Here is a 70,020-nt window from a genome sequence, read left to right on the forward strand (position 1 = left end):
TGGAAACTGCAGTCAACAAACGAATAGATAAACAAAGCAGCCACTGGATCCATACAATGTAACATTACTCGGCCTTAAAGGGGACTGAAATTCTCACCCACACTGTGACTGGGATCATTACGCTAAGTAAATATTCAGACAGAAAGGGCTACCATTCCTATGCAATGCCTAAAGTAGGCTAATTCAGAGACACAAAGTAAGACAGGGGTTACTCCTGACTGGGGGAGTTACTGCTGCACTCCCCAAATGCCTGCAATGCCAGGGGAAGGGCCTGGAACCAGCTTCCCTGGGGTGGGCAGGAATGCAACTACATAGGTTTCCCTGCTGCCTCCCAGGACCTGCATTGGCAGGAAGCTGGAGCCAGGAGCCAGAGCCAGGTGTCCGACCCAGGCAGTGCAACATGGGAAGCGGGCGTCTTAAGACAGAAGCACCCCTTCCCCTACCTCCCAGGCTTCGCCGACACCAGCAGCGTCGCACTCGGCAACTGCCCTTAAACTGCTTCTCCAGTCATCAGAGAAATGAAATCAAAGTACGTAATAGGAGCATTGGTTTCTCATGTTCAGGGCACGGGGCCTGGGATTGGGCCAGGGAGAGCCAGGGACGCTCACTTGCATTAGTGTAGATATCTCCAGCCTGGCTTTGTGTAGGAGTTCCCACAGCCTGGTCCACCACAGAGAGGCAAGGCTGCAAGTCAGCTCAGCCATAGGGCAGGGGAGGGAGGGGTTTGCTTGCAGATGAAAAGGGCTGGGCTTGCACGGTTCTTACTGTGAAGCTTCCAGAGAACTGACCACACCAGATGTAGCCAGCAGCCAGCAGCCGGGGGGCCCTGGGCAGCAGACAGTCAAATGGCCACTCTTTGATTTGTTCACTCATTCGTTTGTTTAGCAAGTAAGTGTACAGGTTTCTTCTTGTCAGGGAGTTGAGCCTGGCTTTGCTGGGGCCTGGGGGAAGAACCGGAAGTGCAAATACCCTGTGCTGAGGGGCATATGGCCACCACAAGACCCCAGGCCAAACACAACGGCCAGGGAAGTGCTAGGGCTGGCGCCGTACTTCTGGGAGGAAGCCACCACTCTCACCCAGCAGCCTTCCAAGCCACGTTCCTCCTCTGTGACCCCTGCTGGAGGCTCGCCAAGCAACATGGAATCTGGAAATGTTACCCAGTCCTCCTCCCTTTAGTTCCTTTTTTTTTTTTTTTTTTTTTTTGCCAGATCTGACAAGGGGTAGCTCCTTACCTGGGGAAGTGGCCTGCCTGGGCAAAGCTGGCTCTGGAGGGGCCGTCCTGGCTCTGGGCTTGCTCTCTGTGGGATCGTGGCTAAGTTCGCTTCAGCTCCTTGGGCCTCCATTTTCCTCTGTGTAGAACAGGGATAATAATGCCAGCTTAGAGTTCTGCGGGAAGAAATGAGCAACGCCAGTGATGATCTCAGCAGAGCCTCGCTCATGGTAGGCATCAAACACTTTCTGGTTCTTATTTTCATCGTCATTAACTCACAACGGGGGAACAGGATGTCGGGGTACAGCCAATACATCTAGGAAGGTGGCAGAAGATGGCCTAGGTACTTGGGCTTCTGCCACCCAGGTCAAACACCTGGATGGAGCTCCTGGTTTCTATATTGGAATGCAGTATATTGGGCCCAGACTGGGAGATTTGATGTGTGTTTCAAAATATATTGGTTTGAAGGCCGGCGCCGCGGTTCACTAGGCTAATCCTCCGCCTTGCGGAGCCGGCACACTGGGTTCTAGTCCCGGTCGGGGCGCCGGATTCTGTCCTGGTTGCCCCTCTTCCAGGCCAGCTCTCTGCTGTGGCCAGGGAGTGCAGTGGAGGATGGCCCAAGCGCTTGGGCCCTGCACCCCATGGGAGACCAGGAGAAGTACCTGGCTCCTGCCATCGGATCAGCGCGGTGCGCCAGCCGCAGTGCGCTGGCGGCAGCGGCCATTGGAGGGTGAACCAACGGCAAAAGGAAGACCTTTCTCTCTGTCTCTCTCTCTCACTGTCCACTCTGCCTGTCAAAAAATTAATATATATATATATTGGTTTGGGAGTTGGGGACATGGACTTGGGAGGATTTCTGTCCGGAGAGCACATTTTAGTGCCAAGAATTTTTGGGTAGAATTCAAAGTAGCCATGGAACAGAGGGGCGGGGCTAAGGGGACAGCTCAAGGTCGGAGTGGTTAGAGCCTGTGGGATGTGGGGGTGTGCTCTGGGGTGCGGCCAGAGCTGAGAAACACGGAGGGGAAGAGCATTGCCGTTATATGAAAGACTTTTGCTGTGTAGTTCACCCTCATTATTTTATAGAGAGGTCTGCTCCTTGCTCCCCAGCATTCCTGCTGCTGGATTTATGCCTGCATTCTTTACCTGTTGACTCTGCTCCTAAGTCTTCTATACAGAGTGCGGTATTTCCTCCTGCACTCCTTAGACAGCTCTAACCATCGGGTCTCTGTGGTCTGACTCGGATAATTTAAGGTCTCCTGGGTTCTGACATTCTGCAGTTTCATGACATTGCATCACACGTGATTTTATTATCTATCCTTCCCAAACCTGAGAATTTCTTTCTTCAATTCTGGAAAATGAGTCACCATTATCTGTTTGAAAATTATTTCTCAAAGCCTTTTTTTTCCTGCTTCTTGAACCCCTATTGGTATTTAGACTTTCTTAGCCTCTCCTGCATCTTTAACTTTTTGTTCAGAATTTCCATCCTGTGTTACATTGCTAGCCTTTTCCTCTGTCTTCCAATTCAGTAGCTTTCACTTCAGCTGTGCCTAAACTATTTAACTCACCAGGGGAGCTTTTATTTTCAGTGAATATATTTTGATTTTCAGGAGTTTTATTTAGCTCTTTTTCTTTTTTTAAAGGTTTATTTATTTATCTGAGAGGCAGAGTTAGAGAGAGAGAGATCTTCCATCCACTGGTTCACTCCCCAGATGGCTGCAATAGCCAGGGCTGGGCCAGGTGGCACCAGGAGCTTCATCCAGGTCTCCCACTTTGGTGCAGAGGCGCAAGCACCTGAACCATTTTCTGCTGCTTTCCCAGGCGCATTAGCAGGAAACTTGATCGGAAGTAGAACAGCCAAATAGCCCGGACTCGAACTAGCTTTACCTGCTGATCCACAATGTCGCTCCTTATTCTATAGTCTTCCTGAGGGCCATACTCTTGTATCTGAAGCCCCTAGGGGTGTAACCTGCTGTGTGCAACACGGCTGGCTCCTACTCATTCAGGGAAATTTGTTCTGTCTTCTGCGTTTCTGGGTTGTGAGTTCATGAACAGAAAGGTGAGCCCTCTGAGACCTGAGCAGGGGCATCCCCCTTTCCTCTTGAGCTGTTTTACATTTGTTTCTACAAATTTCCCTGGAATATTTCTGGTCTGGTCAGGGACCAGTTTTGTTGGTCAATGGCCACCACGATAAAACAAACTGAAAAAAAAATTGTATGTAGGAAGCTGACTCCTGTTGAGGAAGTATAATTAAAAACATAACCTCCTAACCCAGAGATCTTCTCCTCAAAGGTAGCAGAGAAAGGAAACAGTTTTTTAAAAAATTGGAGGCCAGCATTGTGATGTAGGGAGTTAAGCCACCACCTATAACGCTGGCATCTGAAAGGGCATTGGTTTGAGTCCAGCACTACCAGCTGCTCCACTTCTGACCCAGTTCCTTGCTAATGGCCTGGGGAAAGCAGGAGAAGATGGCCCAAGCGCTTGGGCCCCTGCCACCCACGTGGGAGACCTGGTAGAGTTCTGGGCTCTTGGCTTTGGACTGGCAGAGCCTTAGCTGTTTTGGCCATTGGGGGAGTGAACCAGGGAATGGAAGATCTGTTACTCTGACTTTAAATAAATCTTCAAAAAAATTTTTTGGGGGGCTGGCGCAGTGGTATAGTGGGTAAAGTGGCCTCCCACAGTGCTGGAATCCCATGTGGGCACCAGTTTGAGTCCTGGCTGCTCCACTTCCAGTCCAGCTCTCTGGTATGGCCTGGAAAAGCAATAGAAGATGGCCCAAGTCCTTGGGCCCCTGCACCTGCTTGGGAGACCCGGAAGAAGCTCCTGGCCTTTGGCTTCGGATTAACCCAGCTGCAGCTGTTGCGGCCATTTGGGAAGTGATTCAGCAGATGGAAGACCTCTTTCTCTCTCTAACTCTGCTTTTCAGATAAACAAACCTTTTAAAAAATGTTTTTGAATAGGCATTCAACTGGCATGCGATGCAAGTTCCAGTTAACCCTCTGAGAGGCTGTGCAGACAAGAAGGAATCTCACTCGGTGCGGAGCGAAGCAAAAGCGACGCGGCACCCACACGCGTCCAAGACAGCCAAGTCCTCAAGGAGACGGCCTCGCTACACCGCTCAGCGCCGCCCTCTATCCTGACTCTCCCTGACGCCGGCTTCGAGGGCAGCAGATCAAACATCTCACACTTGCAGAAGCCCGGCCAGGCTTCAGAGCCCCCATGCACCTGTCCAGGCCGGGACAGGCGCTTGATTCCGGGGCTCTGAGTAACACGCGCCCAGAGGGAGCGGAGGGAAACCTCCTGCTTTCCACCACCAACGCGACTGGGCGGCGAGACAAAGCCGAGTCCCCGGACGGCGGCGCGGGGGCCCCGCACCCACAGAAGCGGAGCCCGGAGAAACCGCAGGTCACGGGAGCCCAAGGAGGCAGATCTCGGGGCACCCATTGCGGTATCCCCTGCGTTCCGGGCGGGGCGCGGTGGACCTGTCGGGGGCCTAACAGCGGCGGGGTGGGGCACTTGGTGCTCCGGCCAGCCGGGGACCCAGCCCCTTGCCACACGCATCAGGCACGCTCCGGCGCCCCGAAGCTGCCGGCTACTGGGGAGACGCCCCTGTGACCATTCGCGGTGGCTCCGCCCCCCCGCCACCGCCGTGACCCGCCTCGCCAGCGGCGCTGTTTTTTGCGCAGGCGCAGGCCATGTCTCGCGGCGGGTGACGCAATCCAGCGCGGCCAGTGGGTGGTGGCGGCGGCATACGTCAGATTACGTAACTCTGTCCGAACGGTCGCCGCAGCGCGACGTGCGCGCGCAGCCCCTGTCCCGGCCTGTGTGGAGGAGGGACGTGGTGGGCGGTGTCTGCGGGGCGGGGCGGGGCTCGCGGCGGCCAATCGGCGGTCCCCGCGCCTGGTGCCGCGCCCCGCCCAGCCAGGCCGGGTAGTTCCTGCGGGCCTGGTCCGGCGGACGGCGTCTGCGGCGGGGCCGCTGGCTGGGAGGTGAGTGTGCGGTCCGCAGGGGCCCCGGCGAGCCTCGCTGCCGCTGCCCGGCTGTCCGCAGGTCCCGGCGGCGCTGAAGAGCGGCGGACCTCGGGATACTGGGGCAGGACCGTGTGCGGCCGAGCCCCGGGGTGCGGGCCGGGTCCACGCGGCCCCGGATGCCTGCGTCGGCGAGGAGGGGCTTGGCCCTGGCCGCAGCATTTTGTGGTGCGGGTCGCCTTTGAGAGGCCGGAGGTTCACGGCGCGGGGTCAGCCAGGGGACCGGAAGTCCGACCGTAGACCCACGCCCCCTGTGCCGAGCTGGCGAGCCGCGTCTGGGTGCCCCGGGCTCGGGCTGCAGGCGTCCGTGCGGGGGCCGGGCGGCAGCGGCGCGGAGTTGAAGTGGGCGCGGGGCGCCAGGCCGCAGGCACTGGAGAAGTCGCCCCGGGGCGCCCGCAGGCACGCACGTCCGCCCGAGGCCGGCAGACTGGGGGTGGGGGCTGGCCGGGGGACAGGGGCGCCGGGCCCCGGGTTCCTGAGGAGACCTGGGGCTTCAGGGAGCGTGGGGGGCCCAGCGGACAGCTGAGGCATGGCCGGAAGCGGTCCGAGGAAGGTGGGCGCAGGGTCCAGGGCATAAGTCTGGGGGAGGGGCAGCGGTTACCTCTGCGCGCCCACTGCACTGGACGGACTTCTGGGGCCCAAGACGGCGCTTAGGGGCTGCGGAGAGCAGCTTTGCTTTGAGGCCGGAGCCCAGCCGGGCAGGCCCAAGCTCAAGTCCAGGCCAACCCCTCACTACCACCTTGTTAGGGCTTCTGTGTTTCTGCATGGGGAGCTAGCAACAAGGAGCCCCCCACCGGCCACCTGCAGAGGGGAAACCCACGGTTCAGCCGCACCCTTGGGGCTTGCACTGTTTCGGGACAGGAGCAGTCCTGCAGGTTGTAAAGCGTTTAGGGGTGGTGATGGGATTCTGAGCTACTTTCCCCAGTTTTCCTCACGGAAAGACGGTATTTACAGGTTTGTTTCCACAGGCAGAGATGATTTCTCTAGCGAGGACGGCGTTGTGGCACAGGGGGTTAAAGTGCCACTTGCCCTGTTGGCATCCCATATCTGACAGCTGGTTCCAGGACCAGCTGCTGGCTAATGAGCCCCTGCGTGAAAGATCCCGATGGAGTTCTGGGCTCCTGGCCTAGCCCTTGCTAGCCCGGGGGAGTGAACCAGTGGATGGAAGGTGTATTTCTCTAGATTTTTTTTATAAAAATGATTCTCTGAGGTTTGCTCCCAGAGAGTGGCTAGCATGTTTCCTTTTAATTATCTGGTTTCCTGGCCAAAGAATCAGACGTTGTTGCCATAAATTCTGTCACAGTTTTAGGGCATGTCTGTAAGCAGATTAGAAAATGACCTTGGGGGCCAGCATGGTGGCCTGTGACACCAGCATCCATATGGGTGCTGGTTTGAGTCCTGGCTGCTCTGCTTCCAATCCAGCTCCCTGCTAATGCACTTGGGGAAACAACAGCCGATGGCCCGAGTGCTTGGGCCCCTGCCACACACATGGGAGACCCGGATGGAGTTCCAGGCTCTTGGCTTCCGCCTAGTGCAGTCCTGGCCATTGCAACCATGTAGGGAGTGAACCAGCAGATGGAAGATCTCTCTCTTCCATAACTCTGTCAAGTAAATCTTTAAAAACAAAAATGGATGACCTTGATAAGCAAGTTATTGTTTTGTTTTTAGATTTATTTTATGTATTTGAAAGACAGAGTTACAGAGAGAGGTAGACAGAGAGGTCTTCCATCTGCTGGTTCACTCCCCAGTTGACCACAATTGCCAGAGCTGCGCCAGTTGGAAGCTAGGAGCCAGGAGCTTCTTCTGGGTCTACCACATGGGTGCAGGGGCCCAAGGACTTAGGCCATCTTATAATTTCCCAGGCCACAGCAGAGAGCTGGATCAGAAGAGGAGCAGCCGGGTCTTGAACCTGCACCCATATGGGATGCCGGTGCTTCAGGCCTGGCCTTTAACCTGCTGCACCACAGCGCCAGCCCCCAAGTTATTGTTTTAATGTATTCCACTAATGATAGTTTTGGTTGTATTTGTTTATCACTGGAGGAAACCTTAGGAAAATATTCTCTTATTTCATGCAAATATCATCTTTGGGAAGGGCACTGTGAGCTCCAGGACACTGCGGGCTACATGTGCCCATGGGCAGAGCCAGGCTGTTAATGGCGCTGGTGCCTCCGGCGAACACAGACGCCTCTCGTGATTTGCAGCTCTTCTGCTTGGGGGGTTGTTAAAACTGCTGTTTGTGTCTTCACAGCTGGTTTTGGAAAGGAAGATGGAAAGTGGCGCGGTGCTGCTGGAATCCAAGTCCTCGCCGCTGAACCTGCTGCACGAGATGCACGAGCTGCGCCGCCTGGGCCACCTGTGCGACGTCACGGTCAGCGTGGAGTACCAGGGCGTCCGCAAAGACTTCATGGCCCACAAGGCTGTGCTGGCGGCCACCAGCAAGTTCTTCAAAGAAATGTTCCTTAACGAGAAGAGCGCCGACGGGGCCAGGACTAACGTGCACTTGAATGAGGTGCAGGTCGTGGACTTCGCTTCGTTCCTCGAGTTTGTCTACACCGCCAAGGTGCAGGTGGAAGAAGACCGGGTGCAGCGGATGCTGGAGACGGCCGAGAAACTGAAATGTCTGGACTTGTCGGAAACGTGTTTTCAGCTCAAGAAGCAGATGCTGGAGTCGGTGCTTTTGGAGCTGCAGAATTTCTCAGAGTCCCAGGAGGCAGAAGCCAGTGGCGGCCCCCAAGTCGGAGTTGGCCCCGACCCCCGGGCAGGTGCACTGGGCATGGACGGGGCTCACCCCAACGGCCTGGTGGATCGCTCAGACTACCCAGGGGAGCAGATGAGCAATGGTGTGTCGCCAGGCACACCGCCGAGGAAGTCCAAGGAGAAAGCGGACAAGAAGAAGGATGTGGCTAAGTCTCCCTACCCCAAAATCAGAAGAGCCAGCGGGAGACTGGCCGGAAGAAAGGTCTTCGTGGAGATCCCTAAAAAAAAATACACGAGGAGGCTGCGAGAGCAAGAGACAGGTGCCGAGGGCGGCTCGGGAGACCCCGGGACCGCGCAGGCCCAAGACCCAGAGAGCGCGGGGATGGAGACCGGGCCCCTTACAAAAGTTGAGGGGGGTGGGGCTGGCATGCAGGTGGCAGACCCCCTTCCAAAGGCAGCCGGGGAGGGGGAGGAGGAGGAGGAGGAGGAAGAGGAGGAAGAGGAGGAGGGGGGTGCGGCGGAGAAGAGGAGGAGCAACCTGAAGTGCGGCGTCTGTGAGAAGGCCTTCTTGTACGAGAAGAGCTTCCTGAAGCACATCCGGCGGCACCACGGCGTGGCCAGCGAGGTGGTGTACCGCTGTGACACCTGCGGCCAGACCTTCGCCAACCGCTGCAACCTGCGCAGCCACCAGCGCCACGTGCACAGCAGCGAGCGGCGCTTCCCCTGCGAGCTGTGCGGCAAGAAGTTCAAGCGCAAGAAGGACGTGAAGCGGCACGTAGTACAGGTGCACGAGGGCGGCGGCGAGCGGCACCGCTGCGGCCAGTGCGGCAAGGGCCTGAGCTCCAAGACGGCGCTGCGGCTGCACGAGCGCACGCACACCGGCGACAGGCCCTACGGCTGCACCGAGTGTGGGGCCAAGTTCTCGCAGCCGTCAGCGCTCAAGACCCACATGAGGTGTGCGGTGCACAATGGGCGGGCGGGTAGTCAGTTTGTAGTACACCTGTCGGTGGGCAGTGCTCGATGGGTCAGTGCTCAGTACTTAGGTCTGAGACCCACACCAGCAAGTAAAGGGCCCTCCTCTCAGTTCTAGGCTGGATTTGGGGGTGCTATCGTGGTGCCCCTCATCTTTTGCTCGCTTTGGAGTCAACACAGTTGGCTCAGGCAGTGCTCAGTGAAGCAGGGTTGAGAGCCACTTCCCACGAGCTGGGAGCACCAGACGCTGGGGCTGCTTCTCAGAATCCAGGTTCCACAGCGCCATGACCTCCAGACTGGCCATGTCACGTCCCGCCGTGGCGGGAATGTTCTTGATCACGTGCTGCTGCCCTCACAGTACTTCCCCGGGCTGCTTGTGGCTGGTCCTAACGAGGAAGCTTTCAAAACCTGAAGCAGCTCTCCTCACTCAGCGTGTTAAACAACTTGCACAGGCTTGGCCTGTCCCTGCACGTGCCTTCCAGCATACGCAGTGGGTCTCCCGAGCAGGAGAGAGGTGTGTGCAGGCACCCCGTGCATTCTGGGATGGAGAGCGTGGCCCGCCTGCTCCTCGGGCCTTTGCAGGAAATGATGTGTGCGCGGTCGAGTGGACACCATGTTGTGAAGTAGGCTTTGACTCGCACCCCGAGTTACCATGTGAATGTTGTGCTTTCAGAATCCACACCGGGGAAAAACCTTTCGTCTGTGATGAGTGTGGCGCAAGATTCACCCAGAACCACATGCTGATTTATCACAAAAGGTGCCACACAGGTAAGCGCTCACGCTAAGCACTCAAGCTGTCGGGATTCCGGGGCTCAGCTAGCTGTAGAAGGGAAGCCAGATGATTGACAAGTGGGCACCTCCTGCCGGAGCGGTGCAGGCTGAAGCCAGGACACAGCTCTTCCATCTGTGAGCAGACAAGTGACAGGGTGACCGTGTACAGGTGTACTGTGGCCTGCACAGTACACACCAGGCACCAGGGCCCGGGCGTGAGTCTTCGGGGTCAAGAGATATGAAATAGTCCTTACTGTTCTGCCCAGAAATTCCACTGGCAGGAATCTGTCCTCCAGAAATTGTCCAGAATGTAGGGAAAGGTACCTTGTGTTATCCATCTTCTTGCCATTTTTACTAACAAAGAATTGGAAACAACCTGCATGTCCCACCGCAAGGAAGCAGCTCAGAGCAGGCTGAGAAAGGCAAGAAAGAAATGGGCGTGCCCGGATGTGGAACTTAAACATGCACAACACAGCATACCTTGAATCCCAGCTGACTTGCAATTCAGCACGTAAAAAAAAACAGGAAAAAAAAAAAAAAACAAAAACATTGCTGTGTGATGTGTCAGGGTGCTGGGATCGTCTGATTCCTGCCTCCCCAAAGCTTTGGGATTCGGCTTTCTCTCGAGGGGTAGCATCTCAGCTGGCCTCAGGCTGGTCCAGCCCACGAACACAGTTCCTTTTCCACGGGGTCTTTACCCCTGAGCACTATCATATGAGCCGCAGGTTCAGATACATCAAGGCAGAGATGAGGCATCTGATGAGGGGAGTGCAGTTGTTAGTGGAGGTGAGTGGCGGGGGACAGTGTCGGGCCACACCGCGGGCTTGGCAGACTTGGTCATCTGAGGCGGTAGTCAGGTTTTAGCAAAGCCAGTATCTTCATCTTGACATGGATGAAATCAGGGGTGCCCTTGATGGGTGACCTTCCAGGGGATGACAGAAGCAAAGGTTGGAATTCAAAGCTTTTTCCTGTCCCACCTTCATGCTGACAGCAGTTAGTCCCTGGGAGGGTTACACACACACACACAGCCGTGGTAAACTTCCTCTCCCGTCCAGAAGGAATTTCATTCTTAGAGAGCCACCTGGAATGGAACGGCTGACTTGCCAGCATGCCAGCTGGCTGACCGGTGCCTCTGGTTCTAGTCCAGCGGCATTTTCGCTGGCCGATCCACGGCCTTTCCCACCAGCGGCCTCTGGTGGTGTCTACTTAGTCCACATAGGTCCTCTGAGGGCAGAGCCGCTCTCCCCACACTGCTCTGACCTTCACTGCCTCTTGTCCACGCAGGTGAGAGGCCTTTCATGTGTGAGACATGCGGCAAGAGTTTTGCTTCGAAGGAGTACTTGAAACATCACAACAGAATCCACACTGGCTCGAAACCCTTTAAATGTGAAGTGTGCTTCCGGACTTTTGCTCAGCGGAACTCCCTGTACCAGCACATCAAGGTCCACACAGGTACGGCTGCCGGGTGCCCGGCGGGGGGGTTCAGGCCGGCAACAGACAACCCCAGGTTATAGACGGACTAGGAGACTACCTGGAGTGAAGTTGTGGGAAAGCTTGTGTGTCACATACATTTTTTTTTTTTTAAGATTTTTTTTAAATTTATTTGAAAGAGTTAGAGAGGTAGAGGCAGAGAGAGAGAGAGAGGTCTTCCATCCGCTGGTTTCACTCCCCAACTGGCTGCAATGGCCGGAACTGGGCTGATCTGAAGCCAGGAGCCAGGAGCTTCTTCCAGGTCTCCCACGTGGGTGCAGGGGCCCAAGCACTTGGGCTATCTTCTACTGCTTTCCCGGGCCATAGCAGAGAGCTGGATCAGAAGAGGAGCAGCCAGGGCTCCAGCTGGCGCCCATATGGGGTGCTGGCACTGCAGGTGGTGGCTATGCCACAGGGCTGGCCCCCATAACAGCATTTTTTAAATGCTGAGGAGCTGAGGAGGAGTACTTACATATGTACATGAGACAACCAAGACCCTTTTCTTCTTTTTTTTTTAAGATTTATTTGAAAGGCAGAATTACAAAGAGGAAGAGACAGAGAGCACAAGCTTACATCCAGTGGTTCACTCCCCAGCACCAGGCTGGGGCTGGGCTAAGCCAAAGCCAGGAACTTCCTTTGTGTCTCCAACATGGGTGCAGGGGCCCAAGCACTGTGCCGTCTTTCACTGCTTTCCCAGGCCATTAGCAGGGAGCTGGATTGGAAGTGGAGCAGCCGGGACTCGAACCAGCGACCACATGGGATGCTGGCACTGTAGGCAGTGGTTTTTCCTGCTACGCCACAGCACTGCCTGAGTCCCTTTCCTTTTTACGGAAAGGAACGGCCAGCGTACTGATTATGCGCATGGCTGTGTGAAGAGACTACATGTGGATAACCATATACACATGCAGGTGCGGTGACTAGGGGACTTACGGTGCTACACACCATCACTGTGGCACAGAGTTGTCATTTCTACACAGTGCTGGCTGCAGGCATGGACCTGTGTCTCTGGTCGGCTAGCCCTTGAGCCGCTGCCAGCACAGCCTGCCTTAAGGCAGGCGTGGAGGCTTTCCTGGGGTTTTCAGACCGTGTTGCTCCAAAGCCTGCTTGGGATTACGGGCAGCAGGCCAGGGAGACTCACCAGCAGTGTTCTTCCTCTGTCCCGTCTCAGGGGAGCGCCCCTACTGTTGTGACCAGTGTGGGAAGCAGTTCACCCAGCTCAACGCCTTACAGCGCCACCATCGGATCCACACGGGCGAGAAGCCGTTCATGTGCAACGCTTGCGGGCGCACGTTCACGGACAAGTCCACTCTGCGGCGGCACACCTCTGTAAGCAGCAGGCCGCGCCCCCACCCCCGGGCTGGCTCAGCGGTGGGCAGGGCAGGGGGGCGTTTGCAGGGCAAGGCCAAGCGGAAGCCAGAGTGCTTGCAGGCTGCAGAAATGCCCTCGTCAGTGGGTGCTGCGCGGGAGACGGAGAGACACACTCAGTGACGTGTTCTGTGTTTGATTTGTAGATACACGATAAGAATACTCCATGGAAGTCTTTCCTTGTCATTGTAGATGGCTCCCCCAAGAACGACGAGGGTCACAAGACAGAACAGCCGGATGAAGAGTACGTGCCGCCCAAGCTTTCAGATAAACTGCTGTCTTTCGCAGAAAGCAGCCACTTTCACGGCCTGGCCGCGGTGCCTGGCAATGTCGCCCCCGCCCACGACGGCAATGCCGCAGACACCGCCTGCAAGGCCGACGCCGCCGTGGTGTCCCAGGATGCCCTGCTGGCCACCACCCTCAGTGAGCTCAGCGAGCTGAGCCCGCAGGCGGACGCGATGCCCGCCCAGCTGCACCCCTTGACCAGCATGGAGTGAGCGGGAGCACGCGGGGCCTGGTGCCGGGCAGGACCCTCCGTGGGGCCCCATGTGGTGGCAGCTGCAGCCCAGCGGGGCCTGGGGCCAAGAGACAGCCGTCCCTGTGCAAGGTGTGGGCAGGGACGGCCTCCATCCATCTCCCTTGGCCTCCGTCACCTTGCACGTCGTCATCGCTGCGTTGTGAAAGCTTTCCCTTGAAAATCCTGACCTGCATGATCTCATGACGCGGTCACCGAGCAAGGCCGCCCACGTGACCACCTGTAACCCCTGCGTGGGCTGTGTGTGAATCCTCGGAGCGCCGGTGCTTCACCCTGCCTTAGCTTCCTCGTGTGTTTACTTCTCGGATAGTCTGAAGGTATTTTTCTACCAAGCTGATATCAGAGTGGGGCCATGTATTGTTAGCCATGCAAATCACATTTGCCACAGGGACCTTCAGGCAGAACTGAAGAAATGGATTGGTGCATTTATTCCTCCCAGTCCCCTCCCCACTCCCAGGCACTCATGGGAAACTGCTGAGCACAGACACAGCCCGGAACCTGTCAGAAAATCAGCTTTGGAAGCAGATGTGGCTGTTCCATTTCATTCCTGAAGACCAGATTAGGTGAACCCGTCCTACCAAAGAGCCCAGACAGTGTGCTGTTTGCAGCGAGGTGTGAGAAATCAAGCAAGAGGCCATGAACACCCGTGTCATTTCATTCACAAGCAGCAACGTGAGGTGAGCGTGGTAGACATCAGAACAGTGTTGCTGCCAGGTATTCCTGCCTTGATCTGTGGAATTCACCAAATACAGATTTCCTCATTTGCACACTCAGCATGGAAGCAGCTAGTGATTGCTAGTGATCTCTGTGTCCTTGGGAGTGCGTGAGAAGATGGGAGAGGGGACCAAAAGCCTGGACACTGTCATCCCTGATTATGCCTTAAAGAGTGGACCATGGGGGCAGGCGCCGTGCTGTTCCCTGGCTCGTGCTGGGCTTCGCTTCGCCACATGTCGCCACGCTTGGAAACACGCACAGTGAAAGGACGACCCTGCTGTTCGCTAAACCTCATGTCTCGTCCCAGGGCCTGGGCCTGTTGCTGTGTGCCTAGGATGTGCCGAGTCACGTGGAACCCTTCAAGGCCTTAAAGGAGAAAATTCCTTTTCTCACCGGTTGCTTCCCCCCTTACATCTTATTTATTAAACGTGCTATGAACACTGATTTCCTAAAAGGAAGGTACTTTATCTGTGAGGTCTGAGATGCGGATACAGCTGTGTTGGGGGAGGGCTTTCTTCCCAGCTGCTTTGTTTGACTTCAGTCAAGGTGAACAGCGAAGCCTCTGCGAGGTGTCTCAGGCGCTGGTAACCTGTATCACACTGGCCCTCAAAAGGTCACAGGGCCGAATTCAGCTAGGACGGCGTCACTGTATCCAAGTCGTGTTTACAGAGGGGGAAAAAACACACTCGTTTTCATCTCGGTTGGAAGAGACAGAACCCGCCAGCTGATGCACTGTTTTATGGCGCAAAGTCATCCTGATGAGAAGGAATTTAAGTGATAGATTATTTTGTTACCTCCTGGAATAATTTTTGTCTTGAATTTGTTTCTTTAGAAGTTCTACAAAAACACTGTTTAACGTGTTAATAAATGTCTTCTTTGTAAAAACAGCTTTGCATTTCAGCTTATTTATGTGATTGTGATCACAGCTCTGCAGAAGCCAATTTTTTTTTAAAAGATTTACTTATTTGAAAGACTGAGAGACAGAGTCAGTTTCCATTTGTTCATTCACTCCCCAAATGGCTGCAGCAGCCAGGGCTAGGCCAGACCAAAGCCAGCAGCCGGGAGCTTCATCTGGGTCTCCCATGTGGGTGGCAGGGGCCCAACCACTTGGGCCATCTTATGCTGCTTTCCCAGTCACATTAGCAGGGAGCTCGACTGGAAGTGCAGCAGCTGGGACACGAACTGTCACCCACATGGGAAGCTGGTGTTGCAGGCAGCAGCTTTCCCTGCCACACCATGCCAGCCCCTGAAACAGGATTCTTACTTTTGTTGATTGTGTGAGGAATCAGGTTTAGGATCAGTCTGTCAGCCTTTACTATGCACAGTCTGGGGATTTAACGTGGGTTTCACAGTATTCTCTGGAGGTGACGGCCCCCTACTCACACACAAACAGCAGCGGATGTGCCGTGCCTGCTTCTACATAAGGTCACAGTGGGCATCGGGATGGCATGGTCCCCTGCCCAGGATGAGCTGTCCCTGAGAGCAGAGGTGCCCACAGCCTTGCAGGGGTTCTACAGGGCACTTCATGGGCCATCTCAGATTCTCCTCCCCTAAGTGCAGCCCCGGGAATGAGAGCAAGCCCACCTGCGGCCTCGGTGGCTCTCCAGTGTGACCTGAGGCAAGGAAAGCCCCTGAGCGCCGGCACAGGGCTGCTCCCGGCCTCAACCAAGGTGACTTGGTGCCTTTCAACCACTGTGTGAGAAACACCCTTGGCCCACATTCCAACGGGCTCTGCAGCCTTTGGTCTTGCTTATTTTCCTGTTGTACATTTGGAAAAAACAAGCCAGGGACTGGGGAAAACCTTTAGTAAAGGTGATTTTAAACAGAACTGTAGTTATGGCTTAATACACATAAATTGTAACTTAAGGCTAACCCATTGAACGTTGCATCTCGTCACACCAAGGAGTTTGGCATCTGTTGGAAGCCAGGTGGGTGCTTGTTCACGTAACTGCACTCAATGGTGTTCACGTGCCTGAATGATACAAGGGTACTTCCAAAAAGTGCAAGGTGAATGGAATTAAAGACATTTTAGTGCAAAAATACTTGCAATCCATTAAAAAAAAGCAAAAAGGCTGTCGAGGCATGACAGGTTAGGCTGTTGCTTGCAATGACAGCATCCAACATTGGGGCATGGATTGCAGTGCTGGCTGCTCCATTTCCAATCCAGCTCCTTGCTAATGCACCTGGGAAAGCAGCAGAAGATGGCCCAAGTGCTTGGGCTGCTGCATCCATGTGGGAGACTCAGATGGGAATTCCTGGTTCCTGCCTTCAGACTGGCCCAGCCCAACTCCTTGCAGCCACTTGGGGAAAGAATCAGCAGATGATCCCTGTCTCTCCCTCTTTGTCACTCTGCCTTTCAAATACATATATCTTAAAAAATTATTTAGGATACAAGCTTAGTTTTTTCTTGTAATTTTTTTTTCCAGATTTATTTGTAATTAAAAGGCAGAGACAGAAAGAAAAGGGGAGGGAGACAGAGCAAATCTACCATCTGCTGGTTCACTCAAACAGCCACTATAGCAGTCCGAAGCCAGGGGCCAAAAGCTTCTTCCGGGTCTCCTGCATGGGTGCAGGGCCCAAGCACTTGGGGGCCATCTGCTGCTGCTTTCCCAGGTGCACTAACAGGAAGCCAGATCAGCAGTGGAGCAGCCAGGACTCAAACTGGCACCCATATGGGATGCCGGCACTGCAGGTGCAGGCTTAACCTTCTACACCACAGCACTGGTCCCTTAGTTTTTTCCTATGTATTTTCCATGAATTCTGTGAAGAACTCCATGTATTACTGCAGCTGGGAGGAGGACACTCATACAAACTCTATGTACCTGTGAGTAGGCATATGTGGCTGAGGTGGCCATACAGGTCAGGGCCATCCAGCAGGTGCCCTAACCAAACCTCAATTTTTAAGATTTACTTCAGAGGGAGAGTTGGAGAGAGAGAGAGAGAGGAATCTTCTATCTGTTAGGTCACTCCCCAAATGGCTGCAATGGCTGGAGCTGAGCCAATCAGGAGCTGCTTCTGGGTCTCCCATGCAGGTACAGTGGCCCAAGCACTTAGCCCATCTTTTACTGCTTTACTGCTTTCCCAGGCCATCAGCAAGGAGCCGGATCCAAAACTGGACTCGAACTGGCACCCACATGAGATGCCAGCACTGCACGCACATGTACGCCACAGCGCCGACCCCCCATTTACCCTTGGCAGCCTGCACTGAACTCTTACCATGGGTGAGAAAACCAGGCTTTTATGTCAGGAAACAGACGGTGAGTCTTGCGAGTGACCTGACCTGGAACGAGCAAGCACTCCCAGGTCCTGCCTTTGCCTGGCTGTGCCGCCATTCCTGCTTGGGTTTATTTCCTGTGACTTTCAGTTGTCCTTGGATGACACCTGAGGACAAGACCAGTCTCCAGGCCAGGCCGGCCTGCACTTCTCTCCTCCCCAGAGCATCAGTGGCCTTCACCCCTTCCCGAAGGCACTGCTGTCTGCGTAGACACTGGCCACATGGCTGAGCAGCACTTCCCGGGAGAGGGGCGAGTATCAGGCTTCAGGCTTTGAGGTGCCTCACTCCCCACCACTGGAGTCTCCCAGCAGCCACTCCTCTGCAAGTGACCCTACAGCCCGATGGACGCAAGCGCCAGGAGTGGGCTGGGAAGGTGGTCACCATGCACACGTAGCGGAGCACCTGCCCCAATGCCCAGCAAACAACTGGGGGTTCATAGAGCCCAGAGGATGCCAAGGTGCACTGCGTCAGACGGAACAGAACCACCCAATGGAGAGGCAGCCACCATCAACATAGCACACCCAGCAGAGACCAGTGCAAATGGTATGCATCTTTTCCACTTTATTGACTGTACAGGTTCACAGAAAACAATCTTTCTGCTAAGGTAGATGTATTTTTTTTTTGTTACATGGTCAGCGTTCGTAAGACAATTCCCTGCCCAGGCAGGACGTCTGTCCCTGGCCACGGCACCCACGGCACAGGCAAGTTGTGGGGGCACGCAGCACCGCCAGGCCCTCAGAGGGAAATCATGGAGGTGTGGGTCTGCACGCTGTAGATGTGCAATGCCACAGGGAACAGGGAGTGCACACGGCCGCTGCACAGGCATTGGTTATGGCGACACCACCACACAGAGCCACAAGTGTGCAAAAACACTGTTTTCAAACCATTAAATTAAAAAGGGAACTCACATAAGCTATGAAAGTGTTGCCACGAAAAGCAAAGCTTTCCTGTAAGAACGGAGCCCAAGTCTGCTGGCACGCGGGACTGTAACGCAAGTGCCTGTTTTGTTTCGCTCACCAACCACATGGGAGACTCCCGGGCATCTGGAATCCTGGTGCTGCCCGCATCCACAAGACACAAGAGTCACGGAGCATGTGCACAGTTATGGGGCTTTCTTCTCATTCTCATTCTACTTTCTGGCAGGTCTCCCTCAGCCAGCATCATTACTGTGTTCTTTCCGTGGGCTGCAGGGTTCCCAGTGAGGCTGCAGTCTCCTGAGCAGGCCTGGCGAGGCGCACCTTCCTGAACGGCTGCGGCTGCCCTAAGCTGGTTGCTGGGTTCCTACCAGGTACTGATTTAAGGAACTCAGTCTTCCTAGGGCACAGAGAGAGCCAGCAGCAACACAAGCTTGGGCGCCCTCCACAAGCGTGTCCCGTGATGCTCACCTGCCCTGCTTGTGCCTGTTTGTTACTCTACGACCGTGAGCCCAGCTCTGCTTTCCTGATGCTTAGGTTTCCAGTTCAACCCTGGACAGCCGGAGCCCTCCGGGGGTGCCCTTCCCGGCTCATCATCTTCAAACTCCACACAGTGCAACGCTGGAAACAAAGACCTTGGCCAAGGTCCTGATCCCAGCAGTTACTGCACTGCCCACAGGTGACGTGCTGACACAGCGAAATGGTGCAAGGGATTTTACAAGACCATGCGCCCTCTTCCCACAGGAAGCAGTTGGGCGATCACAATGAGAAGGGAACCAGAAGTGCCTACAGGAAAACCGTGTAGAGTGGTCACTGGGGCTGAAACGAGCGCAGCGGCTGGCAGGGTCAGTGCTCTCCGGACGAGGAACCTCGTCACTGTCACAGAGTGCACCTGGCTGGCTGCGCGGCACGTGAGGTTCAGCAACAGGAACCCGTTTCTCTTGATCGCGTTTTCACAAGAGTATTCTAATGGGCAGGGGTTGAAGAACCACCAGGCCCCGTTCCAAATTCTACCCCCTGCAACCGCCAGTTCTTCCTGAACAACTCCAGCGCGCCGGAGAAGAATGGACCCCTCAGCAGTCCCCAGGGCCCACTCCTCTACTGGACACTCAGCTTCCTGCTCCCAGGACCCCCACGGAGGTAGAACCTGCGCAGCGGGGCCTCCAAGGGGTCCTTCTAGCTCCGTCGTTGCCGCCTTCTCTCACCCTACACTGAGGCACTTGCCCACCCTCCACCTGTGCGCACTCACTCTGCTTCTGCCCAGCAAAGCCTGACCAACAGCAGCCGAGCTCCCACGCGGCTCAGTCCTGGACAGCTTGGGAGGCTTCGACAGCAGCCTGACTGAGAAGGAACCGCGGGCTGTGTCAGTGCACGCCACATACAACCTACTTGAGCATACCGATGCAGGGCGACTTCAGGAAACAAGACTATACCTCCAGTACCACACTGGCACGTAAGACAGTAACACCAAGTCTGTCCATCGAGAGAGCACACCTCTATTAGGTAAATCAAAATAAACAGCATGGAGTTCAAACGTGTGAGCTAAAGGCATTCCATCAGCTAAGAGAAAACTCAAGTCCCCTGAGAGCCAAGCTGGAGTGCCTGCCCACCCAAACCTGCACCAGGCTCACCCCCCTGACGCATTGTGTTCTGTGACAAGTAACCCAGCACTTCAATGCTTCATTCTGACTGTGCTGCCCTGGCCAGCCCTGGCCAGGATGTCCACAATGCTGACTCAGCACAAGAGAGTGCTTAAGCCAGGGACAGGGTGTGCTGACCAAAACACTTTCAGTGCAGTATAAAAAAATGGATTTCCACCCCAACGAAGGTTGCAACTACTGCCATAGAAAGGAAAAACTGCATTTCCCTACATCACCTATGTTTGTGTGACAGCACGGATCAATCAAGCCCGCCCCATACCCAGCTGCACACCAGGCGAGCACTGCCAGGAAGCGCCTCCTTCCACCCATGATGCCAACAGATCCCAGCTGTTCTAACTTTTCACCACCCACACGTCAGCCCACAAAATAACACAAAAGCAAAGAGACCTGTCACCAGATCCATCAAAATCATCACAGGATTAAAAAATATGCAGGGCTTCTAGCAAGGTTGCTAACTCATTCCTAGTAACTGTCCTAAACTAAACATTCACACTGATACAATACAGCCAGATGCCAATGTTTAAACAATCTGCCAAGTGTGTGTTGGAACTGGTGTGTGTGCTCGAGTCCCAGAGGAGGACGTGCAAACGTGGCAACACTGCAGGTGGAACAGGAGTCAGTCTGAAGCACTTGCAGAGAGCTCTGTGTGGGCTCTACGCACGACGCAGTGTGTCGTATGCACAACCCCACCAGGAGCCTCCCCTTCATCCACTTCACAGCAACAGACAGGCGAGCTCCGACAGACACGGATCGTGAGGCTCACAGGCAACAAGATGAAGCCATTAAATGGGCGTCCCATAAAGATCACTTGGCCCTAAGACAAAACTAAAAAGGATTTAGCTGCATGCCACAAAAGTACAGACATTTCACTTTAGGTCGCCATCTCCTTCTCCATCGCCTTGGATGGACTTTTTGATCCGAAGCAGCATGGTGGTCAGCCACTGATCCAAGCGAGATATGGAGTCAAACTCCTTGACCTAGTTTAAGGGGAGAGGAGCAGGAATTAGGCTGTGGAAATACACTCGAACCCACACTGCAGCGCCCCAGGCCGGGCTAGGATTCACGGTCACTCCTCCCACTCTACAGCTTCTTCATCGCACATGGCTTTTCCTAAACTGTGACTGTCGGGATGGTACCTGTGACAAGCTCCTCTGCTTTCTATATTGCTCTGTGTGCAAACATGTATATGTAAAAATTCCCAACAGTCACTGTGACTGGAAGAGTGCATTTAATGTCACAAGAAACTGGATGCTGGGTAAGAATTAGCAAGGAATGCGGGGGACCGGCACTGTGGCATAGCAGGTAAGGCCGCCGCCTGCAGTGCCGGCATCCCATATGGGAACCAGTTCAAATCCTGGCTGCTACACTTCTGATCCAGCTCTCTGCTTTGGCCTGGGAAAGCAGTAGAAGACAGCCCAAGTCCTTGGGCCCCTGCACCCACAGGGGAGACCTGGAGGAAGCTCCTGACTCCTGGTTTTAGATCAGCTCAGCTCCAGCCACTGAAAGAAAGGAATGCGGAAAACTAATAATCACTCAGCAGGGAAAAAAGTTACTGCAGTTACGATGCATTTTGCTACATTACCAAAGAATAAAATGACAACAGAATGAAAAGGGCATGAGTTAAAGCTAAATAGGAAAACTTCCCACTGTCGCTTCAGGGACGTGAGCAACATGTGAACAAAAGCCACGGAGAGATCAGCTCGATTCTCAACCTGAGATGGCAAAAGATAAAAACAGAAAAAAAGTGTAAAGAAAACAATCCTCCACTTATTTTATGCCATAAACATTAAACTCTCACTAATTACCTTTTATACTTTAAATTGTATTTCAACTAATTTTGCTTTATACTTATTTGTGGATTAGACTTTAAAGATTTATTTATTTACTTGAAAGTCAAAGTTACAGAGAGAGAGAGCAAGGTCTTCTATCCACTGGTACACTCTCCAGTTGGCTACAACGGCTGGAGCTGCAATCCGAACCCAGGAGCCAAGAGCTTCTTCCAGGTCTCCCACGTGGGTGCAGGGGCCCAAGGAATTGGGCGATCTTCTGCTGCTTTCCCAGGCCATAGCAGAGAACTGGATCAGAAGTGGAGCAGCCGGGACTCGAACCAACGCCCATATGGGATGCCGGCACTGCAGGCAGCAGCTTTACCTGCTATGCCACCACGCCGGCCCCCCAGATTTTAAAAAAATTAAATTAGCAAGTTCTAACAGTATGTGAGTGAAGAAGTAGCCAGGCAGCTGAATTAGTTCCGAGTCTAACTCAAGAGACAGCACTGCGTGTCACCATGGCTACTGGAGCTGATTTTGGCGAATATAACAGACTACTGAAGCATGCTGAAATAATGGTAACATCAATGAAAAGGTGAAAGAACTTCCTGTGACTTAACCCAAAGTGTGACTCACCGCTTCAGTGTAGGCCTCACTGTTCTGCTCTTCATGAGCTTCTAGAAGTTTCTGGCAGCATATAAAAAAAAAAAAAATACACCGTTTGGTGAGATGACATTGTCTCAAGACTGAATGGATACTTTAAACATTAGTACCACACTGGCTGATGTTACTAAATCGCTCCCACACGTGGGAAATATTCCAAGGTAAGTCAAGAACTACTCTAGGTCAGGATCTAGCTTTGTACAAATATTTCCAAATTGCCCGTTTCAGAACACAACACCTACATGCCCAACACGATGGCATTTTACACCTATAACACAAACGCAACAGAGTACCAGCACCCTGCATCTGCTTCCTTTTCTGCCAATCCCACTTAGGAGTTGTCCCACAATGGCTAAAGCCCTTTTCTTTAAAGTTCCAATGTTACTTACTTTCAATAATTTACACTCTCTTGAATCAGTAAATGCTGGAAACATTTCCTCATATTTCTCAAGAGCAAGCTGGGAGAGAAGAATGTCTCGTCAATGTCAGACTTAGAACCAGGAAACAAAGCACTCACCAGTCTGTTAACATCAGTAACACTTATCTAGATTTGAACTTTTCAGTGTCTAAACAGTACGCTGTGAACAACAAAATCAACACAGGAACCCTGTTAATTTTTAATTTTCAAGTTCAAGTAAAAATAAGTTTCTAAACCAGTATTCCTAACTGCTAGAGAGAAGACACTGAACAAAATCTCACTGTTCAAAGCTCACAGACCAGGAGCCCGTGTTCATCCACGCAATGGAGATGCTCAGAATACTTCCAAAAGTTCATGGAAAATAAAACTACAAAGTAAGTTTATCTTGGTGCAAAAAATCCAAAATTCATGCACTCACCAACTCTTCAACAAGTTCATGGAAATGTCTATTATGAAAAAACTACCCCTGGATTTCAAGATTTCCTTCTCGGTCAGAGAGAGCAAGCTTGACCCTCTGCTGTGCTCCTCAAATGCCTGCCACAGCCAGGTGTAGGCCAGGCAGAAGCCAGCAGCCTGGAACTTCACTCCGGTTTCTCAAAGAGGTGGCAGGGGCCCAAGCAAGCCTCCCAGGATGCATTAGCAGGAAGCTGGATCAGAAGTGGTGTTGTGGCCGGCACCACGGCTCAATAGGCTAATCCTCCGCCTTGTGGTGCCGGCACACCGGGTTCTAGTCCTGGTTGGGGCGCCAGATTCTGTCCCGGTTGCTTCTCTTCCTGTCCAGCTCTCTGCTATGGCCCGGGAGTGCAGTGGAGGATGGCCCGAGTCCTTGGGCCCTGCACCCTCATGGGAGACCAGGAGAAGCACCTGGCTCCTGCCTTCGGATCAGCGCAGTGTGCTGGCCGCAGCGCGCCAGCCGCAGCAGCCATTGAGGGGTGAACCAACAGCAAAAGGAAGACTTTTCTCTCTGTCTCTTTCACTGTCCACTCTGTCAAAAAAAAAAAAAAAAAAAAAAAAGGAAGTGGTGTTGTGCCTAGGACAGCAGTGGAAGGTGGCTCAAGTATCTGGGCGCCTGCCACCCACATGGGAGACCTGGATGGAGTTCTCTCCACCCTTCTCCCTCTGTAACCCTGCCATTCAAATAAAAATAAATTGAGACAACAAAAAAAGAAAACAAAGAAGTGAAAGAGCCGGGATTCAAACCAGTGCTCCATTCTGGGATGCGGGGCCCCAGGCAGTGACTTAACCCACTGTGCCACGACACCCACACTCTTTATTTTCCGGATTTTCTACAGCAAGATGAACTCCCCTTTCAGCTCATTACCACAGCCTTGTTGAAGCATGTTTGTAGACCACATTCAGGTCACAGGTGAGGCTGAGCAGCAGCGTCTTCTCTCAGGGGCTCTAATTCTGCTGATGCACGCACGGACGGCATGGAGGCTGTCCGCACTCCCCCAGCTCCGTTCCCGAGTTCCATCAGAGAGGACACGACTCTACTTTGCTTGTGTCCCCCTTGACTCCCTAATTTCCTTACAGCAAAGCCACGGAAGGACAGGTGGCTACCAGGGAACTTCCCGGGCACAGCTTCTGCAGCTGGGACACGTATCACAGAATTATTATTTCTGTTGTCCTCAGTTTAGTCTTCCTACTACCAGAGAAACGAAACGCCAGAAAGAATGATAGAATCCAGCAGAGCATGGGCACTGGCGTCCGCCTTACCTTGGCATTCAGCTCATCTACTATGAAGTGACAGAGGGCTGCTTTGAAGAAGTAATCCTTCGCACTGTACTTCAGCAAAGGGTTATCCATGGTGTTCGCCCCAACCTAGCCAGAGAGCAGAGCTACATTTAAAAGGTTCAAAAGTATCCCTTATGTTAGTTTAGCAATGAAAGACATTCTTTTAACTCAACTATCATACTCATAGAGAAGTTTACTAGACAAGAAATATCAGATACATGAGTAGCTGAGAGGAGCAGGTGGCTTTTTTGTTTTTAAGATTTATTTATTTGAAAGGCGGAGTTACAAACAGAGAAGGAAAGACAGAGAGAGGTCTCGCATCTGCTGATTCACTCCCTAAATGGCTCCGACAATGGCCAGGTCTGGGCCAGGCCAAAGCCATGAATCTGAAACAGCATTCAGGTCTCCCATGCGGATAGCAACCTCAAAACACTTGGACCATTTTCTACTGCTTTCCCAGGCATATCAGCAGCAAGTTGGATTGGAAGTGGAGCAGCCAGGACTTGAACCAGAGCTCAGATGGTATGCCAGTGTCACAGGTGGCAGTTTACCTCACAAGACCACAACACTGGTGGGATGGGTGTTTGGTACAGTGGTTAAGATGCCACTTGGGATGCCCACATCCTACACTGAGGTTTGTGTGTTCGAGTTCCCACATATTTCCCATTGCAGCTTCCTACCAGCACGCACCCCAGTAGGCAGCAGGTAATGGCTGAAGTAGCAGGGTCCTTGCTATCTATGTGCGAGACCCAGAATGATTTTTTTTTTTTTTTTTTTTGACAGGCAGAGTGGACAGTGAGAGAGAGAGAGACAGAGAGAAAGGTCTTCCTTTTCCGTTGGTTCACCCCCCCTAACGGCCGCTGCAGCAGGTGCACTGTGCTGATCCGAAGCCAGGAGCCAGGTGCTTCTCCTGGCCTCCCATGTGGGAGAGCCTCCATGGGGGAGTCTCCCCATGCAGGGCCCAAGAACCTGGGCCATCCTCCACTGCACTCTCAGGCCACAGCAGAGAGCTGGACAGGAAGAGGAGTGACTGGGACAGAATCTGGTCCCCCGACCAGGACTAGAACCCAGTGTGCCGGCGCCACAGGCGGAGGATTAGCCTAGTGAGCTGCAGCGCCAGCCAGGTTGATTCTTTAGCTCTATCTCTGGCCTGGCTTGACCTCAGCTGTTGTGGGCATTTGAGGAGTCAATCAGTGGATGTTTGTGTGACTTTCAAATAAAAAAATAAATGGAAATTTAAAAAAGAAAAAAGAAAGGAAGAGGAAGTAGACATACAAAGATACTGCAAAGAGTTCATGGAAAATGCGTATTATGACAAAAATGCATGCATTTCCAACTTTTTCTGCACTTTAATAAACTTCTTTTACTTCCATTTTGCAAGTCTCCTCGTATTTTCTCCCATTCCTTCTGCTAAGTGCAGCTCAAAGCCTGTTATTTTACATCAAACATCTGTGAAAAGGTGGGTAACAGTAAGGAGGGGACCAGCTGGGGGCTCCTAGGGGCAGGGTTTGGGGTAGTTCTCAGAATGGAGCTCCTGTTCCTCTCCCACAACTGTCTGCAGACGGTGCAAACTTCCGGCCTGCTCCTGCCAACAGCCGTGATGAAACTACGCAAAGATTACTGCCAGCTGAGAGCGCGCACCTGAACCTGGCGTTATGAACTCACCTGGCTGTGGCTGAGCATTCTCACAGCTGACCTCATTCTCCACCTGCCCACGGTTCTCAAGGCCCCCAGGGAAACAAAGGCATTCTTCCAGGTGGAGTTTGCCAAGGGTTTCGGGATTCCCTCCCAGGACCAGATCTCTGCTTGAGCAAGACAAACACCGTACTGCTCAGCCATGGGCTCTGATTCTTTCTTTACGTTGCCAGAAATGCTTTGGTGACATTCTGTTGAGGATTTAGCTTCCCTATTGCTAAGGGCCACTGGTCTTTAGATACCCTTCTGATTTTGGTGACAACGTCAGTCTGGCCTCAGATTAAGTTATTCCCTCCGCTGCTTTTTTTGGGGGTGGGGGGAGAGCTTGTAAGGGACTGTTGTAATTATTCTCTAGATGCTTGGTTTTAAATTCCATGATTTTTCTGTTCTCATTTCCACTGATTTCTATTCTCTCTACTATTTCCTGCCTTCTGCTTTCTTTTACATTTATTTTGCTCTTCTAGGTATGTGAGGTTGGAGCGTAACTCAGTGATTTCCTCTTTCTTGTGTGTGCACCTTTAGAGCAATTAACCTTTTAGTGCCACTTTGTGTCTCAAGATTATCCTGTTGTGTTTTTTTTTAATTCACTTCACTGTGCTTATTGATAGTCCTTGAGACTTCATGATCGTGGATTGTTTAGATTTTCACTGATCTCCAAGTGTTGGGAGATTGTCCTATAATCTTCCTGTTGTGGAGTTCTACTTTGATTCCACCATCAATTTTTTGAGGCTTGTTTCAAGGCCCAGAACATGATCTCTTGTGACATGTACCGTGTGTTCTGTCAACGTGGCTGTGCTGTGGCTGCAGATCAAAGATCTGATGAGAGACTCATATATAAAGTATATAAAGAACTCCTAAAACTCAACACTAAAAAATACAACTAAAAACTGCCAAAATGACTAGGACAGACAATTCTCCCAAAGGAGACACACAGACAGCCAGTACACACACGAGGAGACACTCCGCCTCACTGACCGCTAAGGCAATGACACACTCACTGGAGTGGCCATCGCTAAACAAAATGTGTGCTGGTGGGAATGAGGAGAAACAGGAACCCTTGAGCATTAATGGGGGAGGGAGGGTAAAGTGGTGCAGCCACTGCGGAAACCAGTATGGAAGCTTCTCAAAGAATTAAGCACAGGTGGATCCCACGGATGGCAATTCCATCCCCAGGCATATGACAAGAGAACTAAAAATATATCTCACAAAAACCCAAACACAAATGCTCACAGCAGTCCCAGTCCCAGGTGGAAGTGAGCCACATGCCCATCAGCTGATGAAAGGATAAACCTGGAGTTCTATGGCATTGATAACATGTTACAAACTGGACTAGCCTTGAAGACAATCTGCTAAGTGAGAGCGCTCAGTCACACAAGTCTACATCCTGGTCCCACACATACTGAAGGTTCAGGGACAGGCACATGTTTAGTAGACAGGGGAATGGCAGAGGTCGGGGGGCTGGGTTTCTCATGGAGGTGATGAAAATCTTCTAGTATTAGGTAGTGGTGATGTTCACATATTCTTCTGAGTATACTAAAAAATCACTGAACTATATTCATTAAAATGATGAAATACATGACTTGTGAATTATGTCCCAATTTAAAAAATGCTTCCAAAAATCACTCGTAGTCTCTTGTGTTTGAGGCGGTGACAGCACCCTCACCTGCTCGTAAATCTCAATGGCCTTCTGGTACTGCTCCAGCTGTGCCGCGTATGCTGCCACCTTGAGCAGACACTTGTTAGCTGAGCTGAAACCAAGAACCAGAGCAGAGTCAACGACAGCCCAGGGAACAGCGAGGGCCCAGGACACCTGCACCGACACCAACACCAACTCGGGGCACAATGACATGAAGAAAAATAACACTTGCCTGTTGGACTCTTCTCCTTTGTAATAGTCAGCAGACTGCTCATAATGTGCGATAGCCTGAAAACACATACATGTGATTCATGAACAATTCAGTGTTGCAGTTAAAAGCTACTTTTGCATAAGCATTTCTCTTATACAAATAAACCCGCAACAACAAGAAACCCTCCACGATGCAGCCCATTTTTACTCAGGAAAACTAGACTGCATGCAGCTCCAGAAGACTCCTGGCGACAGACACCTGCTGTCCATCAAAACCTGTTCTTCCTCCTCCCCCGGGGTGGAAACAGACAAGCTGGGGACCACTTCCAGACCGGGATTTTCCAGCCTTCCCCACTTCCCATAAGCCAAAATGGCAATGACAGGTCCTGACGGATGACACAGGAAGAGACAAACTGAGGATGGCAGAACCCTATTGGCCACATTTCCTAAATAACCACGAAGGGCAGCTGGCACCCAAAACCCAGGGTCCCCACTACTGCTAAACCCACAACAGCTACACTGGTTTGTTCTTTTAGAGAGAATAAGCCCTCTGACGTCTCAGGTCTAGAGCTCACTACAGCAGCACAGGCAGCCCTCACTCACGCCTGAAGTGTCAGCTAGGACGAGGGTGCTCCCTTTAATCCAACATGAATGCCACCCCATTAATAGTCAAGTGGAGAGGAGACACAGGCTGCAGTCTGGAGCCCCAGAAGCCCGTCATGCCAAGCAGACTTAGGGAAGCCAAGAACCTGACCACTCGGAAGTGAAGACCCAACTTGGGGGGCGGGGGAGGTGCCACTCTGGAAGCAGAAAGGGACCAGGCAAAGTCCAGGGAAAAGGGCCTCACAAGACTGCAGACACCTGTGACTTCTGTAGCCCAGAGGGCAAGAGGCAGGTCTGAACAATGCTCAAACCAGGGGTGCAGAGAACTTTCTCTAAGCTTAGGTCACAAACACTTCAGGTTTTGAGAAACAATCTCTGCTGAAACTACTTAGCTGGGGCTGGTGCTGCAGTGTAGTGGGTAAAGCCGACACCTGCAGTGCCAGCATCCCATACAGACACCGGTTTGAGTTGGAGCTGCTTCTCTTCCAATCCAGCTCTCTGCTATGGCCTAGGAAAGCAGTAGAAGATGGCCTAAGTCCTTGGGCCCCTGCACCCACATGGGAGACCCAGAAGATCCTGGCTCCTGGCTTCGGATCAGCACAGCTCTGGCCATTGTGGCCTCTGGGGAGTGAACCAGCAGATGGAAGACCTCTGTCTCTCTCTGCCTCTGCTCTCTGTAACCCTGCCTTTCAAATAAGTAAATAAATCTTGAAGAAAAAAAAAAAAGATTACTACTTAGCTCTCCTGGAGGTAACATCAAGACAGCCAGTCAATAAACAAGTGTGGCTGTATCCCAATACAACTCTACTTAGGCACAATTAAGTCTCAATTTCACATAACTTGTACGTGCCAAAAAATGCTTTCTGCTCCAAGGATTAAAAACTGTGACTTCATTCTTGGCTTGCAGGCATGCAGAAACAGGTGGTATGAGTTTGCATTATAGAGCTTTACCAGTAAGACCAAAATGGGCAGCAGGAACTGCCTTCCTACCCAAGCCTAATCCTGATTTCAGTGGCTTGAAGGCAGCCCTCAGTGAGTTAGAGACAGGCAGACAGGTGGAGGAGCAAGAAAACAACAAATGTAACAAAACAGCACAGGGAGCAGACTGGCCCTGCCTGGGTGGGCAGTAGGATGACTAACAGCTGAGCCACCACTGAAGCCACAGGATATAGGAGACAGAACCAATACTATCCTGTGCTCCAAACAGCATGCCTAGAACATTCACCTTGAATAGCTGTGTTAAAAAAACAAACACTTGGGGACGCCACTGTGGCGTAGTGGGTAAAGCTGCCGCCTGCAGTGCCAGCATCCCATATGGGCGCTGGTTCAAGTCCCAGCTGCTCCACTTCCAATCCAGCTCCCTTCTGATGTTCCTGGGAAATCAGTGGAGGATGGCCCAAGTACTTGGGCCCCTGCACCCACAGAGGAGACCTGGAAGAAGCTCCTGGCTTCGGATTGGCCCAGCTCCGGCCATTGCGGCCATTTGGAGAGTAAACAGCGAGATGGAAGACCCCCACCTCGGCCTCTGCCTCTCTGTAACTCTGCCTTTCAAAATAAATAAATAAAATAAATCTTTAAAAAAGAAACAGACACTTGTGCTGTGTTTGAACAATTGTGTTTTGGATCCACTGTGTTGGGCACTTGGCCCATGCCAAAAGGCTCCCTGAACAAACATCCTCTCAGTATTACTTAAAATAGGAGAAAAAGTGGCTGGATAAAATGAGCTACTGTGCTGTGCTTCAAGATAAGGGACAGAAAGCATGAAAATGAGAATTTTTCAAGAAATACTAGAAACACATGCAGAGCAAGCAGTAAGCCCAACAGGTAAGATGCCTACGGTCCCCCATTCAGTCCTGGCTCCAGCTCCTGAATTCAGCTTGTGGCCAGCACAGCCTGAGAGGCAGCAGCATCGGCTCAAATAGCTGGACTCCTGCCACCCATGTGAGAGACCTGGCATGAGCTCTCAGCTCCGGGCTTAGGCCCAGTCCAGTCACAGCCACTGCAGGCATTAGGGGCAAGAAAGAGTGAATGGGAACTTTCTCTCTCTGTACCTCAAATAAATGCATTTTTAAAAAAATGAAAAAATTTATTTGTTTACTTGCAAAGCAGAGGAACAAGGAGAGAAGGCGAGACAGAAAGATCTTCTATTTGCTGGTTACTTCCCGAAATGCCCACGCCAGCCAGGGCTGGGCCAGGCAGAAACCGGGAGCTGGGACTTCCAGGTTACCCACATGGGTGGCGGGAACCCAATACTTGGGCTGTCGTCTGCTGTCTCCCAGGTCCAGAAAATGCATACTGTGAAAAAACTATACATGGACTTGAAATTTTTTTTTGCACCAAAATAAACACTCTTCTTTTTCAAAGGCTTATTTATTTGAAAGGCAAAGTGAGAGTGAGAGAGAGAGAGAGAGAGAAAGAGCGAGAGCGAGAGCGCCCATCGGCTGGTTTGCTCACCAAATGGCTGCAACAGCCGGGGGCTGGGCCAGGTCAAAGCCAGGAACCTAGAACTTCATTCAGGTCTCCCATGTGGGTGCAGGGGCCCAAGGACTTGGGCCATCTTCTGCTGCTTTCCCAGACCATAGCAGAGAGCTGGATCAGAATAAGAGAAGCTAGAACTATAAGGAGCACTCCAATATGGGATGCCAGTGCCACCAGGCCAGCTCCCAGTATCTGTTTTAATTCTACTATTTCCCATGAACCTTTTGAGGTGGCCGTGTCTTCCCCAGGGCAGCTACTTATCTTCCTAGGTCTTACCAGAACTCAGGGTTGCGTATAACTATTTTGAATATTTTTTAAAAAAGCTAAGCATTGCCAATTCAATTTTAACTACGTATTTAAACAATGGGCCCGGCGCATCAAGATGTCAGATGACACTACATTTACCTTAGTAAAAGGAAAAATTTAATCCAGTTTTTAATAATGCTAATTAAATCAATCATCAACAAATCCATGGTCTTCACACATGCTGGCAGACTGTCCTGAGAAGGGACACAGAGCCTGTTGGTGAGGCAGGCACACTGCAGGGAGCAGAGCGTGGCTCGGGCTGGCTCTGGGTGTCACTCAGTGTGGGCTCTGCAGGCCCCACAGGATGCTCGGCGCTGGAGGTCGGCCTGTGCGCCTGTCAATTTCCAGGACAATAACAAACGCCAGAAGCAGGACACGACTGCCAATTACAAGAGCACACTTAGCAGACCCACGCACCCAGCCTGGCTGAGACTCCTGTTTCTTGAGCAAAGTGCTCTGGAGGCCCCCGTGATGAGCATCTGGGTGTCAGGTTCACTGGGGTTCCAAATGGGGGACGAGGCCCCCACAACACATTACCAACAGCACCTGAAGTGAACGAATCTGCCGAGGTCAAGTGTCAGTCACCATGGAAGCCTTTAGTAGCCTCAAGACAGGTTCCACTGCCAACAAATACCCAAGACATCATGTGACACAGACATGTCACATCCACTACCTTACAAATGAAGAGTTAAAGCAGGTGCTCCAGGGCTGAAAACAGAAATGAGTCCAGTTCCTCTGGATCGCTTAAAGGACCACCAAAGAGGACCCACTTATTATGTGGATCAATGTTTTATCTCATGAAGTAAAAGAAGTGATGAGACGGCTAGTGTCGTGGCACAGTAGGTCAAGCCACTGCTTGCAAGGTCGGCATCACAAATCAGAACACCAGCTACAGTCCCAGCTGTTCCACTTTCTACCCAGCTCCCTGCTAATGCACCTGGGAAGGCAGTGGAAGCCAGCCCAAGAGCTTGGAAAAGGTCACATCAATGAAAGTGGTGCCACCTACTGGCCAAGCACAGAATGGCAGGAACAAAAAAAGGTATCTGGCAGGTTTCTGAAACTGTCAGGGCAAAACATCTACTTTTTTAAAAAAGAAGGGGAAGGGGCGGGGCTGTGGTATAGAGGGTAAAGCTGCCCATCCTGTACAGGTGCCAGTTTGAGTCCAGGCTGTTCCACTTCTGATCCAGCTCTCTGCTTATGGCCTGGGAAAACAGTAGAAGATGGCCAAGTCCTTGGGCCCCTGCACCCATGTGGGAGACCCAGAAGAAACTCCTGGCTCCTGGCTTCCCATAGGCCCAGCTCCAGCCGTTGCAGCCATTTGGGGAGTGAACCAGCAGATGGAAGACCTCTCTCTCTGCTTCTGCCTCCATGTAACTCTACCTTTCCAATAAATAAAAAATAAATATTTTAAAAAAAGAAGAGGAAAAGGGTGTCACAGATGACTTTATCCACTTTCACTTTTATGAAGACCAAGTGGTGACCAGCTGCCCAAGATCACGGCCTGGGACTGACTGCATGCCAGGGGAAGCTGACACAGGAGCCGCTGTGGGCAAAGACGCTCTGAACACAGCGCTGGTCTCTGCAGGATTCCCTGGTCCTCAGGAAAGGTGCTGCATCCATACCAGATCTCGGTCCTGCCTCATCCCACCCAGAAACAAAGGAGGGTTCAGGCCCGGCCCCACATACAGCCTGCCAGAGAGAAGGCTCATACATGTGCGCCAACACACAGGGTGGCTCTTCAGACAAGCACAGCAAAAATGAAAACCAAACCACAGGAGGCCAGATGGGAAATGTCAGCAGCGCAGGTCCAACCTCGCTGCTGCCTGAGAGCCGCTCTTCTCCACAGACCCCATCTGTGGCGGTGTCACGACATCCTGGGCTCCTGGGGCTGGCAGGGCAGCCCCTCCAGTTACAAGCAAGAGAGTAAGAATCGGGAATGCTGAGCAAGCGCGTCAGTGCACAGCATGCGGCAGCATGGGCTCTGCACAAGAGACACAGCAGAGTGACAGTGCGCGCCTGCATGGGATCTGAATGTGGGCTCCTCAGGGGCCACGGCTGCGATGTTAACCAAGTGGCCTTGATGAGTGTCGTGTAACAGGTGATAAATGAGCCAAGTTAAAGGACACGGGGCAGGCAGACATGGGTGAAAAGGGTGTGAGGAACCAGCCAGGTGGACACCTGGGAAAGAGTTCTGCAGGCAAAAGTAGCCGGGAGCTGGCACTGTGGTGTAGCAGGTAAAGCTGTTGCTTGCAGTGCCGGCATCCCATATGGGCGCCGGTATCAAGTCCTGGCTCCTCCACTTCCAATCCAGCTCTCTGCTACGGCCTGGGAAACCAATGGATGATGGCCCAGGTCCTTGGGGCCCTACACCCGCGTGGAAGACATGGAAGAAGCTCCTGGCTTTGGATCGGCGCAGCTCTGGCCGTTGCAGCCATCTGGGAAGTGAATCAACAGATGGAAGACCTCTCTCGCGCGCTCTCTCTCTCTCTCTCCTCTCTCTGTGTAACTCTGATTTTCAAATAAATAAAATAAATCTTTAAAAAAAAAAAAGGGAGGAGGAGATGAAGGGAGTGGGGGAGGAGAAGAAGAAATAGCCAGTGCAAAGGTCCTGGGGCAGGAGACCATCCAGCATGTGTGAGGAGGAGCAAGGAGACAAGGGTGGCTGGAGCAGGACTCGCAGGGGAGGAGAGCCACAGAAGAGAGGTCCCAGAGACACATGGGGAGCAGTGCCGTGGGGCCACGAGGGCCACCCTGCATGGAAGGCTCTGGCTGTTGCTCTAAGCGATGCAGGTGCCAACACAAACCTGTGGGTGGGAGAAACAGAATCCCAAGTACTGTTTACAGGGACAGCTCTGCCTGCGTGGGGGTGCCGGAGGCAGCAAGGACTAGGAGCATGGGATGAGCTGGGAGGCTCCTGCACTGATCAAGGGGATGGCACCCACAGGAAGCCCATGGTCTACAGGGAAACAAGGGGGCCTGGGGGACCCTGAGATCAGAATGCACTGCCTGACATGCCAGGCGAGGGGCCTGCAGGACAGACTCTGCCACTCAGAGGTCTGGGCTGCCAGTCAGCATGTGCACATGCGACCCTCACAGCGGTGATGCTGAGGGGCTGTGCAGAGCTCTCCCCCTAAACGCTGCCTCCCCAAGGCCCGAGTCCTTGGCCATACGGCTGATGTGTCGGGAGTGCTAGAGTCTGACACAATCAGAGACAGTGGGGGCAACCGTGAGCCCGCTCTCACGTCTCGAGACATTCACTGCAGGAAATTGGCCATCTGCTCAGTCAGCCGCTGCCAGGAAGGCTCGTGAAGCCTCTGGGGTCACTGCTCCACTCTGGCCGGCTGGGAGAGGGGCAGGTTCCTCGGGGCCCCCTTCGCTGCTTGCTGCTCACCTTCTCAATGTCCACTAGCTCCGTCTCGTAGATCTCCGCGATAGTGATGTGGTGCTTGGCTGCGATGGTGAACCTTCCCTGGGGGAAAGGACAAAAGCCAGTCACACCCCCCCTCCCCGCTGGAATGCCAGTCCGGGAACGGGGACAGAAAACAACAACACAACAGAAGGCCACTGCCAGCCACGGCCGGCCGAGCGAGCAGTGCGGGTCTTACCATGTCTGTGTAAATGTCGATGGCTGCATTTAAGCAGTTGATAGCCTCTGAAGCGCAGGCATTTGAGAAAAACAACGAGAAATCCATTCAGTCACAGAGAGTTCAGGTGAGCCTGCCTTCCCGGCTCTCGTTAGAACGTTAACGAGGGACAGTTGGGGGCAGAGGGTGGGCAGGTGAGCGAGGAGCAAACACAGATCATGCACCAGTCCAGAGTCAGGGGCACAGCTCCGAGCCCTGCAGCTGCACAGCACCATTCAAGGGGCAACACTGGCTCTGGTACGCTGAACCTCAAAGTGAGGACTGCTTCCAGGGGAGAGACTGGGTCACAGAGGGCAGACAACCGTGGGGACTGTCACCCACACTGGCAGATTCTAGCTGCCCAAATGCAAATGCCCATGTGCTAAAACCACCCATCAGTTCAGGAAGACGGCACCCCTACAGGAGAACGACCCCTCGGGCAGATTCTAGCCCTCGTGCGGCCAGAAGGCCAGAGCACTGGAACAAGTGCAGCAGAGCCAGCGTCCCACGTCCGGGGTGCTGCCTGTCCTGTCCCAACACATCTACAGAGGAAGGGGAGAACCCCAGCGAGTGCCAACGCTACTTCCCAAAGTGGGGAGCCAGCACACAGCCCTGACCCAAAACGCTGGTATGTATAATGCTGCACATGGCTGACGGCTCCAGGGCAACTGCTTTTGGTTTGAAAGAGGCAGCGATGTGAAAAGGCCTGACCGAAGAATCATGAAGATAAACAGATCAGCAAAGATGAAAAGCAATCTCCTCCCAAACTGTATTTTAAAGAGTGGACTCGCCGCTGCACTTTACAAATAGACAACGACCAGAACGGCAGCCTGTCCCCGCTTGCACAGAAGCCCGCCATCGCAGCGGACGCACCTTTCCTCCCAAAGTGTGTGGTGTGTTTTCTGCAATCAAGGTCACACAACCCTTGGTATCGCGCGGTGTATCATGACCACGCGAATGCTGACTGGGTCCCGGGAAGAGTCTCTTCCACCAGGCATTGTGACGCCTGTATTGTATGCTAACAGGTGGACACACTGTGAGTCCCTCTGGCTACTCCCACTGCTCACACGGTCTGTGTCCAGTTTGTCATTAGAGAAATAAACTGTGACTTATCTGTGTATAAAAAAAGCCCTCGAAGATATCTTATTTCTATATGACATAGTCATAAAAGTTGGGGTTTCTGTGTCAAACAGAAAGTACCACTAAAAGAAAAAAACAGACGCAGTGCTATCCATGCAGTGTGCCAGAGGGAAGAAATCAATGCTGTTAATTGCTAATGCACACTTCCAACTAAAAAAGAAAGAAACTTGCAAAATGCTAAATATCCAATTCCATTATTTCCTCAAAACCAATATGTGGAAAAAACATTTAAAAAAATGACTACAGTGTGAACAAAAGGTGTTTTGAACCACAGATATCACAATCTCACACTGACTGGCTCCTAAAATCCACCAGGCACATGGAAGGGGGCCCTTAGTTGCCTTTTGTGATCAGTAACATAGTTCATAAAGTCAAGATGGAAGAAGGCTTAGATAAATTTCCAAAATGCAACATCAAGTGGCTTAGAGGAAAAACGGTGCTGACAACTAAACCACCAGGATACGAGATGCACCAGGACACATTTCAACCGTTTTCTGTTCACAGAAGCCTCCGAAGTCTCCACCAGGAAAAATCGCTATCCTTACCCAAGAGTCACTATCATTTCAACACACAAAAATTCCTCTACTAGGACTGGAAGGGACCCCACGCGGGCCTGGAGGCGGGAGGCACGGTGGCCCAGTCAGCGCCCCCGACGGTCGGCTGTGTGCCCGTGCCCGGCGGCCTCACCTTGAGGGTCTGCCTTTTTGTAAGCGTTTCCGGCGTCCACAAAGCTGGTGGCAGAGTCATGCTTGCTCTGCAGCTGCATGTGCAGCTTGGCCGCCTGACAGAACGCGTTTCCTGCAGCTGAACAAGAGAAGACCACAATCAATCAATCAATCAATCAATCAATCAGAAGAAGCAACGACCACAATGATTCATACGTAATTAATGAATTCCTGCAGAGCGGCCCCCACCTGAGGTGCTGGACCTCACTAAAAAGCAGCATTCCCACCTGAGAACCTTGGTCAAGTGCACCCAGGTGCACACAACAGCAGCCTGACCTTCCCGTCCCAGCCCTGGGCACGCAGCCTCCCGAACAGCCAGGCTCTGGGCTGTTCAATTCTACTCGGCAAACACGTAAAGGACACACCCTCGGGCCTTCCAGCTGCAAAGTGACTAAGCAAAGGCAACACACCCAGAGCGAGGGTGCTGGCGGCTCCTTTTCTATCTTGCCACGTCCACTGTGCTTAGCTGTCATTGCTGAAGTTGCTAAGACAGGCTCTAAGGAGAGAGTTTCTTAAAGACTGAAAATGAGGCCTACAATTTTGAATCTTAAAATAAAAAAGCCTAAAAATTCAGTTTTTCCTCTAGTGTATAGCAAAACCTGATAGAAACTTATGCACAGGTATGGCCTGCTCTGTACCAGGCAGGGTTAGAAGTTGTGCTCTTCCTGGAGCACCCTGACAGGTGTGGCTATAAATAATACCCAGATCCCTGCTGGGACACAGCCTGTGACAAATGTACAGAGTCTGTTCAGAGCAAACTCTGCCTCAGGGGCACAGATTCTGTGGCCGAAGAGGGAGGGAAGGGACCCCTGAGAGAGGCATCATGGGAACATGGTGACAGGCCTGTCCTGCCTGCAGGAGGCCAGTGGGACAACAGCTGAAGCTGCACCCGGCCTTTCAGGGAGGGCCTCCCCACCTCCGGCAGCAAGTCCCCTGCGGTAGGGACGCCTGAAGTGCCTCCAGCTCAGGAAGGTCTGGAACAGGCAACCCCCAACGGGAAAGGACAGACTCTGCACCCAATCCCACCAAAGCTCCACCTGTGACCCCTGTCCCAAGCCCTCCCCAGAGGCAGCCACTGACTCCCCCGTAGGCTTCTCAACCTTCACGCAAGGGTGAGCACACTCTGTGGCTACCTGACCTGCACTCAGTTCCTGCTCCAATGAAGAGTGCCCAGGCAGCTGTGGAAACACGTGAGTGCAGCGTGACATGGGCACTGCTGCAATCTGGACGAGGGCATCAGGAGGGGCCCTCTGGGAGGAGGACCGTGCCCTTACGCAAGCGGCTGCTGCGCGGCCCTGCTCCTGCACTGCAGCCCTTCCAGACACGGCATCTGCTGGCGCCTGGATCTTGGACCGCCCAGACCCCAGACTGTGAGCAGCAAGTTTTCACCGTTTACTCAATACTCAGCCTAAGGTATTTTGTTATGGCAATTAACAAGAGACTAAGGTTGGCACTGGCTAGTCAGAGTGGACACTGGCTATGGGGCTGGAGCTGGAGACCATGGCTGGCCTGTAAAGAGGCAGGTGGTCCCAAGGAGTGGCAGAGACTCTGCCAGGGTAATGGGCAGGCAACAGGGGTACCTGGGGCAGCAGCCAACCACCAAGTGGCAGTTTAGGAACACACCAGCTGGCTGAACAGCTGATAGGCTGAGGCCAGCTCTGATGGGCTCTGCCTCTGCCTCTCTGTAGCTCTGCCTTTCAAATAAATAAATAAATCTTTCAAAAATAAAACACTATTATTTATTTGTTTTGCTTAATGGTGATAAAGGTATCAGAGAAAAAGGAAAGAGAAGATTGCTCTTTTTTTTTCTTAAAGATTAATTTATTTATTTGAGAGGCAGAATTATAGATAGAGAGAAGGAGACAAAGACAGAGGTGTCGCTCCCCCTCTTCGTGGAGGAACGACACAGGACCCTGCACTGTTCTTTTGTCTGTTCGGCCTTTCCCAGGTTTGCTGCTGGTTCTTCCCGGGTTGGCTACCGTCCCTTCCACCTCCGTGGAAGGGCGGTTCCCCCTGCCACCTTCCCCACTTCCGCGGGGGAGCGGCACACCGCCGGCCGGCTCTCTCGGGGGCTGCACAGGTGTTCCTTCAGATAGATGTTCCTGGTGCATGTTGTCTCTCTCCTCTTTTATAGTCCTCTTCCACCAATCCCAACTCTGCTACCCACACGCCGAGTACGCTGCTCTCCTCCAATCAGGAGCAGGTCCTGCAGCTTGTCAAGTTGGTGAGAGGCAGCTGTGCAGAAGCTGTTTCCTCCTCTCCCAGCGCCATATTGTGGGAGAGCAGATGCACAGAATAAGTCTTAATTCGAGTAACTTAGTCTAGTCCCAGTTGCTCCCAGTTGCTCCCCACACAGAGGTCTTCCATCCGCTGGCTCACTCCCCAAACAGTTCAACAGCTGGAGCTGGGCTGATCCGAAGCCAGAAGCCAAGAGTTTCTTTGGGTCTACCCATGCAGGTGCAGAGCCCCAAGCACTTGGACCAGCTTCCGCTGCTTTCCTAGGCCATTAACAGGGAGCTGGATAGGAAGTGGAGTAGCAGGGACTTGAACCAGTGCCCACCCATATGGGATGCCGGCACTGCAGGCCAAGACTTAACCTACTATACCACAGCGCTGGCCCCAAAGATTGCTCTTGTTAAAGGGGTGATCAGGGCAGGCCTTGCTAACACAACATTTAAAGGAGGATCTGAAGGAAGCAGGGCACCAGGTACATTCTGTACAGGGGAAGAGTGTGCAGACAGGAGCAGTGCGTGCAAAAGGCTCTGAGGCAGGAAAGGGTGCACAGAGCCCGGGCAGGAAACAAGCTCACAGACAGGAAGGGGATGGTCCCTGAAGGCCACTGTAAGGATGCCAGCTCTTTATCTGGAATGACATGAACTGATCTGATTTGTGTTATATTGCTTCATTAAAACAGACGGGGTGGGGCCATTGAGGGGCCGGCGCCACAGCTCACTAGGCTAATCCTATGCATGTGGCAACGGCACTCTGGGTTCTAGCCCCGGTTGGGGCTCCGGATTCTGATCCAGTTGCTCCTCTTCCAGTCCAGCTCTCTGCTGTGGCCCAGGAAGGCAGAGGAGGATGGCCCAAGTCCTTGGGCCCTGCACCCACGTGGGAGACCAGGAGGAAGCACCTGGCTCCTGGCTTTGCATCAGCGCAGTGCACCGGCTGTAGCAGCCATTTGGGGGGTGAACCAATGGAAGGAAGACCATTTCTTTCTTTCTCTCTCTCTCTCTCTTTCTTTCTTTCTTTCTCTCTCTCTCTCTCTCACACACACACACACACACACACACACACACACAAACTCTGCCTGTCAAAACACACACATACACACAAAAGATGCCACTGAGGTACCCACATCTCATATCAGCGTGCCCGGCTCATGTCCTACCTCCACGTCCAACTCAGCTTCCTGCTAACGCACAGCCTGAGAGGCAGTGGGTGATTGCTCAAGTACGTGGGTTCCTGCCGCCCATGTAGGAGACTCTGATGGCTTTGGCTTTGCCCAGCCCTGGCTCTCGTGGGCATTTGGGGCATGAACCAGCAGACGAAATCTCTCTCCCCTCCACCCATCCCCCATAGCCCTCCTCCTGGCTTACTGCTCTGCCTTTCAAATAAATAAAAAGGAATAAACAAATAAAGTGATGAGTCTGGGGGAGGGTAAAAACACTTGCACTGTTGATTTTCAATATAACCATCACTTCTCTTAGGGTGGGAAAGGTTAGGAATTCTCAACCTGTGTTTAGGTAACATGCATTTCGGTTTATGACACTGGTTTCCAATGAGTTTTACTACAACTTTCATCCCTTAGGGCACTGCATTTCTTTGAGCACATTAAGAAGCCAAGATTACTCTTACTGGCTCCTAGTAAGCGCAACTCTTTTAGGTACCACATGCCCACTGTTATCAGGTGCTTTGCAGGGACTAAAACAGGGGCCGACTGTGCTGTGCTTACCTGTGACCTTTAGTCAGGTCTCCAAAGCACACGGCAGCCACAGCAGCAGCCAGCACTGGCCCTGCCCCCAGGCCACAGCCTCCCCCTTCCAGGGCAGTCCTCTCCCCCTTGCAAGCGCTTTCGGAGCACGTGCCTGGAAAGCAAGCCGACAGAAGATGGGTACGTACCACTCCAGTTTTTTGCCATCTTGAACATGTTTGCAGCTCTGGTATACATTTCACAAGCCTCTTCTATTCTCGTGTTTCCTCTGGGAAAAATTGAAAACTGACGTTAAGTTTTACCAGTAACACACACCTGCCAAACAAACCTGCCCTGGCTCACATAACACAGTGAGTGGGCACTCGCACGTGCCAGACAGCGTTCCGGAATCTTCCCAGCTTCCTGGCCCCACTTTCCACTAGAGGAAACTGAGGCATGTGACGGTGAAGTCACTAGCCCGAGTCATACAGCCAAGAGGCACGGAACTGAGACTCAGCTACAGATCTGGCTATGCCTCCCACTACAGTCCTTTCTATGGATTAAAAACCGCGTCTTCTCAGTCTCAGTAATTGGAAGTACATTTTTCCAAGGAGAATTCATTTTAAAAGCTCAACACTCTATTACCCTATTGTTTTTTTCAAGAGTTTGGCACTATGTTTTTTCAGACTTGAAAACCCAAAGCAAAGCTGACGGCAGAGCACTGGGAGCACACCGGCCACTCCACAGCAAGGCCGCCCAGCAGCCCCTCTCCCCGTGTGAGAGCACATGCCGCAGCACCCTGAGTGGAGCGCGCTTCACTACTGCCTGACTACACTCAGTTCCAGAAGGTTCTTCCCCAGGAAGCTGGTCCCACTGAAGGATAGCTGTAGCAGCTTAGAAATTTCCTCTAATAATTCTCTGTAATCCCCCAGAGTTCCAATTCAATCTTACTTTTTGCTAAGCTGAGGTTGCTCTATAAAGGACACTGATCCATCTTACCTACCTACATCATAAATCTGCAATAACCCAGAGGTCAAGGCCCAGAGACATCTGTCTGCAGTTCACATAAGCAGAAACTGGACGAGGAGCATGGCCACGAGGAAGAAGTCAGCACTGACCCTAGAGGCCGGCTACGACACAAACATTAACAGTACATACAAATTCAGCGGGAACTCAAGCTGCAAGCCACAGCAAACCCATCACAAGAGCCCTGGTGTCGAGTCAAGGCTGGGCAACCCCATGGCCCAGGTGCGACCAGACCTCTGGCAGCAACTACTGACAATGTGACCAAGCGAGTTCTTCAGTTACAAAGCACCTCAGCTCTTGCACTTGAGGGCGGTATCGTCTCATTCCTCATTCCTATTGTGGGGACCCAAAGCAGCCACTCAGAGCTTGACCTGCAGTAAGCACTCAGTCAAGATTGCTGTTACTGGGGCCACCGTTGTGGCACAGTGGGTAAAGCTGCTGCCTGCAGCGCCAGCATCCCATATGGTGTTGGTCTGTGTCCCGGTTGCTCTACTTCCAATCCAGCCCCGTGCTAATGGTCTGGGTAAAGCAGCGGAAGATGGCCTAAGTGCTTGGGCCACTGTACCCATGGGTGGGACCCAGATGAATCTCCTGGCTCCTGGCTTGGGCCTGGCCCAGTGCCAGCTGTTGTGGCCATCAGGGGAGTAAACCAGGAGATGGAGGATCTCTCTCTCTCTGTTAACTCTGAATTTCAAACAAATAAATAAATCTTTAAAAAAAAGATTGCTATTACAGATTCATGTAATGAAAGCATAGAACATGGAAATATTTGTACATGATAAATCTCATAAGGAACTTGTAACTAGACTATACAAAAAACTCTCACATCTCAATAATGAAAAGACTAATAGCTAATAAAAAATGCACAAAGGATCAGAATAAATACTTCTCCAAAGAGCAGAGACAAATGGCCATAAGCACATGGGAAGACAAAAACATCATTAGCCATCAGGGAAATGCCACTGGGCTGCCACTAGGACATGCAGAACCCAAAGACAGACAGTAACAGGTGTTACGGAGGCCGTGGAGAAACTGGAGCCCCGCACAGTGCTCCTAGCAATGTAAAATGGAGCAGCCACCGTGGCAGACAGTCTGGCTGTTGCTCAAAAGGTTAAACATAGCTCTCATATGGTGTAGCAATTCTACTCCTAAATGTCCACCCCAGAGAAATGAAAACACTGCGTGAAACTTCACATGCAAATGCTTACAGCAGCATCTGTCATCATAGCCATAACATACAAACAAATCAAACGTCCGTCAACTGAGAAACAGACTGGTAAATGAGGCATACAAATATGAGGGACCATCACTGAAGAAGAAGGGAACGAGTACCCATACCTGCTACAACATGACTGGGTCTTGGAAATGTTATGCTAAGTCAAAGAAACTAGTCGTATTAGGATTCTGTTTATATCAAAGCTCTAGAGCAGACAAAGCTATGGACACAGATGATTGCCTAATGCTATGGTATGAGTATTTTTTTCCCTTCCAAAACCCATTTTGAAACTTAATCCCAATGTGAGTGTTGGGAGATGGGGCCTGATGAGAGGGGTTTAGGTCATGAGGGCCCCCAGCTCACGAGTGGATTAATGCTGCTAAAACAGGGAATGTGGAAGTGGGTTCTCTCTCACTATCCTGCCACCTAAGAACATGGCAAGGAGGCCCCCAGTGGATACCACCTGCCACCCCTTGACCTTATACTATCCCACCCCCGGAACTGCAAGGGACACTGTTCTTTTTTCTTTCTTTCTTTTCTTTTCTTTTCTTTTTTTTTCTTTTTTTTTTTTTTAATTTTTGACAGGCGGAGTGGACAGTGAGAGAGAGAGAGAGAGAGAGAAAGGTCTCCCTTTACCGTTGGTTCACCCTCCAATGGCTGCCCCGGCCAGCATGCTGCGGCCGGCGCACCACGCTGATCTGAAGTCGGGAGCCAGGTGCCTCTCCTGGTCTCCCATGGGGTGCAGGGCCCAAGAACCTGAGCCATCCTCCACTGCACTCCCGGGCCTCAGCAGAGAGCTGGACTGGAAGAGGGGCAACGGGACAGAATCCGGCATCCCGATCGGGACTAGAACCCGGTGTGCCGGCGCCACAAGGCAGAGGATTAACCTATTGAGCCGCGGCGCTGGCCAACACTGTTCTTCATAAATTACCCAGTCTCAAGGGTCCTGCTGCAGCCCCCCTAAACAGAGTTAAGACACCTAGAGCTCAGAGTGTTGTGGTGAGGTGTAAGGCGTGGAAATGACGCTCAAAGGGCACAGGGCTCCTTTGGGGGAGGTAGTGTAGATATTCTAGAATTGTTCTGACAGTTACACAGCTCTGCGAAGATGCTAGAAACTGCTGAAGTGTGCATTTAAGCAGGTGAACCGGGGCAGGTGTCCCGGCACAGCAGGTCAAGCGGCTACTCAGGACACCACACTCCGTATCACAGTGTTGGTTAGACACTAGACTCTGCTCCCAGTCCAGCTCCCAGCTAATGCACCCTGGGAGGCAGCAAGTGATGGCTCAAGTGATTGGGCCCCTGCCAACTACATGGGAGACCTGGATGGCTTTGGTCTGGTCCAGCCATGGCTGCTACTGGCATCCAGAGAGTGAACCAGTGGATAGAAGTATGCTCACTTGCGCTCTCTCTTTCTCTCTCTCTGCCTTTGAAGAAGATAGAAAAAATAAACAATTAAATGGGTGAACTGTATATGAATTAAACCCCATTAAAGCAATTACTCACACCCCCCAACACACAAACCCCAAACACACAAAATTAAAAAAAAAAAAAAAAAGAAAAGAAAGCAACCTTTGAATGCCAAGATAGCAGCAAGCCACCCAAAAAATGAAGAGTCAGAATAAGCGAAGCTCTCTCTCACACTTCAATGTCCCTTTTCCTCCAGCTACATCTACACCTTCCTCAAAAACAAGCAGCTGGTAGGTTTCCCCAGCAGAAAATTCCTAATGAGTGCACTCTCAACCTTAGCCACAGTGCCTTACCATTTTCCTGTGTCTTGTTTTTTTCTAGAGAGTACCATGAATCACAAACTGCAATTACTGCAGTCATTCTTATTAAAGGTTTCCAAATAAAGCCAGCTTAATCAAGATGCACTTTATCCTATTATTTTCAGAGACAGCTGCAGCTAACAGAACTCCATGATGCTCGGTTTATGGCAGATATTTCCACCTGTATCAGTTTCATTACCACAGCAACTGCAATATACTACCTCCACTCTACAGAAGAAAAAGCACCATCAGGAGGTGAATGGCTCCCCACAGAGAACCGAAGGTCCATGCTGTAGCTACCACTGATTCAAGGTCAGTGGTCTTTATAAAAATACTGAATGAACTCTGAGAGACTAAGAGACTCTTAAAATGGAATCACCAGAAACATTCCCACTTAAAAAAAAAAAAAATGGAAATTTGACTAGCAAAAATATAACTTCAAAACTTCATGAAGAGATTTAGTTTTGTAATTACCCCATGTGCATACTATTTTATATTCATGCAAGTTATTTTTACTAAGTTTTAAGAACAAATATTCAGAACTCACATTCACATAATTCTACTTGTTGTTAGCCAGAGTGCAAAGGAAAATCTCTAAAAACAGAACCAGATTCTGTGAGCGGTCTACATTTAGAAAGCTAAACTGGGACCAACACCGTGGCTCATTTGGTTAATCCTCTGCCTGCGGTGCTGGCATCCCATATGGGCGCTGGTTCTCATCCCAGTTGCTCCTCTTCCAGTCCAGCTCTCTGCTGTGGCCCGGGAGGGCAGTGGAGGATGGCCCAAGTGCTTGGGCACCTGCACCCGAATGGGAGACCAGGAAGAAGCACCTGGCTCCTGGCTTCAGATTGGCTAGTTCTGGCCATAGCGGCCATTTAGGAGGTGAACCATCGGAAGGAAGACCTTTCTCTCTGTCTCTTTCTCTCTCTCACTGTCTAACTCTGTCAAAAAAAGAAAAAGAAAAAGAAAAAGAAAAAGAAAAAGAAAAAGAAAAAGAAAAAGAAAAAGAAAAAGAAAAAGAAAAAGAAAAAGAAAAAGAAAGGAAAAGAAAGAAAGCTAAACTGATGGGGCCGGCGCTGTGGCGTAGCAGGTAAAGCCCCTGCCTGCGATGTTGCCATCCCATATGGGTGCCAGTTCCTGTCCTGGCTGCTCACTTCTGATCCAGCTCCCTGCTAACGGCCTGGGAACACAGCAGAAATGGCCCAAATATCTGGGCCCCTGCTACCCACATAGGACACCTGGATGAAGCTCATGGCTCCTAGCTTCGGTCTGGCCCAGCCATTGCGGCCATCTGGGAGTGAACCTTTCTCTGTCTCTGTAACTCTGACTTTCAAATAAAAAGAATGAAAGAAATTAAAGGGGGGGGGGGGAGGAGAGGAGAGAGAAGAGGTGAGGAGAGGAGATTAGAGAGAGGAGAGGAGAAAAAAGAAAGCTAAAGTAAGCTAAAGTAATTATTTCAGTGCTTTCTCCACCATGAAAGAAAACACTGCCCACCCAAAACTCACCCCCCACCCGCACCCCGACCCTTGCAGAATCAGCCCCAACTCCAGAGGCAAGGCAGCCCCTCTTCTTGATATTTATTCAGGAAATACTGCCCAACATCAATGCACGCCAAGAAACACTAACAACAGAAACTGCTTGCCCACAGGAGACAGCAAAGAGCACCCAGCTTTGGCTGAGGACACATGGTCAAAGGCCCAGCACGTCCCACCAGGGCCAGTGAACAGCAGAGCTGCAAAAAACACTGGTTCCTACAACAGGCTGAGTCCCAGCTTCCCACCACCCTGCACAGCGACTGTATCAGCGGGCTGTGTGACAGCAGCGATGGCAGCACCCGCGCTGTTTTAAAGCTGTGGGCAGGAGGAGGGAGATGTGGGATCTGAGGGCACATACACCCCTGCTGAGGGAGAAATAGAGCTGTCTGTAAAGTCACAAGCCATGGCAGGGGTGTCATAGTGGTGGTGCTGTGATGAAGCGCATGCTCCATCATGAAGCGGGAGCAGGACTGAAGACAGGGATCACTGTCCATACATCCAGGGTCAGGTACAGGCACGGGTCGGGGCTCCTCTTCAGCCACCAGAGGCTCGGGCCAGGCAACCAGCACAGGGCCTGGCACACAGGCTGCAATGACAATGATCAGTGTCTGCATCGCAGCTTGGGGCTGCTCCACTTCCAATCCAGCTCCCTGCTGGTGCACCTGGGAGGGCAGCAGGGGATGGCCCAAGTGCCTGGGCCCCTGCACTCACATGGGAGACTTGGAAGATGTTCCTGGCCCAGCTCCAGCTGTTGCAGCCACTTAGGAAGTGAACCAATGGATGGAAGACCTCTCTGTCTCACCCTCTCTCTCTGTAACTCTTGCCTTTCAATTAAATAATCTTTGGTGAGGAAAAAAAAAGCCTGGACCCAAGGGCTGCGGTAGCAACAGTAAGTACCTTTGCATTTTTCACAAACCGGTCAGACAGAAGCCCAAGTACCAGCAGAAAGACCCCTGGTTTGGACTTTAGTCAGAGGAACTGCAAAAACACTGTAATTTAAAAGCCACCTATTCCCAGAAGCAGTCAGGCCCCTCTTCCCAGCCGTAAACAGGAAGAGAAATCCCACCTAGAATTTCAACAGGCACTCTGTCAGCAAGGGCAGCAGCCCTCAGTGTTCTGCATTGAAGTCTTTTTTTTTTTTTTTTTAGGCAGAGAGAGAGAGGTCTTCCATCCAACAATTCACTCCCCAGATGTCCGCAACAGTTGGAGCTGCACCGATCTGAAGCCAGGAGCCAGGAGCTTCTTCCGGGTCTCCCATGTGGGTGCAGGGCCCAAGGACTTGGGCCATCTTGTACTGCTTCCCCAGGCCATAGCAAAGAGCTGGATCAAAAGTGGAGCAGCCAGGTCTCGAACCGGCACCCATATGGGATGCCAGCACCACAGGCGGCAGCTTTACCTGCTACGCCACACCGCCGGCCCCTGCACTGGATTCTTAGATTCCATGTTCTGAGAGCTTTCTACCTTATTTTGCTTATTTAAGAAAAACTTAGGGACCAGCGTTGTGGCACAATGGGTTAGGCTGCCACCCTCAATACCAGCATCCCAAATGGGCAACAGTTGAGCCCCAGCTGCTCCACTTCCGATCCAGCTCCCTACTAATGCGCCTGGGAAAGCAGTGGAATGGAAGATGGCCCAAGTGCTTGGGCCCCTGCACCCACATGGGAGACCTGGAAGAAGCCCCTAGCTCCTGCTTCAGCCTCTCCTTCTCTCTCTAGTAACACAGCCTCTCAAATTAATAAAATAAATCTTAAGGAACAAAGGAACGAAGGAAAACTATAATCAGAAGTTTTCAGACATAGGAAATAACCAGAGACATTTAAGGGATATCAAAAGTATCTACAGTTAAGGATAACTTCTTGAAATAAAGTTTATGAGGGTAGGTATATCAAAGAAAGCTAGCTGGACTTCGACAACAGTGCCAATGCCTCCAGTGATATGGGCAGTAGTCACATTTTATACAGAGGGGAAATACGAGTACATTGTATTTAATGAAAAAACAAAAGCAAGATATTTAAGTACATAAGAAAGCTAAGAGCAGAAACTACTAGATGAACTCAGAAATGACTGTTAACTTGATATGCCATAAGTAGTTTAAAAACATATTTACTTTCATTTTGTTTAAAAGACTGAGATTTTCCATCCACTGGTTCACTTCCCAAATGCCTGGAACAGCCTGGGCTAGGCCAGGCCAGAGCCAGGAGCCTAGAACTCCACCTGGGTTTCCCATGTGGGTGGTGGGAACCCAAGTATTTGAGCCATCACCTGCTGCCTCCCAGCATGCACATTACTGTAAAGCTGGATTTGAAAGGGGAGTAGCCAGGACTTGAATCAGGTACTCTGATATGGGGCACACGGACTTAAGCTGCTGTGCTAAACACCAGCCCCCAAGAGGAGTTTGTAAATGGAATTTCAAACTTTAAAAACTACTGACGAGACCCGTCATCCCCTAAGGCAGCTCTCTAGGTACAAATTTATTCATACATCCGCTCCAAAGCATACACATCAATCAAGAATTAGTACAACCACTCATAACCCAAAACTACAACATAACTAGGAACCAGAATTCAACAGCCTCCATTTAAATGTAACTGGGGAAATAAAAATCCAAAATTAGCAGAGCCAGCAACACAGCTCCTGATGGAAGCCAGGAGGAGGCAAGCATGTGGACGAGGTCTTGCCACAGGGCTGAGCATGGCAGCCAGAGAGCAAGGGCCCCACCAGGATGGGAAGCAGGCGCAGGGGCACCACAGCCAGGGACTGGGGGGAGGGGGCTGGCCACCAAGGCACCTCCAGAGGATGCGGCTTCTGGGAAAGGGGAGGTGGCTTTAAGGAAGCCTGGCAACTGGTGGCAGTAAATCCACAGTCTTCCCTCAGACACAGAAGCACCACAGAACTGCAGCCAGCTCGGGACCCCACCCACCCTCCACAGCGCCATTCACCACAGAAGCTGCACTGCAACTGTTCTAAGGACACTCCAGACACTCTGAACAGTCGAGGGTGGCCGTGCCCATGCAAGGCTACCACATAGGCATGAGAATGAAAGCTGAAATGGACAAAGCACACCTGAAACACGGCAAGGCAGAGGAGGCCCTGATTTCACATGACTTAAATCCTGTGAAACACTTGCAGAACTTTAAGAACTGAGAAGAGAGGTGTACAAAAAGAGGGTGAATTCCTTTCAAACTCTAGAAGGAGGGGCCGGTGTTGTGGCAACAGCAGGTAAAGCTACTACCTGCAGCACCAGCATCCCATATAGGTGCTGGTTTGAGATCAGCTGCTCCACTTCAATCCAGCTCCCTGTTATTGAGCCTAGGAAAGCAGCAGAAGATGGCCCAAGTGCTTGGGCCCCTGCATCCTTATGGGAAACAAGGAAGAAGCTCCTGGCTCCTGGCTTCAGCCTGGCACAGCCCCGACTGCTATGGCCATTTGGAGAATGAATCAGCAGATAGAAGATCTCTCTCTAACTCTGCCTTTCAAATAAATAAAAAATAAATCTTTAAAAAAAAAATCCTAGAGGGGAAGAAAAACACAAAACCATCTCAGAAATGAAATCCTCACTTAAGATAGCTTAAGGGAGAACAGATTCTACTAATACGGAGAAGAAAACTGAAAACAAGGAAACAAGCGGAGGCCCTGAAAGGGGAGGAAAATGAATCCAAAACGTGGTATGCACAACCAGAATCTTGGAACATTTTCTAGAAACCAAAGGTCTGATTTTATTTTTAAACATTTACTTGTTCATTTTTATCATTTGAAAGGCAGATTAACAGAGACACTGTCCATCTACTGGTTCATTTCTCAAATGCCCATAACAGCCAGGGCTCAGCCAAGCCAAAGCCAGGGTCCAGGAGCTCCACCTGGGTCTCCTATGTGGGTGACAGGGACCCACAGACTCGAGCCTTCATCTGCTCTTTCCCAGGATGTGCCTTAGCAAGAAACTGGATCAGAAGCAAGGGAGCCAAGACTCAAATCAGGCACTCTGATCCTGAAGTGGGTGCCCTGCGCAGCGGCTTAACTCGATGCATCGCGACATCTGCTCCGAGACCTGGATTTCAATACTTCACAGGCTTCCCGTGTCCTGGGAAAACGGACTCAGACTCGTCTACTGCAGAATACACCCCAGGACCACTACCAGACTTCACAAAGGAAACCTCTGGGTGTTCAAGAAAAAGACAAAATTACAAACAAAACTAACACAATCCGGGAGCATGACACTCCACCAGCAGCCTACAAAGCCAAGCAGACAGGGGAATGCCATCTTTCAGAGAACTCAAAGAATAACAAAGTGTGAGTTGTGGTGCATAGCCATCCATCAAGTACCACTTAGACTGCCGGAACTCAGGGATACCACACTAGCTTCCAGGTCAGAAACAACTGAGCCGTTTTACTATAGCTGTACAGCTGGAAACCACAGCAATGGCAGAAATACAGCCACATTTTTATGTCTGACAAACAGCTCAACATCAATAAAATAGAACTGCACCCTGGACAAGGTGGGAAGTGAGACAGGCCCACTAATAGTCACATGGGTAATGGGTGTCTTTCAAAGCCAACAAATGGGTGCCTAAAAGTCAAATGGATCGAAACACAAACCTCCCCAAATTAAAAAGGAAAGCACATGAGAAAAGCAGCAACTGAAATATTACCTACAGTAAGTATACAGTGGCATGAGAGAGCTAAGAACCCATCACACACCTGTCGTTTTCACATCTGCTCACCAAACAAAAGCCAACTCCAGAGTAGGAGACACATACCTAAAACAGAGCTACTCTGAAAGGCCTACAGTCAACAGGCGGTCAGAAGCATCACACGTGTGTCAAGCAGACCTTAGATTTGTCACAAAAACCGCAGCACCTCTCTCATGCACAGTGCTCATTCTTTCTCCAGGTGTCCTTGCCCACTGTTCTGGAAGCTCTGGAATGGCATCTTATTTTCTTACAAAGAAAAAAAAAAAAAAAACACACAACAACATCGCTGTCCCTCTGTGGGGACGGATGCATCCCTTGCACTCATTCCTCATCAAAGTCCGGCATGTGGCCAGGACCAGCTCAGAGAGGCGGGGGAGCTGGGCAGCGCCGGGCACATGCATGGGCAGAGAGTACACCCGGCTTATTACATAACATAGCCCCGAAGCAGGCAAGTGCAAACAGGGAGGCAGGGACTATAATCTGGAATCAAACCAAGTAGAATTTGGGCTCAAAGGCTTTCAATGAGATAAAGAAATCCTATTAGTTGTGAATGTCTATGTACCCAAACACAGGAGCCACCTTTATAAAGCAAAAGCTGTGAGACACAAGAGAAATACCCTGAGAGGAGACATTAATGCATGGTCAGTCCAAAGACAGTTAAGTGGACAGAAATAAACAGACACCAAAGACTCAGACAATTTAATCAACAATCATCGAGCCCTCATAGATCAGCCGCCTTCTTCCAAGGTGCGCATGAACTGTTTGTAAACAACAATCACACACAGGTGGCAAACACAAATGCAGTAGACTCCTCTGACCATAATGAAGTAAAACCAGAAATTAGTAATAATGTACACAAAAGTCCTTCCACTGGGAAAAAAAACCTCTGAACAAACTGAAATAACATTATAAGTCAAGGATCCTTGGGATACTAATAGAGCGATTTTTAAAGGAAAATTCATGGCCATGAATATCTGGATCCATACAAACACAACAGTGAAAACAGCAACCATACAAGGGACTGGAAATCCAATCAATCTATACAGCAGGCTAATTTTTAAGTTGATAACTTTGTATGGCCTGTGAATGATGTTACAAATATCCACATGGCCTTTGGTGGAAAAAAGGTTCCCCACCCCTGGCCAGGGGAAAAGAAACGTTTCCAAATGATGAAGCATCTAGAACCTCAATACTTCAATGTGACAGATACACAAAAGAACTGTAAATAAACCGATTCTAAATAATAGGAGCCATTAAAAAATTATAATCCAAAGGGATTTATTCCAGAAATACAACGACAGCTCAACATGAGGATGTTTAGCACTGAAGGTATAACAGAAAAAGCTTCCACAACACGACGGCAATCCCTGTTGAAATGCCCTCGCCAAACAGGAACTGACATACTTTCCAGCCATGAAGAGAAGCTGTGCTTTAATCCAGGAGCGTGCTGACCCATTAATTTGCTGGAGTTTAATCAATATTTACATTAAGTTCCATTTAAGTACAGAAAGGGTAAGTGTCTCCATCATGACCTGTGTCAGTCACCGCACATCCTTTGGAGGCACAAAAGCTTTCCTGATTCCACCCACGTCACGAGAAGGTGCCATGAGACTAGGAGGACAGACTTCCGGGCCAGTCTCCTGCATCCTGGCTGGCTGCACCCTCTGGGCTCACATCCATTACTCACAGAACCAGGGATATATGTGAAAAGGTTTTAAGCTATGATAATAATAGACAAATATTTAAATAAAACACAGAATAAAGAAACAGAAAAGTCCCTTTACCCAGCATATCTATGCTTTTGAAAAATAGACAGGGATAAAAGAAAAAAAATCAGCATTTGTTGTGTCATCATTAGCATATTCACCTTTCCTACCAATACTGACCAAGTGAGTGCTGCATGCTGTGAGCCGGCTGAGGTGCAGGGCCACAGCCACAAACAGGACACCATGGTCCAGCCTGCATCTCCCAAGCAATGCTACCCGTCACAGACACCGCAGGAACATGAGAATGCACGGAGAACACTGTGACACTGCAGACAGACGGTGGCTCCCCAGGAATAGCTTATCACCTGACACCTGACTGTGTCACGACCCAAAATCAGAAAACACGATTTCCATCGACAGTGACATACCTCGGCGCAGCAGAGTAAGCACCTGACCCCTCATTCAACCCTCACAAATCTGAAAAGTCCACTCTGTCTCTTTGCCCACTGCAAAGTTAAAGGTACGGAAGTTCTAAGACTGATTTTGGCTATGGTCACCAAAGGAAGTGACTGAGCTAGAGGCTGTACTTCAACTCCTCATACATAATTATCCAGGGTGGGCAGTTGGCTTGGTGGCTGATGTGCCCACATCTCATACTGGAGAGCCAGGGATTGAGTTGTGGCTCCACTCCTTCTTGCTGGCATGTATTCTGGGAGGTAGCACGTGGTGACTCAAGTACTTGGGTCCCTGCCGCCCACATGGGAGACCGCGAATAAGTTCCTGGCTTATGGCTTCAGCCTGGCCCAACCTCAGGTGTTGCAGGCATTTGGAGAATAAACCTACAGGATAAGAGATCTCTCGGTCTGTGTTTCAAACAAAATGAGATTTTTAAATGTACATAATTATGTGCATTTCCTATACCTAAGTAAATATAAGATTAATGATTTTTTTTTTATTAGACAGAGTTAGACAGTGAGAGAGAGAGAGAAAAAGGTCTTCCTTCCATTGGTTCACTCCCCAAAAGGCTGCTGCAGCCAGCACACAGTGCTGATCCAAAGCTAGGAGCCAGGTGCTTCTTCCTGGTCTCCCATGCGGGTACAAGGGCCCAAGCACTTGGCCAATCCTCCACTGCCTTCCCAGGCCACAGCAGAGCCGGACTGGAAGAGGGGCAGCCGGGACTAGAACCCGGCACCTATATGGGATGCCTGCGCTGCAGGCGGAGGATTAACCAAGTGAGCCATGGTGCTGGCCCCAAGATTAATGATTTTTTAAAAAAAGTATAGTCTAGAGGCTGGCATTGTGGTGCAGTGGGTAAAGTTGCTGCCTGTGATGCAGGCATCCCTGGCTGCTCTACTTCCAATGCAGTTCCTTGCTAATGGCCTGGGAAAGCAGTAGAAGATGGCCCAAGTGCTTGGGCCCCTGCACCCATATGGGAGACCCAGAAGCTCCTGGCTCCTGGCTTTGGCCAGGCCCAGCCCTGGCCGTGGTGGCCATCTGGGGAAAGAACCAGCAGATGGAAGATTCCTCTCTGTCCTGTCCCCACCCCCAGTAAGTAAATAAATCTTTTTTTTTTAAAGTCTATATTTCAAATAGTCTATATTTGAAATCAACTGTAACTGAAGACCCCAAGTGCTTTACCAAAGCTATCACATGGCCCCACACCTGGCAAAACTTAAACACATTCAAGTATCTGTTGAAATGAAGGCTGAGTAAAGAATACAATGACCAACATTCTACAGTGCTTAAGAATTTCATATTGAGGGGGATCTGGTGCAGCAGTTGTCACTTGAGACATCTACATCCCATACCAGAGTGCCTGGATTCTGTCCTGGCTCCTCTGCTTTCGATCCACAACCTCGGACGCACAGGTGATGGCTTAACTGCTTAGATCTCTGCCACCATGTGGGAGACGTAGATTGAGTGCCAGGCTCCTTGCTTTGGCCTGGCCCAGTCCTAGCCATTGGATGCATTTGGGGAGTGATGGAAGACCTCTGACTCCGTGTTTTTCTGCATTTCAAACGAAACGAAATTGAAAAAAAAAAAAAAAAAAAAAAAAAGGGAGTCAGTACTGTGGTACAGTGGGTTAAGACACTGCTTATGAAGCCACCACCCCATATCAGAGTTCTGGTTCAAGTTCCAGATACTCTGCTTCCAATTCAGCTTCCCGCTAATACACCTGGGAAGGCAGCAGATGAGCCAAGTGCTTTGGGCCCCTACCACCCATGTGGGAGACTAGGACGGAGTTCCTGGCTCCTGAATCCTGGATATGGCCTGGCCTGGCCCGGCCTGGCTGTTGCAGGCATTTGGAGAGTGAACAAGCAGATGGAAGATTTCCCTCTCTCTCTGATGTCCTAGTTTTCAAATAAATAAATCTTTAAAAATTGGAAAAAAAATCTATTTTCACAAATAGCTAAAAATTATAGATTTATATCTGAAGATAACCCATTAGGACCTTTCATTAAATTTACACTGAAGGTTAGGCATTGTGGTGTAGTGGGTTAAGCTGCCACTTGGGATACCTACACCCCATTAGACTTGTGCCTGGGTTCAAGTCTTGCTTCTGCTTCCAAACCAGCTTCCTGCTAACGCACACCCTGGGAGACAGCAGAAGATGGCTCAAGTGCTTGGGTTCCTGCCATCCATAAAGGAGAACTGGTGGAATTACTGATTCCTGGCTTCAGCCTCATCCAGCCCAGTTGCTGCAGCATTTAGGGGGTCAACCAGAGGATAGAAGATTGATCTGTTCTTGTTGCTAAGCCTTTCAAATAAATAAAATCATTTAAAAAAAAAGAAAAAATTTACATTCACACAGCCAGATTTACAGCTCTTTCCTAAGATATTTAAGAATGCTGAAATGCAAGGGAAGACAACATTAACCATCAGAAACATCTTCCCACGGCCAGTGTTTTTGTTTTTGTTTTTCACTGTTAATGAGCACCATGTATTTTTAAAAATTTTCAAGAAGACAGAGAGCTCCCATGCACTGGTTTCCTTGCTGGAACGGAGGTGGCTGTGGCTGGGAGCCAGGAACTCAATCCAGGTCTCCCAGGAGGGTCACAGAGATCCAATTACTGGAGCCATTACCAAGGCTTACCAGCGTCTACAGCAGCAGAAAGCAGCAGTCAGGAGTCAAAGCCAGGCACGCCCACGTGGGACAAGGGCATTTTAACCTCCACACTCAACGCCCAGCCTTCCACCGCCAGTCTCAGGCACCACTTTCTCCGATCTACACTGTGCAGTTTATCCCCAACCTGTGGTCTCCTAGCACTAAGACAGAGGATATTGAGAGGCCTTCTCAATGCAAAACCACCCAACTGTCCGTCTTGGGCCAGTTTTAGGATCACTGTAGCAGTTCATGAAGATTCTACATTAGAGTTTGCAATGAACTACAAAACTCCATAGCAGTGAATGAAATGATGGAACAATTCTTTTGGTAGCACTTTTACCACATTAGGCTCCTCCCAAAATGTACCACTTAACCTGGTTCCACAGCTACAAGAACACCTCACTGTTTAACCCGAGGTCAAGCAGAAAGACGGAGCACCATGAACAGCAGTTCCCAGCCTTGCTTTCATCTTTGGTCACAGGGGGCGGATGTCACGGGGAACTGCACTGATATCTTGCCTAGGGTGCAGCCAAGGCAGGAGGCCTGTGTCCTATACATCTGCAGTATAAACAGCGGACCCTCTCTCATGGATACACACATGTCTTTTCATCTAATTTTACCAAAAGCCACAAATACACAAGAGCCATGCTGAGAATATTAGTGCCACAAAATCAGGGTGGGTGGCTCTGAGTGATGGAGACGTGAACTCCAGAGGGGCTGTCACCTGCAGTCAGAACACGGGGCCGGTATGCGATGTGCAACACCTGCAGGATGCTGAGAACCTCTGGATGGCGCCACAATCTCCATGAAGCAGCCATCTGACCCCTTGAAAGCGCTAGCTGGTCACCTGCTAAAAATAAGTGCGTTCCAGAGGTACTCATATGTTAGCACGTGTGTCTTGTTAATTTTGTGCTTTGTCAGTTCAGGAGTCAGGAGTCTGAGTACAGATGGATTACAGAGCTAAGGAAGACACAGGCTGGGCGGAACAGCTTGCCTTCCACTCTAGAAAGGTAACAGGTGCAGGAGGTCTAGACATCCAAAGCTCATACAAAGGCCCAGTCTTCCCACTGTAATTCTCAGGGAAACTATACACAATTCTATAATATTAAAACCCACAGAACACAGAGCCTTCTTCTGTGAAGCTCCCCTGGAGCCAAGTATGGCCAAAAACATCAGAGTCCTCATGGCAAATAACACTTGCAGGGCACTTCGACTGGCTAGAAGCTCTGCCAGCCATTCGATCTCATTAAAAGACCAATGATCCAGCCCAATAGGCCTTTGCCCCAAAAATCCTGGAAAAGCCACTTATCTGTCTGGCCCCTTTGTTCCCTGGATACAAAAACCAGACTTGGCCATTTTGATCAAGTCTGGTACACAAACGAAATCACTGAGCCCTCACAAATTATGAGATGTTCTACTATCATATTGTTTAAAACGTCTTTTGAGAGGCAAGAGAGAGAGACAGACTGATGAAACGAGTTCTCACTCACTGGTCCACTTACGAAATGCACCCAACAGCCGGGCCAGCAGTCAAAGCGGGGAGCTGGGCACAAATCCCTGAATGTGGGAGGCAGGAGCCCAATAACCTGAGGCATCACTAATGCCAGGGAGAGTCTGCATTAACTGAGAGCAGAAGTCAGGAGCTAAGCGGGGACCCAAGTCCTCCAAGGTGAGGACACAGGCATCTAAATGCCCACTCTTGCCCCTTTACAGCAGAGGAAACTAAGGCATGGAGAACAAGGCGAGGACAATAAATGTGTTTAGTATCCAGTTTAGTCCTAGGATAACACGGCTTCCGTCCAAACCACGTGTGAGGGCAGAAGACCAAAGTCGTCTTCGGCTGGCACTGTGGTTCAGTGGGTTAAGCTACTGCCTATGACCCTGGCTTCCCCTACTGGAGTACTAGCCTTCTGGGCTGCTGGGCTTCCGATCCAGCTCCCTGCTAATGGCCTGGGAAGGCAGCAGAAGACGGTCCAAGCCCTTGGGACCTGTCACCCACACAGGAGACCCGGATGGAGTTCCCGGCTTCAGCCTGGTCATCTGGGGTGTGAACCAGTGGACAGAAGATCTATTGCTCTGCCTTTCAAATTATTAAATAAATCTTAAAAGAGAGAGAGAAAAAGTCTTGTATGGCCTGTCAGACCTTAAAAAAGAAGTTCTTCAAAATCTTTTTAGGATTACTGGATCAAGATTCGGCCTAGCTCCCTAAAAACAAGGAAACGCCTGGGTCCCAGAGGCAGGTGTCAGGGGCTGCCACCCTGTTTCCTCTGCTCCATGACAGAGCCTCCCTGGGAAGCATGCAGTGGGGACATTCAGATCATTCACCGGGCAGGAGGTGCAATGACAGATGTTATCCAAATGAGGAGCTGCTCTGTCAACGATGCACTGCCCAGAGCCAGCCCTTAGGCGCATCCTGGAGATGCATCAACAGTGGTAAAACAACTTAGAGCCAAAGGAGGAGGCTCCTGACCAGTGTTTTCTGAAATAAGTGTCTGAGCTGCAAGTCTACAGAAAACCGCGCCTAACAACACAAGGTTGCAGGGGCCTGCTCTTGGGGCAAGCTGCGGCTTTTCCACTTTCAAAAGGAAAAACAAAAAAGCAAAGGCGCACACCCCACCCGGCATCTCTGCCTCTCTCTCCCATCCTAAACAGCTGAATCATTCGCATAATCAACAGCCCCAGGATTCCTCCAAGGCTGTCCTAGCGCAGGCTCTGCTTTTGAGAGATCCGAATCCAAACACCTGCCCCAGGAGAGCCTGTTAGAATGACAGGCTATTATCGGGATTCCCAAAAGACGCTGGCTTTAAATCAATCTCTGGCGAAAGAAAAATACTATGCTGAGAAGATGCATTTCCTTACCCAGAGAGCACGGGCTAAATGTCTACTGGGCGCGCGGCCAACCCGCGCAAGCCGGCGGGCCCGGGGAGAGCTCCCGACCCCAGGCCCGGGCCGGGGTTCCCGGACCGGCGCGACCCCCACCCCACACTCCCACCCCACTCCCCATGGGAGTCCGGGGCCACGCGGGTTCGCCCTCCCGGGAGCGGTGCTGGAGATTTCAAAGGAGTGTGCTGCGGGCTCTGGGGGGCCAGCGGGAATCCAGGGGTCGTGGAGAGGGAGCTCTGGGGAGGGGGCGGGATCCAGAGTGAGGGTCTGGAGGGCCCTACAGGCTCGCTGGAGGGCGTGCGGGCGCCGATGGTCCAGGGGCCATCTGAGGAGTCTAGAGAGGCGCTGGGGGCCCAAGGCGGGGGGCTCTGGAGAGGGCGTCCTGGGGGATCCAGAGGAGGGGCGCTGGGGGCCCTACAGCCGCTCTGGAGGACCCCAAGCGTGTTCCGGGAGGCCCAAGAGGTCTGTGGGGGCACTCTAGCGGAACAACCAGAGACGGAGGGGGCCTGGTAAGGAGACCCCCCCCCCACACACACACCCCAACTCCGGGCACGCGAGGTCGGGCGCTCACCCAAACAGCCCTCGGAGGAAGGAGTGGGAGGCCTTGACTCGCTTCTCGGCCTCCGCCATCAGCTGCACCGCCTCTCGCTCCTTCCCCGCGTTGTCCATGTCTGCCGCGCCACGGCCGCCGCCACCACTGCCACAGCCGCCGCCGCCGCCGAGCTTACGACGCACCAGGGAAGCTCCGTCTTCCCTCGCGTGTGGACGCGCAGGCGCGGCGCGCGGGACCTGTCGGGACTTGTAGTCCGTGGCCCGCCAAAGAGGCCGGGGAGGGGGCGATGAGCACGACGTCAACTACAATTCCCAGAAAGCCGAAGGGCGGGCCGGGTAGGGGCAAGGCGTGAGAAACGTTGCCGCCTGGGGCTGCGGAACAGGAGGAGTGACCCTCAGGTCCGGGGCGGGGTGGGGTGGGGTGGGGGGGGTGGCTTCCATTGAAGAATTACGGAAAATACGTTCAACAATGACTACCAAGGCAATGGGGTGGACGAAGGCACAGGGAATAAGGCGCTGGAGCTATCCACCTGGCAAACTCTGCAGTGGGTTGCTCGATGTAGCCCCAGAAAGCGATCCCAGCAACACGTGGCGCCCCCAACCCGCCCACCAAGGAAGGAGCAGCCGGCCCAAAGAGCCGTTTCTGTCTCTAAGGCCAGGGTTTTCAGGAATGTCCTCTCTGCATACATTCAGTTATTTTCGTCTCTCCGAACTGCGAACTGCGAGCCACTTTCTCTTGGCCCTTTCTTCCTGGGTTATAAATGAGCTTGCAAATGCGCAGTATGTGCACAGTCTACTTTCTGGATCAGCTGTAGTCGATGAATGTCAGCCATGGGGCCAGCTTGTCCGCCCGGGCTTCTGGGACAACATCCCGGCCGGCCAGGAGGATGTGTAACCTCCGCAAAAAAGCATCCATAGACGGATGCGGTCGTGTGCCAGCGCCTTCCAGGCTTGTCCCAGGGGGAGCTGTTTTCTAATACAACGTCTAGACCGGTTATGCTTGGCAGTGCTAAAGCGGGAGGTGATGAAGCAAATAGAGTGTGCCAAAGGAGAACTTGTGACAGTTGTGAGCAAAATGTAGGCTGGAATAGCAGAGCGGCGAGTGGAGCCAGCTCACAGCACCTCAGTGCAACAAGGTGTTGATTCAAACCATTCCAAGCCCCTGGCTCAATGCAGATGCTAAGGGAAAGAATTGATGACCCGTGGGCTATTGGATTTTTGGTATCAGTATCTCCTGGAAACAGGGGCGAGAGCCTGCACTTCTGTAAAAAGTTCTGTTCTTTATTTCTGAAGTACATCTTTATTCTGAAGTGCACAACAGTTCTAGGTTCCCAGATGTGCAGACAGCTGGAATGCACCACTTCCTCTAAGCTAGAACCCACAACAGAATGTCAATGGTGACATTCCTTTTTTTTAACACAATTTTTCTTTAGTCATCTTTTTTTTAATTATTTATTTTTATTTGAAAGTTAGAGTTACACAGAGAGAGGAGAGCCAGAGAGAGAGGTCTTCTTCCATCCGATGGTTCACTCCCCAATTGGCCACAATGGCCGGAGCTGTGCCTATCCAAAGCCAGGAGCCAGGAGCTTCTTCCAGGTCTCTCATGCGGGTGCAGGGGCCCAAGGACTTGGGCCATCTTCCACTGCTTTCCCAGAGCATAGCAGAGAGCTGGATTGGAAGTGGAGCAGCCAGGCCTTGAACCAGTGTGCATATGAGATGCCAGCACTGCAGGCCAGGGCGTTAACCTGCTGTGCCACAGTGCTGGCCCCAGATGGTGGCCTTCTCAGTTGCTTCTAGGTCTTTCCTTCAGTCTCTTCTTTTGCGTGGGAAACTTGTGTGCCCTCCCCCTGGTTCACCCCCAAAGTGGGAGAAAAGCTTCAAAATCTTAAGTGCTGTATAGGGCAGGTGTTTTCTGCTCCCCGGGGCTGGGTGAGGGGAAGGAGGACAGGTAGACCTCGCAAATGAGGACTGTGACATGAGGGACAGAGAAGGTATCAAAGCAGCAGGGAAACGGGCAGGGAAGCCAGCCCTGGCATGGGCCTGGGGAGGACTGGATGCACTTCCAGTACAAGCTGTCTCGGATCCACCACCTGCACTTGCGCCATCCAGGATGGGGCCACTTGCCACACGTGGCCATTTACATTTAAGTTAGATAAAATCTAAGATTCCATTTCTCAGTCGCATTAGCCACATTTCAGGTACTCCATAGCCATATGCAGCTGTCATATTAGGATGCACAGATGTGGAACATTTCCATCATTGCCCAAATCCTAGTGAACAAAACTGGCTCATGCATACCTCACCTTTCAGCAGCTCTGTGCATTTGTAAGAAAAGCGGGAAGGGATGTGATGAAGTAGGCTAAGCCTCTGCCTGCAGTGCTGGCATCCCATATGGGTGCCGGTTCGAGTCCCGGCTGCTCCACTTCCGATCCAGCTCCCTGGCCTGCGAAAGCAGTAGAAGATGGCCCAAGTCCTTGGGCCCCTGCACCCACATGGGAGACCCAGAAGAAGCTCCTGGCTCCTGGCTTCAGATCGACCCAGCTCCAGCCGTTGTGGCCATTTGAGGAGTGAACCAGTGGGTGGAAGATCTTTTTCTCTGTCCCTCTCTCTATCTGTCTGTAACTCTGCTTCTCAAATAAATAAATAAAATCTTAAAAAAAAAAGAGAGAGAGAGAGAGAAAGGCTTCAGGAAGTTTTGAGATGGGGAGGAGGAGCCACACCCTAACTGAGGCAGAATCAGATGAACTGCTGGCTTCTCATGGGCATGGGATGGAGGTGCCCATGTGGACACGCCTGCTAAAGCAACACTCAGGAGACTGGACTGAGAGGGGGAAGTGTCCACTCACCCAGCACTAGAGGCCATGCACACCACAAGGTCATTGAGAGCACTCAGCTCTGAGAGGCAGGGTCAGAAATCCACCCCTGGGGATTCAAAGGTGTGGCCACCTGCACTGGTTCCCAGAATGGCAGGCGCACCACGCACAGTCGGTTCACCATTTATAATCCTGCCTCGAAAGTTCTAAAACCTCCCTCTTGCTTCCCTGAAGCACCTTCTAAGCCTCACTCATCTTCAAAGGGAGGAGAATTAGATGCCAGCTCATGGTGGGAACAAAACATTTGTGAGTGTTGAAAATGACCGCAGTTAGTTAGAAGGACTCAGTGCCCAGCCTGGCCCCTCACCGGCTTGTGAAGTTGGATACCCCAGGCCAAGCAGCAAGCCTGCCGCCCCAGGGACCTGCCTCCTCCTGGGACCTCTCGGCCTGGGTTCTGCCTCTATCGGCAGGAGTAGCTCAGAGACCCCCAGACAGGGCTGAGCCACTTTCTAGAGCAATGTGCAGGGCTCTAGATGACCTGAAGAAAGGATTCCATTCCAGAAGGTTCTTCATGCAAAATCTTAACACATAGTGAAATAAATGTTCTCCATGTGTGGGTATATGGTAATGCAGCTTTTATTTTTAAAAGATTTATTATCTATTTGAAAGTCAGAGTTGCAGATAGAGAGAGGGAGAGACTGAGAGAGAGGTCTTCCATTCGCTGGTTCACTCCCCAAATGGCCACAATAGCCGGGGCTGAGCCAGGCCAAAGCCAGGAGCCCGGAACTCCATCTAGGTCTCCCACATGGCAGGGGCCCAAGTACTCAGGCCATCTTCTGCGGCTTTCCCAGGTGCATTAGCAGGGAGCTGGATCAAAAGTGGAGGAGCTGGGACTCGAACCAGTGCCCATATATGATGCTGGTGCAGCAGGCTGAGGCTTTACCCATTCCACACAACGGCTGGTTCCTCGTAATGCAGCTTTTTTTATTTTTTATTTTTGGCAGGCAGAGTGGACAGTGAGAGAGAGAGAGACAGACAGAAAGGTCTTCCTTTTGCCATTGGTTCACCCTCCAATGGCCGCCGTGGCCGGCGCACTGCGGCTGGCGCACCGCGTCGATCCGAAGCCAGGAGCCAGGTGCCTCTCCTGGTCTCCCATGCGGGTGCAGGGCCCAAGTACTTGGGGCATCCTCCACTGCACTCCCGGGCCATAGCAGAGAGCTGACCTGGAAGAGGGGCAATCGGGACAGAATCCAGAGTGCCAGAGCCGCAGGCAGAGGATTAGCCTATTGAGCCGTGGTGCCAGCCAGTAATGCAACTTTAAGGACAGAATTCAAGTGTTCTATTTACAAGGGCTCTTTGCATTTTCTTCTTGAAAATCTCAGGAATATTTGTATGACAAATTTTAGAGGAATAATGAGGTAAGTATTTCTTCCTAAAATTTTAAAGACTTTGAAACTTAGTTCCCATGTGTATGTGGGGGGAGGCATTACACACCAAGTCAGAATTGGTACAAAGATTCCCGAATGCAGTCTTGTCGCTATTATTTAATACTTCCTTATGACGTAATTCTAAAAAAAATCTAGACCAAGAAATAAGGGGTAAGATTATATCTATATTTATAATATTATGAATATTAAAACGTAAATATAAAACATATATAAATTAAAAATAAATATAGCACACAGCAAATGCTTCTAAGAAAGTATATTTTATTCATGTTTCTTATTAATGTTACCTTCCAACATGTTTTGAAATTAACTTGGTGCTTTTTTAAAGATTATTTATTTGACAGTCAGAGTTACACAGAGAAAGGAGAGGCAGAGAGAAAGAGAGAAGTCTTCCATCCGCTGGTTCACTCCCCAGATGGCCTCAAAGGAGGAACTGCACAGATCTGAAGCCAGGAGCCAGGAGCTTCCTCTGGGTCTCCCACGTGGATATAGGAGCCTCAGGACTTGGGCCATCTTCTACTGCTTTCCCAGGCCACAGCAGAGAGCTGGATCAGAAGTGGAGCAGCTGAGTCTCGAACTGATGCCCATATGGGATGCCGGCGCTGCAGGCGGCAGCTTAACCCACTACTCCACGGCACCGGCCCCATAACTTGATGCTTTTAATTATGGCAAGGAGACATGAAGCCAAGGTGACCGCTTTAATTTACAGCAGATATTTTCAGCCCTTTCTCATCTATGATTAATGTAGGTCTCCTCAAAGTGACTTTTCTGAGAGTTGCTGAGAGGGAAATGTGGCGAGTGGTCTGTTTCCCGCATACCTTTTGGTTTCACATTATTGTTTAATGCTACATTAAAATAAATTTTAGAAAAAAAATATGCACCCGGGGCCAGCGCTGTGGCATAAGTCGGTAAAGCCGCCGCCTGCAGTGCTGGCATCCCATATGGGCATAGGTTTGAGTCCTGGCTGCTCCACTTCCGATCCAGCTCTCTGCTATGGCCCGGGAAAGCAGTAGAAGATGGCCCAAATCCTTCTGCCTCGCACCCACATAGGAAACCTGGAAGAAGCTCCTGGCTCCTGGCTTTGGATCAGCGCAGCTCTGGCCATTGTGGCCAGTTGGGGAGTGAACCAGTGGATGGAAGACCTCTCTCTCTTGCTCTCTGCCTCTCCTTCTCTCTCTGTGTAATTCTGACTTTCAAATAAACAAATAAATCTTAAAAAAAGAAAAAATGCACCCGCAGATCTCGCACCTAGTGAGACTGTTTTCATTTTAATACATATGTGCTTCTCTCTAATCTTTATCCATCAAGCTTGCAAATACGTAGGTATTATTAGGGTGGATGCTGCTGCGAGTATTTTTTGTTTCTTTATGCAACGTATGTTTTCTAGGCTGTTAGAAGCCTCCATCATTAATTGTTGATAGCCAGTAGTTAATTAAGTGCATTGAATTTTGTGGCATAATTGAGTCACATCAAATGTGGCTCTCCTGGACATACTCAAGTATATCCTGAAAAAGCCTGCATTTTCCTGTCCCTGCCTACACTTTTGCAGGACGTTTAGACGTGGTGCAGTGTGGGCAATAATCAGTGGTCACAGTGCATTCTGTATTGTAGGAACCAGTGTTGAAAATACAGCCGGCTGGCGCCGCGGCTCAATAGGCTAATCCTCTGCCTGCGGCACTGGCACACCGGGCTCTAGTCCCGGTCAGGGCGCCAGATTCTGTCCCGGTTGCTCCTCTTCCAGGCCAGCTCTCTACTATGGCCCAGGAGTGCAGTGGAGGATGCCCCAAGTCCTTGGGCTCTGCACCTGCATGGGAGACCAGGAGAAGCACCTGGCTCCTGGCTTCGCACTGCGCCGGCTGCAGCGGCCATTGGAGGGTGAACCAACGGCAAAAGGAAGACCTTTCTGTCTCTCTCTCTCTCTCTCTCTCACTGTCCACTCTGCCTGCCAAAAAAAAAAAAAAAAAAAGAAAAAAAAGAAAAGAAAAAAATACAGCCAATGTGGGTAGGAGAGGAGGAGGGTTTGGTACAGCAGTCAAGGGCGCCTTCGTCCTATGTTGGAGCGCCTAGGTTCAGATCTTAGCTCTGCCTCTTCTTTTTTTCTAAAGACATTTATTTGAAAGGCAGGGGTACAGAGGGAGAGAGGGACACACACACACACACACACACACACACACACACACACACACACAGAGGGAGAGAGAGATCTACCATCCACCTGTTGGTTCACTCGCAGGCCAGAGCCCCTATGGGATGCTGACACTGCAGGCAGAGGCTTTACCCACTATGCCACAGTGCAGGCCCCCTGGTTCACTCCCCAGATGGCCACAAAGGCCTGGTAAACCTATACCCACGTGGGATGTTGGCGTCATAGGTGGTGCTTAACCTGCTGTACCACAATGCCAGCCTCAGCTCTGCTCCTGATTCCAACTTCCTGCTAATGCTCATCCTGGGAGGCAGCTAACAGTTGGGTCAGTGCCACCCAGTAGGAACACCTTGGATGGCGTTCCTGTCTCCCTCCACCACCATTGCAGTCATCTGGGGAGTGAACCCACAGATGGGAAACCCGCCTCTGAAATAAGTGAATGAATACAAATTTCATGAAAAAGAAGATAGTCGATCTTTATCATTCACGTATTCTGCACTTTTAAAAAAGATTATTTAGGCCAGCGCCGCGGCTCACTAGGCTAATCCTCCGCCTAGCGGCACCGGCACACCAGGTTCTAGTCCCGGTTGGGGCGCCGGATTCTGTCCCGGTTGCCCCTCTTCCAGGCCAGCCCTCTGCTGTGGCCAGGGAGTGCAGTGGAGGATGGCCCAGGTGCTTGGGCCCTGCACCCCATGGGAGACCAGGAAAAAGCACCTGGCTCCTGGCTCCTGCCATCCGATCAGCGTGGTGCGCCGGCCGCAGCGCGCCGGCCGTGGCGGCCATTGGAGGGTGAACCAATGGCAAAGGAAGACCTTTCTCTCTGTCTCTCTCTCTCACTGTCCACTCTGCCTGTCAAAAAAAAAAAAAAAAAAAAAAGATTATTTAGGCCGGCGCCGCGGCTCACTAGGCTAATCCTCTGCCTTGTGGCGCCGGCACCCCAGGTTCTAGTCCCGGTCGGGCACCGGATTCTGTCCCGGTTGCCCCTCTTCCAGTCTAGCTCTCTGCTGTGGCCCAGGAGTGCAGTGGAGGATCTGCATCCCATGGGAGACCCAGATAAGTACCTGGCTCCTGTCATCTGATCGGCGCAGTGCGCCAGCCGCAGTGCGCTGGCCGTGGCGGCCATTGCAGGGTGAACCAACGGCAAAGGAAGACCTTTCTCTCTGTCTCTCTCTCTCACCGTCCACTCTGCCTGTCAAAAAAAAAAAAAAAAAGATTATTTAGTTGAAACGCAGTTACAGAGAGAGGGAGGGAGAGAGAGAGAGAGAGAGAGGTCTTCCATCTGCTGGTTCACTCCCCAAATGGCTGCAATGGCCAGGGCTGGGCCAGGCCAAAGCCAGGAATCAGGAACTCCATTTGGGTGTTCCATATGGATGGCAGGGCCCCAGGACTTGGGCCATCAACTGCTGCCTCCCAAGCACATTAGAGCGAAGCTAGATGGGAAGCCAAGCAGCTGGATTTGAAGGAGTGCTCCAGTGTGGGGTGCTGGTGTCACAGAGGGTGGCTTACCCCTCTGTACCACAGTGCCAGTCTGGTGATGCTGAGCAGTGGCAGTGAACACAGGCCCCAGGCTACCCTGTGGTCATGAGAGGGGCCCCCCTAGGCTCTACAGTGTGCTGTGTTGCTAAGCTAAGGGGTTGGCTGGCTTAGGTGTATTGAACGCATTCTCGACATATGATACCTTCAGCTCATGATGGGTTTATCTGGACATAACTCCCTTCTAAGTGGAGGAGCACCTGTGGCCATTGGTGCTGTTTCTCTGGGCAAGCCTGACTGATGCACCTTCTCTATGCCACTCACTCTGCTCCAGGACCGTAGCCAACAGAGATTCCGCCCCAGGGCTCCTGTGCCTTGTGGCCTCTGACTGTGTTTATTCAATGAGCTGCCTGGCCATGAGGTGCAGGACGTAAAGTGATGAGACCGCAGTACTCATCCCCTGGTCCCTCTGCAAGGCGGCCAGCTGATGCTCCTTCTAGATGGTTCCCTGCATCCTTCAGCTGCCCTGTGTCCATGCACCACTGACCACACCCCCTGTGCATAAACTGATTCTCCTCCTGCCATGGCACCTCCATTGGCTATGGAGACCTTGTCTAACACGCTCTGTGACTTTTTGTACGAGACCAGTGTTACCATGAAGCCCAAACCACAAGAGGTCAAGATGAGCAAGGACGATCATGGACACAAGTCCAAAAATTCCCAATTAAACATTAGCAAAGGCACCCCATGAAAAAAGCTAGAAGGGCTAAACTTTAAGATGTTGAAAATACAAGAAAGTAGCCTTGTGACCTTGATTTCCTAAATAAGGCATCAAATGTGCAAAGCAGAAGAGAAAAAAAAAAATCAATGCCTTCACTCCATTAAGGTTAAGGGTTTTGTTTCACCAACAGGCTGTAAATACACTGAAGACATAAGCTTCCTGCAGCCACCCAGAGTGTGCCCGGTTCCCACTAACCGCCCTCTTCCAGTCCTGCCCCACCCTCTCTGGGGTGGCCACTCTTCCACCCTCTGTTGCTATGCAATCAGCTTGTTTATCGTCCACAGGTGCTGAGATCCCTAAGCGTTTGTCTTTCTGTGCCTAATTTCAGGTAACAGCATTCTCTGGATTTTGGGTATTCCCAACACAAAGAAATGATACATGTTTACGGTGATGGAAATGCTCATTGCTCTGTTTTGTTACACATTGTGTACATGGACCCAAAGCCCACACTGCACTCCATGAATATGGACTTGCTATATATCAATTAAACTTTTTAAAAAGTTAAGGGATGAGTTTTTCTTTCTTTCTTTTTTTAAAAGATCTATTTTATTTATTTGAAAGGCAGAGTTACACACACAGAGAGAGGTCTTCCATCTGCTGGTTCACTCCCCAAATTGTCGCAACATCTGGGGAGTCAGCTTGTGGATAGGAACTCTTAGCTCCCTCCCTCTGCCTTTCAGATAAATAAAATAAATGCATTTTTGCGCATGAGCCCTGATGGCTATTGAAATAGAATAGCCTGTTCCGGAGTGGCAAGCCACTATTGTGGAAAACACCTGCAGAGTGGAGACCATAGACTGGGTGCGGAGGAGGACCTGCGGGTGGGTGGATCCTCCACTTGGGTGACCTTCCCCATTGCATAGCCCCAGGTGGGAGGCAAGCGCAAGCAGAGGAGCGCTCCCCCTCTGCTCCTGCGATTTCTGGAGTCTCTTAGTCTGGAGCGGGAACGCGCTGCGCGCATGCTTCCTTTGGTGTGCTGCCAGCGCCAGCCGTCCGTAGCACCGCCTTGTCGCTCGCATTCTGTGTGCCCGCTGCCGGCGGCCTGCTCTCCGGATCCGAGGCTGTTTCCAGCCAAGGTCAACCACGTCTTCATGCAGCAGCCCCAGGGCTCCGGGCTCCGGGCTCAGGGCTCCGGGTTGCTGCTGCTGCTGCAAACTGGATGGCGCGTGTGGCAGGCAACTCACCCGCAGGTCCGCAGACCGCTGAGCGCCCCTCGCTGGGCTGCCTGGGAACAGCAGCTGGCGGCACGGGGCTGGGGTTGGGGTGGAGGCTGGGAGGAGTCTCTAAATAGGTAACGCTTCCTTCCGGGGTTACACCACATCTGGCGGCCAGTCTTGATGGGGGAGGGGGGCGGGGAAGCGCTATTTAAGGGACAAAGATTAGTTTATCTAAAAAACGCTGCATTAAAATAAATAAGGATCCCCCCACGCTATGCCCAAAGCGTACAGAAGATTCGGGAACCAGGGGGAGGCTGGTGAGAGGGGGTCGCCCCGTGACCCACCTCCCTGCCCTGAGGGATTTCCTGCCAGATGTAACACTGTTAGAACTGATGGCCAAGAGATGGGGAGGGGGAGGGCATCCACAGAGAGCAGCCTGGAGCCCTCCACCCTTCCTGCCAGCTCCTTTGGCTCCACCCCCTCCCATCCCTGCGGTTTCCCTCCTTAGTGAAATTAGCAACAGTGGAGCGCTGGTTCCCAGGGCGCTTCCTGTGGTCGGTCAATTTGCACCATCGTCTCCGGAGGAAGCTGAGACTCAAAAAAAAAAAAAAAAAAAAAAAAAAGGAAACCAGCTGGCCCAGGTTCCTGTGCAAACAGGCTACTACCTCTTCCCCCCTTTGGAACCTGCTCCCAGCAAGGCTGCCCTAGGGCCCCAAAGTGAGACTGGAGAGAGGCACCTGCCTCGAATGGTGGCAGGATGGGCAGGGGATGCTCTGTGCAGCTGCCTGTTCTGGGCGCAGGCCCTGGATCCCCTGGGCTCGGGTGGCTATCAGCTAGGTGACCTCCACCGAGGGGAGTAGGGGCACCCCTGCTGCAGGCCTGACACCCGTCAGAGGCCTGACACGATGAGCAGTGAGTTTTGGCCAGAGACCGATCAGTCTGCAGCTGTCCCAGCCGTACCAGCGGAGCCTGGGGTGATAAGGCACACCTTCCTGTTGTCTGCATCTTGCTCTCTGCCTCCCTGGAAGCAGACTGATGGAGAAACCTCAAGGCTGACTGTCTGCAGCCAACATCAGGAAGTCGGAGGGCTCACAGGGGCCCTCTTTGGCAAACACCCCATCCCGTCTAGCCTTCATCTTCCTCGGGCTGCCACAAGAGGAATCCCATGTGTGTGTATCTGGGCGACCCAGCGGGAACCCTGGTACCAGG

General features: G+C 51.5%; 2 protein-coding genes across 8 annotated transcripts; one reads left to right on the plus strand and one right to left on the minus strand.

Annotated features, from left to right (window-relative positions):
• Positions 1–5,063: 5,063 nt before the first annotated feature.
• GZF1 (GDNF inducible zinc finger protein 1) lies at positions 5,064–14,646 on the plus strand. 2 transcript variants are annotated; one of them, XM_002710937.5, is made up of 6 exons: positions 5,064–5,196; positions 7,484–8,886; positions 9,578–9,672; positions 10,960–11,127; positions 12,314–12,471; positions 12,657–14,646. In XM_002710937.5, exons 2-6 carry the CDS (start codon positions 7,502–7,504, stop codon positions 13,005–13,007), a joined length of 2,157 nt encoding a protein of 718 aa, XP_002710983.2. In that variant the 5' UTR covers positions 5,064–5,196; positions 7,484–7,501; the 3' UTR covers positions 13,008–14,646. The 2 variants fall into 2 exon arrangements, with proteins under 2 accessions (XP_002710983.2, XP_069908239.1); XM_070052138.1 differs by having other exon boundaries at positions 12,703–14,646.
• Positions 14,647–17,574: 2,928 nt separating this feature from the next.
• On the minus strand, positions 17,575–59,225 carry NAPB (NSF attachment protein beta). Of its 6 annotated transcripts, none has more exons than XM_017341770.3 (11): positions 59,016–59,224; positions 40,728–40,807; positions 36,571–36,687; positions 34,726–34,772; positions 34,512–34,589; positions 27,756–27,811; positions 27,551–27,635; positions 24,175–24,279; positions 22,430–22,498; positions 22,014–22,064; positions 17,575–21,320 (listed from the first exon to the last, which is right to left on the minus strand). In XM_017341770.3, exons 1-11 carry the CDS (start codon positions 59,111–59,113, stop codon positions 21,138–21,140), a joined length of 969 nt encoding a protein of 322 aa, XP_017197259.2. In that variant the 5' UTR covers positions 59,114–59,224; the 3' UTR covers positions 17,575–21,137. The 6 variants fall into 6 exon arrangements, with proteins under 6 accessions (XP_017197259.2, XP_002710982.1, XP_069908241.1 ...); XM_002710936.5 differs by having other exon boundaries at positions 17,575–20,585; positions 59,016–59,219; XM_070052140.1 differs by lacking the exon at positions 24,175–24,279 and having other exon boundaries at positions 17,575–20,585; positions 59,016–59,221.
• Positions 59,226–70,020: the final 10,795 nt, after the last annotated feature.

The sequence above is a fragment of the Oryctolagus cuniculus genome, chromosome 11 (assembly GCF_964237555.1).
Source record: "Oryctolagus cuniculus chromosome 11, mOryCun1.1, whole genome shotgun sequence".
Taxonomy (NCBI): domain Eukaryota; kingdom Metazoa; phylum Chordata; class Mammalia; order Lagomorpha; family Leporidae; genus Oryctolagus; species Oryctolagus cuniculus.

What these genes read in the sequence shown, in the direction of transcription:
- NAPB (XM_017341770.3), bottom strand. Translation starts at nt 59,113, where the DNA reads ATGGACAACGCGGGGAAGGAGCGAGAGGCGGTGCAGCTGATGGCGGAG. An exon ending in CAAAAAGGCAGACCCTCAAG is followed by an intron (nt 34,773 to 36,570) that starts GTGAGGCCGCCG and finishes CCTGCGCTTCAG; the next exon opens with AGGCTATCAACTGCTTAAAT. An exon ending in TAGATGAGCTGAATGCCAAG is followed by an intron (nt 22,499 to 24,174) that starts GTAAGGCGGACG and finishes CTTCTCTCCCAG; the next exon opens with CTTGCTCTTGAGAAATATGA.
- GZF1 (XM_002710937.5), top strand. Translation starts at nt 7,502, where the DNA reads ATGGAAAGTGGCGCGGTGCTGCTGGAATCCAAGTCCTCGCCGCTGAAC. An exon ending in TCACAAAAGGTGCCACACAG is followed by an intron (nt 9,673 to 10,959) that starts GTAAGCGCTCAC and finishes TTGTCCACGCAG; the next exon opens with GTGAGAGGCCTTTCATGTGT. An exon ending in GCACATCAAGGTCCACACAG is followed by an intron (nt 11,128 to 12,313) that starts GTACGGCTGCCG and finishes GTCCCGTCTCAG; the next exon opens with GGGAGCGCCCCTACTGTTGT.